The sequence below is a fragment of the Macrotis lagotis genome, chromosome X (genome assembly GCF_037893015.1).
Source record: "Macrotis lagotis isolate mMagLag1 chromosome X, bilby.v1.9.chrom.fasta, whole genome shotgun sequence".
NCBI lineage: Eukaryota > Metazoa > Chordata > Mammalia > Peramelemorphia > Peramelidae > Macrotis > Macrotis lagotis.
The window spans coordinates 80,112,005-80,184,093 of record NC_133666.1 but is presented as its reverse complement, the minus strand read 5'-3'; the positions used below and the strand labels follow the sequence as shown (position 1 = coordinate 80,184,093).

Here is a 72,089-nt window from a genome sequence, read left to right as displayed (position 1 = left end):
AAAGTCATTCAATCAGTTAATATTAACTAATATCTGCTTTGTATCAGTACTAAAGAGACACACAAGGCAAAAACCAGTCCCTGCTCTCAAAAAGTTCATAATATGATGGGGGAAAACAACATACAATTATGTACAAACAAGATGAACTGGGAGTAGTTTCAGAAGCAAAACACCAAGATTAAGGAGGAAAACCTTCTGGCAGAAGGTGGGATTGTAGCTGTGTCTTGAAGGAATTTAGGAGTCCAGGAAGTAGAGACAAAGAGGGAGAGAAGTCCAGGCATGGGAGGGGGTGGGAAGTCAGTGAAAATGTCTGAAGCTGGAAGATGGAGTATTTTACATGAAGGACAGCAAGGAGGTCAGTGGCCCTGGAGAGAAGATTATTGTGAGGGGGGTGGAGTAGAGGGGAGAAGCATAAGAAGACTGGAAAGGTAAGATGGGTCCAGGTGAGGAAGGACTATGAAAGTCAAACTGAGAATCCTGAAGGTAATAGGGAATCATTGGAGTTTATTGAATGAGGTGGAGGAGGGTGGGTGAACTGGTCAGATATGCTCTTTAGGAATACCAATTTGACAGCCAAGTGGAGGATGGACTGACTGGAGTGGGGAAAGACTTATGGCAGGCAGACCTACCCACATGATAGTGCAATAATCCAATAGTGGTAAGGGTTTACACCAGGGTGATGAGTGTCAGAGGAAAGAAGCGTTATATGCAGGAGATGCTTTGTTCCAGATGTTCAGGCTTTGGATACAGGGGTATGAGAGAGTGAGGATTTAAGATGACACCTAGATTGTGAGCCTGGGTGACTGAGAGTATGGTAGTGCCCCCAGACATCAATCAAAAAGTGAGGAAGAGAGAAAGACTTGGGTGAGGGGAAGATGATGAGTTCAGGATCAAGGTTAAGATGATGAACAGGTAGCTGAAAATGTGAATCTGGAGATTAGGAAAGAAGTTAGGACTGAATAAGTAGAGATGAGAATTGTTATCATATAGATAGCTGAATACAGGGGAGTTGATGAGATCAGCATAGAAATACCATAAAGGAAGAAGAGGGTCCTGGACTGAGCCTTGATAGATACTTAAGGTTTGTGGGTGTGATCTAGAAAGAAGTCCCAGAAGGAATAGTCTGACAGATAGGAGAATCCAGAGAGAAGAAAATATCAAAGGATGCTGAGCAAAAGGAGGCAGAAAAGGTCAAGCAGAATGAAGATAGGAAAAAGGCACTGACCAGGGAAACAGATCTGGTGAGGGAGAGGACATTAGAGACTTTGGAGGTGGTGGATCCCATGGAATAACATGGGAAGTTAGCATAAAGAGATTGGAGAAGCAGAGGAGATGAAAGGAAATGAAAGCATCAAGTGTAGATGAGCCCCAAGAGTTCAGCCACAAAGAGAAGACAAAAGTTAATGGAGATAGAAGGATCAAGTGATGGGGTTTTTGAGGCTGGAGGAAACATGGGCATGTTTATAGGTAGTGGGGAATCAGTCAGTAGGCAGGAAGAGATTGAATATTAGTGAGAGAGTTGGGATGGTCGAACATCCAATCTGCTGGAGAAGAAGGGAGAGAATGGAGAGGGAGTGAGAGAAGAATATGAAAAAGTGAAAGGAAGGAAGATATTTCAGTGGAGAAGAGGTAGTGATACTTTCCTTTTCCCCCTCCCCCAACCCCCTCAATTATTACCTCATCTCAGCTACTAATACCTGGGTCAAATGTTTGTTTCAAGGTAGATGAGCTCAACCCAGCTCAGGTCAATTTTCTCTCTTCCCCTAAGTACATTCCAACTTAGACTAGTGAACTATATGTCCAAACAAATCCTGCTGGTAATCCCAAAGCCCAGGTACCCCAGATGCCCCTTTCAAAGCTTTTCTGTATTAGGAATGCTCAATGCTTGTTTAGCATCTGGTCACCTGGGCTTCTTTCTGACTTGCTCCTGGTCAAAGGCTTGTGATGAAGATAGCCTATTGTTTGTTTTTCTTCCTTTATTCAAGACCATATAGTGAATCTCAAAATTGGTTCCCTGGAGAATTGACCAAAATCACCTCTCTCTCTTCTTCATAGAGGTGGGGGGGGAGTGGGGAATGGGTATATAATAGTGCTTATGCTGGCATACTACAGGAATAAGTTAGTTTTTGCTGAACTGCTTCCCCCCCTCCCCTTTTTTTGGCCCAAGGCAGTATGGGGGTTATGAAAGGGATATATTTAGAAATGAAGTAGAAGGTATTCATTGGAGGCAGCTAGATGGTTCCATGACTGAAGTACTGAGCAGAAAGTTTAGAACACCTGAGATCAAATCCCAACTCAGAAATTTTCTAGCTTTGTGACCTTAGGCAAGTCACTGAACCCCTGCCTCAGTTTCTTCAAGTATAAAAGTAGGGATGATAACAATAGCACTTACCTTCCAGGGTTGCTGTGAGGATAGAGTGAGATCATATTTGTAAAATGTTTAGCATACTGTCCACCACATGGTAGGTACTTTAAAAATGTCAACTATTATTATTATTATTATTGAAAAAATAATAATTAAATGACTCTCAAGACTCTGCACTGTGGTAGACATTCCACGCAGGGCCAGGACCTTTCCAGATCATCTTTTTCCATCTTTCTTCCCCTCTCCCTTTGAGAAACTTATTTCTATGTTAAAATACTATTAGGAAATGTATTAGCAAGGCTTTTTCCCAATCAGATTCTCTGCTTCCCTCATGCTAGATTTTACATACTGAAAAATAAGGATTCAAAGCAGTATAAATAGGCTGCTAGGTTATCTTGTTCACTAACCAAACTCTAGAGTTAACACTCATAGCCTCATAGAGTCAGAAAAACCTCAGAAACCAATGCCTTCAATTTACAGTTGAGGAAATTGAGGCCCAGTGAGGGGAAGGGACTTGTACAAGGTCACACCTAGAATTCTAAGTCTAGAGTTACAAATGACCTCAAAGGCCATCTGGTTTTCAACTCTCTTCTCAGAGGTAAAGAAATTGAGGCCCAGGAAGGGGAAGTGATTTTCCACAGCTCACATAGTATGAGGAAGGATGCAAACCTAGATCTTCCTAACTCTTAAGAGAAGATTTATTTTAATGCTTTCTTTTTCCAGAGGGATAAACTGAGGCCCCGAGAGGGGAACTGACTTGTCCAAGGTCACATGGATAGCAGGAGCAGAAGCAAGACTAGAACACAGATTCCTTGATTTGAAATCCTGTGTTCTCTCCATTCCACCAGACTTCCGGGGAATAAGGGGGCTCTCCCCACCTCAACCAGCTGGGACTTAACACCTGAACTCTTGGAGAACTCAGAGTCAGACCTCTCCCATTTTCCCCTCCCCCCCCTTGTTTTTCTCCCCATTTTTTATTTTTGGCTTGCCAGGTCCTAGACTAGAAGGAAGGAGGCAAAAGAGTGCAGACCTCAGTCTCAAACAGTCTCAAACAGAGCCCATAAAGGCCAGCTCTTCCCTCCCCTGCCCTCCCCTTCTCTCCAGCAGTTTCTTTGGGGGGACAATTAAGGCCAGACCAAGCTTCTTTATTTGCTGTGAAAATCATCACCCTTTGTGGAAGGCCAGCTTTCCCTTTGTGAGGGACCGCACATCAAAGGCAGCTGTGGAGGAGGCAGGCGAGAGAAGTGTTCAAAGGACTAGGTGCCCCCCTTCCTCCCCTTCTCCACCCCTGCCAGAAATGATCTCGGAACTCCAGACTTGGAAGAAGATTCTCTCATTAATGAGGCTGGAAGGAACCTTGAGGCAGAGATCCTCTGAGAGTTGAAGCCAGAAGGGAGGCCCAAGAGCCAGCTAGTCCAGTCCCTTCATTTTACAGAGGAGGAAACTGAGGCTCAGGGAGGGGAAATAACTGGGCAACTCCCTTTCTCTCTCTGAACCTTGGTTACCTCCCTCCCTCTCAAATTGGCACTCTAAAAAAAATAGAGGGTTGGAAAGAATGATTTCTGAGGTCTTACTGCTGCTCGAGAGCTAGGATCCTGTGTGTGGCCTTGGGCAAGCCACTTCCTCCTCTGGACGTCAGTTTCCCCCCTCTATATATAATGAAAGTGGTGGACCAACTGGCTTCCAACTCTAAGCCTAGGATCCTAAGGCCAGCAAGTCCTTCACTCCACACACTATTTCTGAACTGGGCCCATTTGCACAGATCAGGGAGGAAAACAGGTGAGGCAAGTCTTTCTGGGAATTCAGACCCAATCCTTTCTTGGGGCTTCAGGGGCTGCTGTCTATCTGGATCAAAGTTGCTACTGATTGCTTAACTCCTTACTAGACTCTGCCTGTGAGGACACAGCCCCCAGGAGGTGGTGAAAGCGGTTTGGCGATGGCAATCCAGCACAGGTGCAAACTGGCTGATTCGTCCCCAGCCTGGGGGGAGGGAGGGGCCCCTATTCCAGAGGCTTGGCTTTCTCATCCCCTTTCGAACTCCCTATCTCCTGCCCTAGTGCCTTCTCCCTTTCCTGCATGCTATTTGGGTTCCAATTCTGCTTGTACACAGTTTGCATCTGTGTGACCTTAGGTAAGTCACTTCCTCCTGCCTTGGACAAGAAAATCCTTGAGTGCCCTCTAAGTCCTGCATTCTAAAATCTCTTCTAGCTCTACCTTCCTGAACTCAGACAGCTTTCTCTTACAAAATCCCTTTTTTATGGTTTTTGCAAGGCAATGGGGTTAAATGATTTGCCCAAGGTCATACAACTAGGTAATTATTAAGAGTCTGAGGTCACATTTGAACTCAGGTCCTCTTGACTCCAGGGTTGGTGTTCTATCTGCTGAGCAACCTAGCTAACCCCAGTCCCTCTTTCTTGAAGACATAGGACAAATAACAACTTTGCAAAGACTTTCCTGATGGCCTCAGCTCTTGTGCCCTTCCTCTCCCTTCCCATCTCTATTTCTCTCCATCTCTCTCCCTTACACTCTCCATCTGTGTCCCCTTCTCTCTCCCTCTCTTCCTCCCCCTCCTCCCCCCCTCCTTCTCAATCTCTTTCCATCCCCAACTGCCTTTCAATTTTTCTGGACGTGTATGTATATGCATATATAGCCTTGTTGTCTTTGCTTTTAGAGTGCAAGGTCCTCCAGAGCTATTCCTTGTACATCTTTTATCCCTGAGACCTGACCCAGTTCAAGGTACATAGTTGGTGCTTAATGAATGCTTGTTGCTTCATTGATTGTTTGAATTGACACTCTAAGGTTTCTATGCCTTCTTGATTTTATGGATTCTTTCACCTTTACCTAAACTTTCTGGATATTTTTCTGTCAAATACAGACAAAATCGGGAGGACCCTCCCTCATCCTTCTGTGAAGGTCAGAAGACAAGGCCTGGATTCCCAAGTTCTCATGACTGTGCTCTAGGCTGTTATCTGAGGTTGTTTGGGACACTTATCTCCAATAATTCTAACCCTGGGCTAGGGAGGAGGCAAAGTTGGACACTCAGTTCTGAAAATGAGCCAACTAGTTTTGTACCCTTTCTGTAGGGGGGACTTGGAGCCAGGAGAAGCAGTGACCAGTCCCAGTTCGGAAACTTACTAACCTGTTTCTTCATCTGAAAAATAATAATAATAATAACAATAGCAATAATATTGCTTCTACCCATTTGCAGGAAAGAAAGCCTATCTTTGACAAGTATCAAGGGATATTATCCCATGACTGTGTGTCATTATTTCAGCTTTAGCACAAGAAAGTGTAGAGACCAGTCTTTTTAGGAATTCAGAGCAAAGAAATAATTACTCCTCTTATCACCCCCCCCCCCCCCGTTTCTACCCCTTACCTCTTTAGGACTTCCCTCTAAAATACCCAGCTTTTCCCTGCAATAACCCCAGTGATGACTGTCTATTGAGTGAGTCATCTGCTGAGACAGACAATGGGATCTAACTAGTCAGATGCCTCCCTACACAGCCCACACAGAAGGAAAGAAGCTTGGTATAGCAGAGAACACCAAGCTTGGAACTGGAAGATCTAGGCCATGGTGCTGACCTCACCGTTTCTTTGTTGTATATTTTGTGTGATGACTTCCCTTCTTGGGGTCTCAATTTTCTCTCTTTTTTTAGCTTTTTGCAAGGCAATGGGGTTAAGTGGCCTGCCCAAGGCCACACAGCTAGGTAATTATTAAGTGTCTGAGGTTGGATTTGAACTCAGGTACTCCTGACTCCAGAACTGGTGCTCTATCCACTGCACCACCTAGCCGCCCCTCAATTTTCTCATTTTTAAAGGTAGAATAATGGGAACTCTTAAAGTTCGAAATAAGTTTGTAACAGAGATGGAATTTTATTAGTATAAAGGCCTCCCAGAGTGGAAAGTTCCCCTATCAGTGTAGAAGAGCAACTAGAACTTGGTGTCCTGGAGAGGTGCTTGGGGACACTGGGGCACGATTATGATTAGCTCTGACTTGTTCCTTAGCAAGATTTGAAAAGAAAAAAAATACTCAGATCAATGATGGGAGTAAAAAACACTAAGGAAATATTAGGTAGGTCTTCTTTGAGGTTTTCTGGGGCCCTAAAGTTTCTGAGCTTTCCTTTAGTTACACAATAAAAGAGTGTTGTCTGGCTTGCTAGAACTATCAGTCCACTGGTGGATCTTACAGAAGGACAATCGATGTGTGGTGATGTATCGTTATACTTCTTCCTTTAAAATCTCCTCATTATAAAGTCTGTCTCCATTCCTTAGATGGCCAAAGCCTCTGGTAGAATATTGTGTATGCTCAAGAGTCTCCCAGGGCAGATCCAGTGATGGACTTGTGTCTGAAGTCTGAATACCAGTCAGTTTCCAAGAGGTTGGAAGTGGGGGTACAGACCTTTCTGGATAGAGAAACTCTTTGATTTGATTTTTTTTTGCAAGGCAATGAGAGTTAAGTGACTTGCCCAAGGTCACACAGCTAAGTAAGTATTAAGTGTCTGAGGACACATTTGAACTCAGGTGCTCCTGGCTCCAGGGCCTCTATCCACTGCCACTTCTAGCTGTCCCTAGGGAAACTCTTGAACACCACTGACTAGGTAAGTTACAAAGGGGTTTTTAGTTGCATAAGTGAAGGGGAGTACCTTCCCCCTTCCTTTCTCTTGCTCTTTCACTCCATGGAAATACAGACCCTGTACATATTAGTGTAGTTCAAAGTTACAAATTACCCTGATGGGAGAGACCATTACCTTTCTTCATCATAATAAGGCTTTTCCCTGGCAATATACTTTTCAGAGTTTTGAAGGATAAAAATTTTTGGAGGTGTTAACAGGAGTCTTGTTGAAGACTCAAGAGATTGGGATTCTAGTGGAGCCTCTACTAGTCATTAGCCATGTGACCTCATCCTATGGAAAATGCGTAAGTTGGACAAGCTGCTTGATCCCCATAGAGCCTTCCAGCTCTGACTTTTTATGAAGGCCTTTCTAGGAACCTGCTTATTGCTATGATCTAAGTGAGTCTTGCTGTGGTTTCCTAAAGGAAACAAGACTGGCTGAATCATTTTTATCATTTCCTCCATTTTGGATATTGAGTTCTCTGTTCCAGAGAGAGGTACTTGTTTTGTTTTGGATTTTTTTTTTGATGTAGGGAAGGGGCAAGAAAGGATTTCTTTACTATCACTAAAAAAAGAATTAAATCAAAGGATTTGGATTCAATGATCTCCAAGTTTCTGTCTAGTTCTCCCTGGGCTTTCTCTTCCTTCATGAATCTCAGTATCAGGACAATGTGAGCCATGCCACTAGCTAGCTAGCTGTGCTGCCCTTCTCCACCCCTCTCCAGCCAGCCTCCAGGACCATCTGATCCTGGGCCAAGAGAAGATAGAAACACGATAGGGGTGGGTGGGGAGAGAGTGACAGACTGTTCCCCTGCTGCTTATAGCCACAGACAGGGATTGTACCAATTTGCACAAGTATAGAAAGACACTATAACTTTCTCCAGTCTCATCTGGACCCCTAGGTTCTCCTCTTACCTATGGAAGGCAAAAGATGAGTTCAGTATCCTGAACTATCAAGATTGGGGGGAAGGTGATTTGTATGAAGGCCAGAATTCCCTGATCTTATGATTATTCCTTTATCTCTGAAGGTAGACTGGTATAGAGGAAAGAATCCAAAGATCTGGGTTCAAATTCCCACTTTGCTACTTACTTCCTTGGTGACCTTGGGCAAGTCACTTGGCTTCTTCTGGGCCTCAGTTTCCTCCTCTGTAAAATGAGGGAATCTGACTAAATAACTTCTGAGGTCCCAGACCTCCAGATCCAAGGTTATTCTTCTTCCCCCCCCCCCCATAGGCCTCCAGTTTTTCTTCTGTAAAATAAAGGGGTTGGAAGGGAGGGACCTTTGAGAGTAGTTTAAGGCCTATGAACCTAAGTTGGTTGGGTAAAGAGGAGGGGAGAAACTATTTAATTCTTACCTGTGTATCCCATGGTTTTTTGCATCCAAGCATAGGTTTGGTGGTTATTTCTGCTGCAGGAGTGGGGTTCCACGTCCTTGGGAGGGTATTCTTCAGGGTCCCTGGAAAGGGGCAGGTTGTTGGAGTCAGAGTAGCTGTAAGGGGTCTTGCTTGGTGAAGATTTCCTACCATGATCTGAAGGGTCTTCACCAGAGGACATCCAGTCTGTCTTTGGGGGGCTATAGGAAGACCCCCAGTTCCCCAACCATTGCCTATGACCATCTAGGTTGGTCACTTGATGATATCCCATATAGTATGCATAGGCTGGGCCTGGACCAAAGTTGGGGTTCTGTAGGTGGCTATAAGGGCCTCTATTGCCTCCACTGTGGTTGTTGTACCGAAAGGAACCTGGAAACATATTTGAGTCCTCTTCGGGAAGATAACTGATGGACTTGGTTCTCAGAAGTTGGGTCAGGCCATCCCACTGGTTCTATTGAATCTTGTTTTCTCTCTTTTCTCCCAGTTTGTTGATGTAGCTGGCCCTAAAAATAAAGTTTGATTATTCAGGCCCCTGGGCTCCCTGTAGTACCTTGGACCCTAGTTCTCTCTGAAGTTATAAGTAGCTCAAACAATATATTTGCCCTCAATCAAAGACTGATTGTCTACCTTGTTCAGTTTTTAAGAATTCTCTTGCTTGGGTCAGCCTCTGGGATGAACCTTATCACATCAGTTCCATCCCAACATGGATAAGTTGTATCCCTGCACTTTGACATTGAGGATAAAAAGCTGGGAGATTGCCTTCAGATTTCATGTTAAGGCAGTCAAGATGGAGATGACCTATCTAAGACTGGTTAGTTTAAGTTTGGTTCCTTGTAAGCTGAGAAAGTGACCTAGACTGAAACAATTCACTCCACCCTAGGGACTTGGACTCCAGAAGTTTGAGTCAGGATGGATATCTGATAGATATTAGAATAAAAAGATCTAGATCAGGTCTTGTGTCTGACCCCTAGGTGACCTTGGGCAAATTGGGTCCCCTTTCTGAGATTCCCCTCTTCACTTCTCTAAAGAAAGGGAGTTAGTAATAATAATAGTTAAGCATTCTACAAATATGATTTCATTTTATTCCTTCAATAACCTGGGAAATAAGTGGTATTATTATGCCCACTTTACAGAGGAGGAAACTGAGGCAGATAGAAACTAAGGGACTTGTCCAGGTTTATACAGCAAGGAAATGTCTTAAACTGCAATTAAACTTGGGTCTCACTGACTCCATTCACTTAGTTGTGTCTTGGTAGCAGGTGATGCCTACAACCACTTCCAGTAGAAGAGCCCAGAGTCTCACTTTCCAAACTATTCAGCAAACATTTAGTCCCTACTGTGTTCATGGCTCTGTGCTCATGGCAGGAATACAAAGATGAAAAATAGCACTGGCTGAGCAGAGAGAATGAGGAGATAGTGGAAAATGACACAGATGCAAAAAAGAAAGAAAATACATCAACAGAACAAAAACCTATAAGAAATAAAAGGTCAGAAGAAGAGGGTGAGGAGATAAAGTGGATATTTTGCTACTAATTTATTTAATTATACTTATTAATTATTTGTGTGAATTATTAAAACTGTATGGAGTCAAAGTTCATAGTTTGACATGTGATCCTCTTTTCTCTTCTCCCTGTGCTTGAATGTTTGGGTTTGGTGATGATTGCTAAAAATAAAAATCTAAAAAGAAAATTGATATTAAAAATAAATGAATGAATAAATAAATAAATGTATCTCTGCCTTCTAAGGGCTTTGTCTATTAGAGCTGGGGGATAGGGAGGGGTGATGGAGATAGTGGGGGTGGATCAAGGATGTATACAGAAATCAGAGTGACCTAAGGTAAGATACAAACCAGATGATACATGTAAAGTGCCCTGGAAACTTCAAAGCCCTACATAAAAGTCAGGTGATACTAGATTGTGAAGACAGCAAGGGAGACATTCAAGGAATAATGAAGAATTTCAGAAAAGAGAGATTTTCAGGGATGGCTTCAAGGAAGGCTTCCTGAAGGAGGCAGCAACTTGGAGACGTGAAGAAAAGATAATTTTTTGATCATTGGCGATGGAAGATCATGTGATCCTCCTCCACTGAGAGCCAAGGGAGAGGTGGCAGAAAGAAAATCATTCTGGGGGACTTGATGCTAGGAGGGAGGCTGAAGCTGTTAAATGGCTTGTGCTGGCCTAAGAAGGGCTGAATTGATTCATATGGGCATCACCAGTGAGATCAGATATGATTGACTATTGCACTTCTAAACTGGGTGAGCTGGGGAGACTCAATCTCCAAAATGATAAAGAAATCAAAAAGAAAAAAAACCGATAAAATAAAGAGAGGAAGTCATTCAGTGGGAGGGCTGGGGGGGGGGCAGGAGTCAGTTGCTCTGCCAATGGGTGAGTGCTTGAGAAGTGAAGAGAGAGGCAGAAGGCCTGGGGGAGGGAGAGAACTGGCTTATGAACCCGAGCAAGTCAAAATTTCAAAGAGCCTCAGTTTCCTCACCTGTCAAATGAGGAAGTTGGACTAAATGACCTCTAGGGTCCCCTTCTCCTTTTTTTGACATTTTCTATTCAAACATCCCTTCCAGCTCAGACTTGCTATGAGTCCATCAATGTAATTCCCCTGCCCCCACCCATGCATTCCCAATCTGCTGAGCCAGGATGCCACCTCCATCTCTTGGACCAAGTGCAGCTCAGGGAGCTCTTGATCCTGCTGCTGACCTATTGCGCTGGACAGCGAATTCTACGATCTGCGGGTTCTGTGTTCTTCTAAGGCCTAGATAGCTTTGCCCCCCAGATCTTTCTCACTAAGCAGCTAGCTATCCTAACCCATAGCAAGGCGCCACTTCTCTCTCTTTGGTGCTGTAATACCTGTTGTGTGTGGGCTTGGGAGCCGAATTGGGGGTGGGGGAGCAGGTGTTCTCTTTGGGCCTCCCTCCTTAAGTCACTGCTGCTTTGCCTCCAGGGCTGCTCAAACTGCCTGCGCAGCAGAGATCCATTTTTGGCCAAGGACTTTGGGAACCGGCTCACAGCCAGATGCTGAGGGTGAGCCCCCAGGTCCAGCAACACCAGCTGGAAGTGAGGTAGCTTTGGAAGCTGTCGGTGGGTTCTCTTGCCCTCTGGGCAGTGAAGGAGGTAGGGGAGGGAAGGGTTGGGGAGGGAGGGCCTGCTGCTTTCCCAAGAGTTATCTCTGGTGGGATGGGAAGGGGGGTGCTCACCTGTTCCCTGTTCCAGGACACTGCTGCCAGCTGCCCAAACTCCTGTCTGAATTCAGGGCCTCTGGGAATCAGAATGCTAGAGCTGAAAGAGACCTAAGAACATAGAATATCAGAGCTGGAAGGGACCTTGGAACACTGAATGTCAGAGTTGGGAGGGTCCTTAGATTATACAATGTTACAGCTGGGAGGGACTTTTAGAACAGAGAATGCCAGAGCTGGGAGGGTCCTTAGATCATAAAATGGCAAAGCTAGAAAGAAGGGACCTTAGAATTTCAAATGCCAGAGCTAGAAGGGTCTTAGGACAAAGAATGAATGCCAGAGATGGTACGGACCTTGGGACAGCTGGCAGAGCTGGGAGGGTCCTCAGCCCATATAATGGGCCAAGAACCAAGAAGGCCCTTAGAACACCCAATGCTGGAGCTCCAAGGGTCCTCAGCTTATAAACGGGCAGAGCTGGGAGGGTCCTCTTGAACACTGGTGTCAGAGGGAGGAAACTTGCCCGAGATCACATCCAGCTTGCGATAGAAAGCTTTCTGATTAGGTAGCAGCTTATCTTTGTTGAGTGAGTGAGCAGCCCCACTGGGAGTGGAACTCAGACCAGATATATTCATATGATTCCCTATGATCTATGATCTAGACTTCTGATCTAATTAATACCACCCTCCTCCCCTCCCCCTCCCCAGTATCTAGCCTGTGGCAGAAGATGGGGTGTGTGTGTTTGTCTATGTGGTGCAAACACAGTCCACCTGACCTTGGGGCGAGGCCCTTCCTGAGATTTGAAGCAACAAATGAATCAAGCAAAACTGTATTTTTCTCCTCTTTGGACAGAACTTGTGAATTTGGGGGGCCAGGAGAGGTAAGCCCCTTTGTCCCTGGAAAATTGAGTCCCACCAGATGACATGACTCTGGTCATCCTTGTAAGAGAGGATGAATAAAACTCACACACAACTGCCATCCTCACTACCACCCTGTGAGGGGAGGGCAGGACCCCCAGCATTTATCCCCATTTTACAGATGAAACAATTGAGTTTGCTTGTCTAAATTCACACACCCATAGGGTGGATAAACTTGGATTGATGGGCACTGTTGAAGTGTAGGAATGGGAGGCAAGGGAAAGGAAGGAGACATATTCTAGGTGTTTATACCAGAGATTTGCAGTTTCTGGTGTCCTAGGATTGAGATTCCCATTCCCCATCCTTCCCCAAACATACCTTTTCTTTGAGCTCTCTTAGCTAAAGTTCTTTCTCCCCTGGAGCTGTTCCATTCACAGGAAGATTGCAGTAGTTAGAGCCTGAAGGGAGCTTAGAGCAAAGATAAATAAAGCCCAGCTCCAGTTCACAATCGGAGGAATTGACAAGTTCAGCTGGTGGCCTAGGTGTGGGGAAATTCACTGCTATGATTTTTTTAAATGCATAGTTATCTTGGAAGCACAGTGGATAGAGTCAGGAAGAACTGTGTTCAAATCTTACCTCAAACATTCACACTAGCATGTAGTAGGTGCTTAATAACTCTTGGTCTCCTATCTCTCTTTTTTAAAATTGCTTTCATTTCTAAGATTATCTCACCCCTCCCCTCCTCCCCCAGCTACCCCCGGTAACGATGTCCAAAAAAAGACTTGCCACCAGAGTCTGACATATAATGTTACATAGCTGTAGTCTCCAACCTCGGTAAAGAAGGGAGGAGGGAGGTCTCAACTCTTCTCTAGGGCCAAGCTCGGTTTCTTTCTAACTGCATGACGTTTAGTTCTGTTTCTGTACTTTTCACCATTGTGCAGACTATCTTCCTAGTTTGGCTGATTTAACTGCAGTTACAGAATTCTGGTATTACTGGTGGGTCTGTGGTGGTCATTGATAATCCTTCCATCACCCTGCCCGAGTCAGAGTGACAAAGTCCACTCTGAGTTTGGTTAAAGAGTTATTCAGCACACTCACCAAAAGGGTTGAATCCATTCATGGAGGAAGAAAAGAAATGATGCTTGACTGGGATACGAAGCAGGATTGTCCTACAAGTTTGAGGAGGGTGGAGCCTTGGCCCAGTTGAAGTGAGAAGTCCAGACAGAGGTAGTTGGCCCCCACTTTGTCAACTGCTCTTTTTATAGCCTCATTAGAGTAAGAAACAAGTGGCCAGGAAGGAAGCATCAGCTGGTCCAAATCACTCGTTGGCTCGGGGACTTGTCAGTCTCCCAGGGGAACCCCAATCCTGAGTTGCTGACCCTTATGCCAGCTCCTTATCAGGCCTATGTCATGATCCCTAGGCCAAGAGAAGGCGTGGGTTTCTCTGCTCTTTGCCAGGAGGACACTGACATAAATCATGAGGTGCTCCGAAATAACAGCATATATGCACACATGTGGACATACAGATGCCTGTTGCCTGTGTGTGTGTGTGTGTGTGTGTGTGTGTATGTCTAGGGAGAGAGCCATACACATATGTGCATATATAAATATGGACGATATAGCTACAGATAGAGAACTGATATAAATATGAAGAGGGAGAGGCAACAAAGGCAGAGGCACAGAGCAGGAGTGAGAAAGCAAAATGTGGAACACTATGTACAGAAGCAGGAGCAGATATGGAAAACCAGGATTGCGGCCAGGCAGGAGGTGGGAGGGAGAACAGACCTGCCATCCATCAACATCACAGGCAGATCGGAGGCGCACCTCCTGGCCAGGTGCCACTGAGCCTATCTGCGGCCCCGATCTGGGCATTAACTCTTGGCTTGCAGACATGGAGGCTATATCAGCCAGTTACAGCTTTAACGAAAGTTTGCTCATAGGCACACACACAAAGAAACACACACACACACACACACCCAGATATCCACATGTAAACACATACATGAGCATACACATGCACACACAGCACAAACAAAACAGACATCAATAAATGTGCAGACACGCAAACATGTACACATGTAGACACATAGACACAAACAACCAGAAACACATCTAGATGTATACACTGAAACACACATACACAGTACACACAAATGCAGTATACACATGGACATAAGCATATATATGAATGCATATACAAACAGGTGCATAACAAACACATGTGTATGCAATACACACATGCATACACAAACACACAACACAGACTCATAGACACATTCACCATCAAACACAAAACTATACACATAGATAGACAGACATCTATACTGAAACATAAGCACACATACACAGTACACACAAATGCACAAAACACACAGAGCAGAAGCATACACACAAATATATACAATATACATAACAATATATACAGAAGAGACACACACATATACACAACCACACACAACACACAAATACACAATTGTGTGTATTATCATTCAATAAACACAATAAAACCCACAAACACCCATGCATATACAGAAGCACACATGTATGCATACAATATAAACAGACCCACAAACACATGTTTATACATTCAAACACAACCATGCACACAGAGACACATACACATAAGCATGCACAATGCATACAAACACACATAGAATAACAGACATACACAAACACATGCACATATATACACACAGAGACACATTCACTGAAAAGCATATACATACAAGCACATAAAACAGATGCATGAACATACATGCACACCCAAGCATGCACAGTATGAGCACATGTGTATGCACAAAGCCACATATAATGCACAACCACCCACAGTACATCAACACACATGCCCACATACACACATGTCCATGTAAACACACGTACCCCATTGTTGCACAGGTCATTCTTGAGATGATAATCTCTACTTTCCAGATGGAGGGTCTGAGGACCAGGGACAGGAAGCCAACTCCCCCCAGGGGCTCACACAGCTGGGAAGGGCTTCCCCTTCCAGCCCCCCCCCCAAGCCTGGCCATGCTCCCACCATCCCCAATCCTCCCTCAGAACCCGGGAGCCCACCTGGCTCCTGGCATCCTCTCAGGGTCAGAGGGATCTCAATTGGCCCCAGCCCAACCCAGGCTCCTGGCCAGCCGCCCTCTTGAGCCTCGCCTCACAGCCCAGTTGTGGAAGAATCACACATGGAACAGGACCTAGAACACACTTAAGACTTAAGACTGCATGTGTGACCCCAGGCCAGTCAGAGCATCTTTCTGAACCTCAGGCTTCCCAAGGGTAAAGTGGGTGTGATAAGCCATGTCCCAGGATCACTGTGAAGAAACAGTGTTGGATCCATTCCATCCTTATGGGTGAACTCATTGAGCGCTTTAAGATGGACCTCACACTTAATCTACATCCTTATCCATTTCAGTTTTATCCCTATTTTACAGATGAGGAAACTGGGGCAGACAGGCTCAAGTGACTCAGTCAGTAGTCACCGAGCTAGTGTGAGAGGTGGAATCTGAGCCCAGGTTCCTCCTCACTCCAAGTCCATGGCCATCCCTCTTTCTGGTGAACTCACCTGCTTCTTTCTTTCCTCCCTTTAAAAATCATTGGCTAAGTGGTACAGTAAGCAGAACACCAGCCTTAGACTCAGGATGGCCTGAGTTCACATCTGACTTGTGATACTTACTTGGTCTTAGATACCTCCTAGCTGTGTGACCCTGAGCAAGTTACTTAACTCTGACTGCATCACAATATGTAAAAAAAAAAAGAAAGCAAGCAAGCAAAAAGAATCATTTGCTGATACTTTTGATCAGAAATCAGTCGTCTTCTGATATTCCTCTCGCTATCAAAAGAAGGCAGAAAAGTGGTTCTATCCCGTGACCACATCTGAGAGTGGATATAGTATTCTGCATCCGTGGCCCCCTCCTCTCCTCCAAGAGGAGGGATGCTCACAGTGCCTCTTGTAGGAATGCCTGCTCCTGTCACAATTCAAGGATGCATCACACAATAAATGATGCAAACCCACTGCCCCCTCCCCGAGAGTTTTACCAGTTGGTGTGGCCAAAGAAATTCATCCCCCAGTGACCAAGTTTATGTTTTCTAGCCTGGTCCTTGGCCTCCAGGTACCATTTCCCCTTCGGGACCGGCCAGCGCTTCCTCTCTGCTGGTTTCGCCTTTCCCTTCTACCTCTGATACAGTCTTGGACTTGGAGGCCAGAGTCCTGGATTCGAATCTAGTTTCTGCCCTTTTAGCAAGGATTAGTCAGTTAACTCCTCTGACTGAAGTGGCTGCTGTGGGACTGGGAGGGGGGGAACATGGATGGATTTGTAGACCGAGGTGGGTGGGTGGGGGAAGACGTGGAGTCAAGGAGCAGAGAGGAGCTGGGGAACAGCAAACTTGACTCTTGACCTTCTTCACAGGCTCTGAGGAAGTGTGGGCAGGACAGAGATGGGGGGAGGAGAGGCCCAGCCTCTCTGCACCCTGAGTTCTTTCCTGCTTTGGGCAGCGGTCAACCAGGGCAGCGCTATCAGTCTGGAGGACTGCACGTATTCCGGGGGAGGTGGTTAGTTTTCCCGAGGAAGGGCTGCTGGACTCCGTTCGGGGGACATCAGGGGACCAGGAAGACCGGGGGCCTCCACCAGCTTTCTTGGGGCTCAGGGTAGATCTACTCTTAAGTCCTGGGGTTTTTGCTGGTCTCAACTGGAGGGCTCTCTAGACCCCTGGGGAGAGCCCCCCTGAATGGGACCCCCAGCCCAGAAATGACTCTAGCAATCTTGCTTCCCCTCCAGTTGGAAGAGTGAGGAAGAGGAGGAGAAACTTGATTTATAAGGGTTGATTGTCAAATCACTGAGTGTTTTCTATATATGTGTAGTGTGTGTGCCTGTGTGTATATTATGTGTGTGTGGGGGAGAATGTGTGCACTGTGTGTGTGTGGGGGAGAATGTGTGCACTGTGTGTGTGTGTGATGAATGTAGTATATGCATGGCATGAAGTGTGTGTGCCTTTGTGTATGTGGTGTACGTGATGTGAAGGGTGCCTGTGTGATTGGAATGTATGTCTCTGTGTATGTGATATTTGTGGTATGTACTGTGTGTGTGTGGGGGAATGTGCCTGTGTGGTGTGTGTGTGTGGGTGTGTGTGTGTGTGTATGTGTGATATATGGTTGGTGTTTAGTCTCTGTGTGTGCTGTGTATATTTGTGTGTGCTGTGTGGGTGAACCTGGGGTATAAGTCTCTATGTGTGTGCATGTATGTATTATGTGTTTGTTTGTGTATGTGGTGTGTATGGGGTGTGCTAGATGGGGCATGTGTTATGTGGTGAGTGGGATATGTGTGTATGTGTGATGTGGATGTGTGTAGCATTTATGATTTGGGTGCCTGTGTATGCAAGGTGTGATCGGTATTGTGTGTGTGTGTTGTATGTGTGCCTGTGACATGTGGGCTGTGTATATGTGCTATGTGCCATTATGTACATGGCTTATGTGTATAGGATGATTGATGGGTGTGTATGGTTAGTATGTGTCTGTGTATGACATGTGTCTCTATATGCATGGTATATTTAATGAGTGTCTGGTATAGTATTGTGATTTGTGTGGTATGCATGTATGTTATATGGGGCTGCATGCACATGTGTCTATGTAGAAGCATGTCGACCCCTACAAGAAGGAAACTTCCAACCAGAATTTCCAGCATGGCCTCCAGGGTTCTGGCTTGATTTGGAAAGAGTTCCACAAGCTCGTTTAGCTAGTCATCTCTCTAGAGAAGGAAAGGACTTCAGAGGCTGCCAAGTCTAGTGTCTTCATTTTCAAGATGAGGAAAGAAAACTATACAGGGAGAGTTCAAAATCAGAGTCAGAATCTGAACTCAGATCCCCAACTCCAGAGTTTGTGTTCTTTTCAGTGTATGGTGCTGGCTTCCTGATTGGGGCTTCTCCTTTCCCCACCTAGGATTCCCCAGGGAACATTGGAATTTGATTCTTTTTGCCCCCACTTGGTTTCTTCTGGTAACAACAGAATTTTGCCTATTTCTAGGTCTTTCTTAAAAAAAGGAACAAAGTAATTTCTGTGAAAATATTCAAGTTAATAATATAGCAAATATGAAACAGGACTTACTTCACTTGATGACAAATGCAAAACAAAGGACAGCATCTGGCAGGTAGTAGGCATTCAATAAAGCTTTCTGATTTATTGAATCCAACAAAAGTCAAAACAGCTCTTCTTCCCATTCCAGTACTTCCTACCTTCCCAGAGTCTCTCCTAGGGATGTGGTCCTCTTACCCCCAAAGGATCAATAAAGTCTTCCTTTGGTGAGCTCCACCTTACTAGGGACTTCCAGACTAAGGACATTCATTGAAAGCCTACAAATGAAGATATCAGCATTTGCATAATGATTTAATATTTGCAAAGTGACTTAAATCTATTATCTCATCTGATCCTCACAGGAACCTTATTTTACAGATGAGGAAACTGAGGCAGATAGCGATTAGGTGACTTGTCATACAACTACTCAGTGTCTGAAACTGGATTTGAACTCAGAGTTCTAGCCATTGTACCACCTAGTAAGACTTATCACGGTTCTCATTATTATTAGGAGGGCTATTTTCTCAATTATTTGTTGAAGTGACTCACAAGTAGAACATTTTTCTCAAAAGGGAGAAAAAAAAGAGACATTTTTCTGTTGCATGAAGCAATGGTGCCATCTAGTGCCCACAAGGATCCTCTTTTTTAAGGCTAGGTGTTACCAACCAGAGTATAGCATTAAATCCAATTGAAATTTTAAAAAGTTTTTTTATTGATGTCTTTTGTTTTGTAAATCACCATAATGTTCCCTATCCTTTCCCTTTCCCTCCTCAGAGAGTCATTCCATATAACAGTGTTTCTAAAAAACAAGGGGAAATCAGCATAACTGATCAAAACATGGAAAAAGTCTGAAAATAATATGGAGGCAATGATCAACTTTGATGGACTCGCTTATTCCATTGGTGCAACAATCAGGGACAATTTTGGGCTGTCTGCAATGGAGAATACCAGCTGTATCCAGAGAAAGAACTGTGGAGTTGGAACAAAGACCAAGGACTTTTCCCGTTAATTTAGAAAAAAAAAACCTGGTATCTTATTGTCTGATCTTGCTATCTCTTATACTTTATGTTTCTTCCTTAAGGATATGATTTCTCTCTCATGACACTCAATTTGGATCAATGTTCACCATGGAAACAATGGAAAAAACTGACAAATTGCCTTCTGTGGGGAGTAGGGGGAGAGAAGTAAGATTAGGGGAAAAATTGGAAAATTCAAAATAAATAAAATCTTTAATAAAAAAGTCTGAAAATATAAAATATCACTAGTGAACTCCCCTCCATGCTTGCTCTTCGTACTTTTAAAAAATATTTTATTTATTTTTCCAACTACATGCAAAGACAGTTTTTACCAATCCTTTTTTTTGCAAGATTTTGAGTTTTACATTTTCTCCCTCCCTCCCTTCCCTCCCCCTCCCTCTGACAGGACGTCATCTGATATAGACTCTACATTTATAACCATGCTAAACATAGATCCATATTGATCATATTGTGAGAGAACAGAAGATTCAAACTAAGAAAGAAAAATTAGAGAGAGAGAAAGAACTTTATAAATACATAAGACAACTTTTAAAAAACTGAAGATAATAAACTTTGGCCTTTATTTAAAGCTCCTTAAAACTCCTTAAGTTCTTTCTCTGGATATGGAAGGTATTTTCCATGAAAAGTCTTTTAAAATTGTCTAAGTTTATTGGACTACTGAAACAAACAAGTCCATCATGTTGATCATCACCTCATGTTGTGGTTAGTGTGTACAGTGTTCTTCTGGTTCTGCTCATTTCATCCAACATCTGTTCATGCAAGCTTTTCCAGACTTTTCTGAAATCTTGTCCCTCTTTTTTTATACTTTTTTAACATTATCTTTGATTTTGTGGGTGTGGTTATTATTTCCATTTATGTACATTGTTGTAGTCCTATTTCTTCTTGGCTCTGCTTCTTTCATTCTGCATCAAGTCATGAAGATCTTTCTTGTTTCTTTGTATTAATCATATTCATAATTTTTTACAGGACAATAGCATTCTATTATATTCATCTGTTTAATAATTTCCCAATCAAAGGGCATCTATTCTTTCCCTAATTCTTCAGTATCACAAAAATAGATGCTGTAAATGTTTCACTGCTTGTGAAATCTTATTTTTTTAGTTTTTTGCAAGGCAAATGGGGTTAAGTGGCTTTCCCAAGGCCACACAGCTAGGTAATTATTAAGCGTCTGAGGCCACATTTGAACTCAGGTACTCCTGACTCCAGGGCCAGTGCTCTATCCACTGCACCACCTAATCGCCCCCGAATATTTCTTATCAATAGGCTACCTGAGATATCAATCAGTAAACAATTCTCTGGGGCAAAGGCTATGGCAATTTTAGTCACTTTATCTGCATAATTCCAAATTGTTTTTCATAATGGTTGTGTCTATTCACCAATAATGCACCAATGTGCCTGTCTTCCTGTAAGTCTTCCAACGTTGATTTTTATTATTGCCATCTTTTGTCCTCTTTATCAATTTGCAGTGTGTAAGGTATAACCTCAGAGTTGTTTTGATTTGCATTTCTCTTATTAGTGACTTTTAGAGCATTCTTTCATATGACTGAGAATATTTCACAATTATTTTGAAAACAATTTGTTCAAATCCTTTGATCACTTATTTGTTGGGAAATGGTTATTAGTTTTATACATACATATTTCACCAATATTTATTATACACATTTGCATATATAGCCCCATATATCTAAGTTTATATATTGTGACTCTGAATATTAATTATTTATATATCTTGAACACTAAACTCTTCTCAGAGAAATTTGATGTAAAGATTTTTTCCCATTCCATCACTTCCCTTCTTATCCTAGATGTATCAATGTTGTCTCTGCAGAAGCTTTTCTGTTTTCAAAGTTATCTACATTATCTTTTGCAATTGCTTCTATCTCTTAATTAGTAAAGAATGTATCTCTTGCCCATAGATGTGACTAGTGTATGATTTACTTCTTTTCTAATTTTTAATAGCATGATCTTTAATATTAAGGTTATATATCCATTTACAATATGTCATGATACTGTGGTATAAATGTTGATCTGAGCTTTTCCTAAGATTACTGCCAGATCACTTTCCAGATCTTCTAATAATATTCATCAATTAGGTGGTTCTTTCCTAAATAATTTATATTTTCTAATATATACAAAATAGAATGTTTTCTAATATATTGGTTTCCAATGTTTCTGATTCTGCCTTACCTGTCTGTTCCATTGACTGATTTCTCTATTCTTTAATCAATACCAGCTACTGCTTTATAATGTAGCTTGAAATCTGGAAGTACTATTTCTTCTTTGTCGCCATCTTCTTTCATAATTTCCCTTGATATTCTGGATCTTTTGTTTTTCCAAATGAAGCTTGTTGTTATTTATCAACTTCTGTATATACAAATATTCCTTTGATGATTTGATTGATATTGCATTAAAAGTGTAAATTAATTTTGATAGTCATTTGATAGTCATTTTTATTGTATTGGCACAGTCTCAAGGAGCACTGAGTATTTCTCTATATATTTGGGTTGTTCTTTGTTTCTTTAGGGAACACTTTGCAATTGAATCTACGGAGTCTTTCATGTATTTGAGGTCAGTCCCCAAATACTTTATGTGTATTTATTTGAGATTTCCTTTTAATTATTGCTTCTTGAATTTTTTATTATTAAAAAGAAATATAGTTGATTTCTGAGGATTTCTGAAACTATCAATATCTTTACTGATTCCCTAGGATTTTCTAGGAGGGCCATCATGTCATCAGCAAATAGGGAATAGTTTTATTCTATCTTTTTGTCTCTCTGTATGCCTTTAATTTCTTCCTCTTGTTTTATTACTATTGCTAACATTCCCAAACTAAATCAAATAATAGTGGATTTAATGGCTATCCTCACTAAACTTCCATATTTATTTGGAAAATTTCTGATATATTCCCATTGTATATGATGATTGCATTTGGTTCAGATAAATACTTTAATGATATTCAAAAAGGTCCTTTTATGTCTATACTTTGTAGAGCTTTTCTCTCATTCTTTTTAGAATAAAAGAGTGTTGTATTTACATCTACTGAGATAATCATCTGCTTTGGGATATTTTATATGACTGATTATATTGCTTTCTGAATGCTGGAATGTCCTTGTATCTATGATATAAATCCAAATTGATACTAATAAATGATTTCTTGGATACATTTCTGTATTCTCTTTGATGGGATACAAGCCACAATTTTGAATGGATATTAATGATATTTTTCTTTCTTTAGTGTTTTATCTTTCTCTGGCATAAATATTTGTTCCGTATTTGTCACATAAAATGAATCTGGTAAAGATTCTTTCTCAGTTTTTGAGAATAATATGTGTATTAAGTGTTCTATTTTATCTTTTTTAGGATTTTTTAATTTTATTTTCCCAATTATACGTTAGGAAATTCTTTCAACATTCATCCACATGCATCTTTATAAGTTACATAGTTTTCTTCCATTGTCACTTCCTATCCCCCTCCCTTCAATGTCTGGTGGACATTGTACAGGTATATTTGGTTTTCAACATGTTTACAGATTAGACATTTTCTGTATGAGGAAATAGGATTAAGGGAAAAGAAAGAAAACCACGAGCTAGGAAGGAAAAGCATAAGAGAAATTTTTAAAAAGTGAACATAGTGTTCATCCAGATGCTGTAGTCCCATTTTGTTTTGTTTTTCTTTGTCTGAATGACTCATTTCTAAAATATATAGAGAACTGAGTCAAATTTATAAAAAAGAAATCATTCTCCAATTGATGGGTCAAAGAATATGCAAAGGCAATTCTCAGACAAAGAAATCAAAGCTATCTATAGCCATATGAAAAATTGCTCTAAATAATTATTGACTAGTATTAGAGAAATGCATAGATTGCACTAGAGAAATGCAAATTAAAGCATCTCTGAGGTATCACTTCACACCTCTCAGATTGGCTGTGCAAACCCTTTGATCTAGCAATAGCACTACTAGGTCTATATCTCAAAGAGATCATAAAAAGGAGGGGGGACATCACAGCTCTTTTTGTAGTGACAAGAAATTGGAACCTGAGGGGATGCCCATTAATTGGGAAATGACTGAATAACTTATGATATATGAATGTTATGGAGTACTATTGGTGTGTAAGAAATCATGAATAGTCTGATTTCAAAACAGCCTGGAAAGCTTTGAATGAACTAATGTTGAGTGAAGTGAGTAGAGTCAGGAGAACATTGTATATACATTAATGGCAATATTGTGGAATGGAGTGGTTCAGTGATAAAGGACAATTCTGACAGACCTGTTATGGAAAGTGATAGTGACACTCAGAAAAATAAAACAAAACTATGGAGTCTGTATGCAGAGCTAAGCATACTATGTTCTCTTTTTTAAATTACCATTTATTCATTTTTCTTTCTTTCTCATGGTCTTTCCCCCTTACTTCTAATTCCTCTTTTACAACTTGACTAATAAGGAAATATGTTAAACACATGTACATGTGCAACTTATACCAGATTGTTGGCTGCCATGGGAAGGGAGGGTGGTAGAAAAATGTGTAACTCATGAACTTGCAAATAGACAAATGTTGAAAACTATCTTTGCACAAAATTGAGAAATAAAATAAAACAAAGGGTAACAAAAGAAAAAAAGAAAGGTAAAAGATAGTCCCTGCCCTCGAGGAACTCCCAGTCTAGCAGAGGAAATAGCAAATAAACAGATACAAAATACTATATACAGAATAAATAGGAAATAATGAACAGAGGGAAGGCATTAGAATTTAAAGGCTGGGGGGGGGGAGGTTTCCTGCAGAAGATGGGTTATTAATTATGACTTAAAGGAAGCCAAGAAGTTAGTATAGAAGAACCTTAGATTAGACCAACACCTCACACCCTATACCAAGATTCAAATGGATACAGGGTTTATTTTTTATTTTTATGTTTTTTAGATTTTTCAAGGCAATGGGGTTAAGTGGCTTGCCCAAGGCCACATGGCTAGGTAATTATTAAGTGTCTGAGGTTGGATTTGAAACCAGGTACTCCTAACTCCAAGGCCGGTGCTCTATCCACTGAACCACCTAGCCAGCCCCTGGATACAGGATTTAGACATATAAAAAAACAATACTATAGGCAAACTAGAAGATCAAGGACTAGTTTACCTGTCAGATCTATGGAAAGGGAAGCAGTTTATGACTAAGGAAGAGTTGGAAAACATCACCAAAAACCATTTAGATGATTTCAATTACGTTAAATTAAAAAGTTTTGCACAGATAAAACCAATGTAACCAAGATCAAAAGAAATGTAGTAAATTGGGAAACAATCTTTATAACTAATGATTTTGACAAAGGACTCATTTCTAAAATATACAGAGAACTGAGTCAAATTTTAAAAAAAAAGCCATTTCCAATTGACAAATGGTCAAAGCATATGCAAAGGCAATTTACAGATGAGATCAAAGCAATCCATAGTCATATGAAAAATTCCTCTAAATCATTATTAGAGAAATGCAAATTAAAGCTTCTCTGAGGAACCACCTCATACCTCTCAGACTGGCCAATATGACCAGAAAAGGTAATGATCATTGTTGGAAGGGTTGTGGGAAATTTGGGATTACATTGTTGGTGGAGCTATGAACACATCCAACCTTTCTGAAGAGAAATTTGGAACTACACCCAAAGGGCAACAAAAATGTGCATACCCTTTGATCCTGCAATACCACTACTGGGTCTATACCCTGAGGAGATGATGAAAAAGGGTAAAAAGATCACTTGTACACAAATATTCCTAGCAGCCCTGTTTGTGGTGGCAAAGAATTGGAAATCAAGTAAATGTCCTTCAATTGGGGAATGGCTTAGCAAACTGTGGTATATGTATGTCATGGAACACTAATGTTCTGTTAGAAACCAGGAGGGATGGGACTTCAGGGAAGCCTGGAGGGATTTGCATTAATTGATGCTGAGTGAGATGAGCAGACCAGAAAAACACTGTACACACCAACAGCAACATGGTTACAATGATCAACCTTGATGGACTTGCTCATACCAAAAGGGCAACAATCAGGGACAATTTTGGCCTCTCTACAATGGAGAATACCATCTGTATCCAGAGAAAGAACTGTAGAGTTTGAACAAAGACCAAGGACTATTATCTTTAATTTAGAAAAAAAACTGATATATTATTGTCTGTTCTTGTTATCTCATATTTTATGTTTCTTAAGAATAAAATTTCTCTCTCATCACACTCAATCTGGATCCATGTATACCATGGAAACAATGTAAAGACTGACAAATTGCCTTCTGTGGGGTGTGGAGGGAGGGAGGTAAGATTAGGGGGGAAGATTGTAAAATCCAAAATAAATAAAATCTTTTAAAAAATGTTAGCCAAGGAGGTTAGTTGTTCAGAATGGAGAAAAGAGGGTGCCCCAGGAGTGGGGGACAGCCAGAGGAAATGCCTGGAGGTGAGAGATGAAATGTTTTATTTGTGGAATAGCCAGGAAGTCAATGTCGTTGGATTATTAAATAATGCAAATACAAACTCCACTCCATCATTTCAGAGACCCCTTTCATTACTAATGTAGAATGAAATCTTTACTGCTTGCTGAATACCCAAGACTTCATCCTGCTTTGAAGAAGTCTTTGTTTCTTCGACCTTGACCATGTATACAGAGAGAGAGATAATATTCTCCTCCTCCAGTCCCTGCCAACCTTCCCCATATTACTTCTATCAGTTACTACTACTCAAAATAGAAATGTTAGATGTCATTGTTGGGACTTATTCCAAGTATAGTTTTATTAGTGGGGAACCAAGTAAAATGCCCCATTTGTTCTAGTCCCTGTTTCTCATAATTTTTCATCTCCTCGTTTTGAGAAACATTTTTTTCCTACAAGACAAATCCTTCGCAAAGGATTTGTTGTAGGATGAAAGTAAGTTTTACATAACTTTTTTATACTTGTTTTTCAAAACTAGAGCAGAGGATGGTAGAGTAGGAGGAAGTAGTGCAGCCTAAGTTCCCAAGAAATCTCCTCTGCAAAGATCTAGACAATGTACCAGACAATATTCTGATCAGGAAAGACAAGAAAAAGTCACATTGTGTCATTTGTCCATCCCAGGGCAGTTTAGGGAGACAGAGGTCTTTGGCCATGGAATGGGATCTGGCCAGTAGTGCATGTGGCAAGGAGGATTCCAAATGCCCTGAGATTGAATAAAGGGCAAAAATGAGCACCAAAGCATGACCATACAGGGACTTCACTGTACTGTGTTCAGTGGTCTCTGTTGCCATTTGTCATCTTTGTGATCCACCATCTGATCCTAGGTGACGAAATAAAGTTTGTGTACTGAGTCAGACACAAATCCTAACTGTGTGGCCAGGAACAAATCAGGGACTCAGTTCTACCCTCCAGTCTAGGGTGGAAATTTGCAGTGGAATAATCAGGCAAAATCCCAGCAAAAGGGGGAGCCTATAGTCTAGTTGCTGTGAACCCAAAGAGCCTCCTTACTTAGGGCTAATTATGGCAAAGTCCAGTGAGAAGGTCACTGAAACTCCCTACAAAGAACAAGCCAATAGACCCAACCTGGTTCAGGAATTTGCAGAGCTCAGAGCAAGAGAGCAATCAGCAAACTTTTTCCTGCATCACATGACTTTGGGAGCACTGAAAACTTGCAGGTCCCCCGCTGAAGCTGTGAAAGCAGAACAAAGATGGAAGAAGACAAAAACTCAGGACAGATATCCCTCCCTACATCAGAAATGTGCAGGGCTCCAGACATAAAGCTCAAAGTCAAGAAGTAGGTTGAAAGAATGAGTAAACAAAGCAAGAGAATCCAACCACAAAGAGCTTGTAAAGCTAAAGCAAGAGGTTTAAAAAAGGGCTAAAAATGATTTTTAGAACTGAGAACAGTAGAGGGGAAAAATGGAGACCTAAAGAGGAAAAGTATGGAGAGAAAACAGCTTAAAAAAAGAACTACAAAACCTTGCAAATTGAACATATTAGATGGACGCTAACAACTTAAGTTTCAAGTAATTAAATTAAAATTCATTTAAAATTGTTTTAAATTAATTAAAGTAAGTTTTTTCCACATAATAAGATAACGGGACTCACTGGAGAAGAGCCTGATGTTGGAAAAGAATGAAACCAAAAGGAAAAAAGGGATGGCAAAGAATGAGATAGTGTCATGGAAACAATGGACATGAACTTGGATACATTTGAAGAGATAGAGAGGATAATATAATCCATGGTATACTATGATACATGTAATCACAAAGAGTCAGATTTGACTCAATGACTGAACTACAGCACCACTAATGATCCCATGTGATATCAAGGAATAATAAAACAAAGTCAAAAGACTGAAAATATTGAAGAAAACATGAAATCTCAAGGGAAAAATAGAATAGGGACAATAAAGTTTACTCTCTCTATTTGGTCGATAACACGCATGCATATATTTTTAACAATTTTCTAATGGTTTTTTTTAAAGACCTCAAGTAGTATTATAAAGCAACAGTCAACAAAACCATTTGGTACTGATTAAAAAAATAGAGAGGTATAACAATGGAACAGACTAGATAACAGAATCAAAAACCCTGAAATTAAATAATCAGTGTTCAATAAATCAGGAAACATAAATTACTTAGGAAATAACTCCACATTTCATAAAAATTGTGGGGAAACTGGAAAACTTCCTGACAGAAATTAGGCTTGGCCTAAGACCAACATCTTACATGATATTCCATAATACATTCTAAAAGGGCATAATATTAGTATTAATTAATATGATAACAACAACAATAATAATAATAATGATGATGATAATAATAATATAAGAGAGTTAGGACAACCCTGGGAGACCTGTTATGGACAATGCTGTCCAATAAAATAATAGTTTTAATATTAAAAAGCACACCCTAAAAATTTTAAAAGAAGCAGCTCATATAACTTTCACAGCTATGGTTAGGAGATATATTTTCAATCAAATAAAGGGCAGAGGTAACTAGAAAAGAAAAGAAATTTGAATACATAAACTGATGACTTCTGTACAAGCAAAATGAAGGTACCCAGGAAAAGTGAAATGTTCAAATTGGAGGGGGCATCTTTGTATTATATTTCTCTCCTAAGGATTTGACATCCAAGACATGGAAATAATTTACAAATATAATAGATACATCTAAGATCAAAAGACATTTAGAAGATACTATAAATATTTCAGTTCTAGCTTCTCCAGAAATTTATTCAATTCTATATTTTCTCTTCTGTTTATCTTTCTTTTCAATTTATCCAAATCTGAAAGAGAGATTGAACTCTCTAGTCATTATTGTGTCTATTCTTAGGGCTCAGTTAATGTTTCCTTTATGATTGGATATTAAGGCATTTGGAGCATATATGCTTAATATTAGTATTCGTTTGTTGTCTATGATTCCTTTCAACATAACATACTTTTCTTGTTTATGCCTTTTAATGTTTTGAATACTTGTTTTTTGCTTTGTCTGATAGCATGATTGAAACTCTTGCTTTTTTTGAGTTCCTTGATGCTTGGTTAATTTTTTTTCTAACCCTTCATTTTTATTCCATGTATATCTTTATTTCTGAAAGTTTTTCTTTTTTCCCTACCTTTTTCCAATTGATATTTTATTATTTTTCCAATGATATATTAATGTTTTTCAACATTTATCCACATGAATATGCATATTTATAAGTTACATAATTTCCTTCTACCCTACCTTTCCCTCAACAGTTAACAATCTGGTGAACATTATAATATATATTTGGGTTTAACATGTTTTACAGGTTAGTCAGTTTCTGTATGAGGTATTAGGACTAAGGGAAAAGAAAGAAAGCCATGAGATAGGAAAGAAAAACATAAAAGAAATTTTCAAAGTGAACATAGTATTCCTCCAGATTCTGCAGTTTGTTTTGTTTCATTTTTCTTTCTCTGGATTTGGAAAGCATTGTCCATAACAGGTCTCCCAGGGTTGTCCTAACTCTCTGAACTGCTGAGAGGAGCTACATCCATCAAGATTGATTAACTCACAATGTTGTTGTTAATGTGTGCAGTATTCTCTTAGTTCTACTCCCTTCACTCAGCATCAGTTCCTGCAATTCTTTCCATGCTTCTCTAGAGTCCAATCAATCATTATCTCTTTTTTTCTTTTTTTTTAGGTTTTTTGCAAGGCAAATGGGGTTAAGTGGCTTGCCCAAGTCCACACAGCTAGGTAATTATTAAGTGTCTGAGACCGCATTTGAACCCAGGCACTCCTGACTCCAGGGCTGGTGCTTTATCCACTACACCAGCTAGCCACCCCTAGTCATGATTTCTCATAGAACAATAGTACTCCATAATATTCATATACCATATATTATTGTTCAGCCATTCCCCAATTGATGGGCATCCCCTTAGTTTTCAATGCTATGAATATTTTGGAAAATGTGGGTCTTTTCCCACTTTTTATGATTTCTTCTGGATATAGATCTAATATTGGTATTGTTGGGGCAAAGGGAATTATCAATTGTATTGCTCTTTGGGCATAGTTCCATATTGCTCTCCAGAATGGTTGGGTTAGTTCACAACTCCACCCATAATGCACTAATGTTTCAATCCTCCTACAACCTCTCCAAAATTGATCGAATATTTCCTTTTTGTTATCTTAACCAATCTGATAAGTGTGAGGTAGCACATAATAGTTATTTAAATTTGCATTTCTCTAGTCAGTAATGATTTAGAGCAATTTTTCTTTTTTCTTTTAGGTTTTTTTTTTTTGCAAGGCAATGGGGTTAAGTGGCTTTGGCCAAGGCCACACAGCTAGGTAATTATTAAGTGTCTGAGGGCAGATTTGAACTCTGGTACTCCCAACTACAGGGCTGGTGCTCTATCCACTATGCCACCTAGCTGCCCCTAGAGCAATTTTTCAAATGATGGTATATAGCTTTAATTTCTTGATTTGAAAACCACCTGTTCCTCTCCTTTGACCATTTATAAATTGGGGGATGACTTGCAACCTTATGAATTTGATGTAATTCTCTAGGTATTTTAGGAATGAGACCTTTATCAGAAACTTAGTTGTGAAAATTGTTTCCCAGCTTTCTATTTTCCTTCTAATCTTTGCTGCATTGGTTTTATTAGTGCAAAACTTCAATTTAATATAGTCAAAATCATTCATTTTGCAATTTATAATGTACTCTATTTTTGGCTTGGTCATAAATTTCTGTCCTTTCCATAGTTATGGCAGATAGTATAGTTCTTGTTCTATTAGTTTGTCTAAGGTATTGCTCTTTATGTCTAAATCCTGTACCTATTTTGATCTTATTTTGGTATAGAGTGTGAGATATGGGTCTATGCCTAGTTTTTGCCAAATCATTGTTCTGTTTTCCCAACAATTTTTGTCAAATAGTGAGTTTTTATCCCAAAAGCTAATGTCTTTGGGTCTGTCAAACAATAGATTTCTGTGATTATTTACTATTGTTTCTTTTGTACCAATCCTAATCCATTGGTCCATTACTCTTTCTTAACCAGTGCTAGGAAGCTTTGATGATTGCCACTTTTACAGTATAATTTTAGAACAGGTAAAGATGGGCCACATTCCTTTACCTTTTTTTTTTTCATCACTTCCCTTGATATCCTTAACCTTTTATTGCTCTAGATATATTTTGTTACTATTTTTCTAGTTAAGGAAAATAGTTATTTGGTAGTTTGATTGATATAGCATTGAATAAGTAATTTAATTGAGTAGAAGTACCATTTTCATTACATTAATTCAAGGTAACCATGAGCAATTGACATTTTTCCAATTGTTTGGATCTGACTTTATTTATGTGAAAAGTGTTTTGTAATTGTGTTCATACAGTTTTGGGGTTTGTCTTGGGAGGTAGATTCCCAAGAATTTTACATTGTCTGAAGTTACTTGAAATGGAATTTCTCTTTCTACCTTTTGTTCTTGGACTTTGTTGTTCATATATAGATATGTTGATAATTTATGTGGATTTATTTTATATCCTGCTACTTTGCTTAATTTGTTAATTATTTCAATGATTTTCTTGGCTTCTCTAAATTTACTATCATATCATCTGCAAAGAGTGAAAGTTTTGCTTCCTCACTTCCAATTCTAATTCCCTCAATTTCTTTTTCTTCTTTTATTGCTAAAGCTAGCATTTCTAAAACTATATTGAATAGTAATGGTCATAATGGGCATCCTTGTTTCACCCCTGAACTTACTGGAAATACTTCTAGTTTATCCACATTATATGTAATATTTATTGATGGTTTGGGATAGATACTGATTATTATTTTTAAGGGAAACTCCATTTATTCCTATATTCTTTAGCATTTTTAATTGAAATGGATGCTGTATTTTGTCAAAGGCTTTTTCAGCATCTACTGAGATAATCATATGATTTCTGTAGGTTTTGTTATTGAAATGTTCAATTATGTTGAGTGTTTTCCTAATATTGAACCATCCCTGTGCTAGTAATAACTTGCTGTAATCTTTTTTCTAAAACTTTTTTTTTAATTTTTTAAAGTTTTTTGCAAGGCAAAGGGGGTTAAGTGGCTTGCCCAAGGCCAAAAAGCTAGGTAATTATCACGTGTCTGAGACCCATTTGAACCCAGGTACTCCTGACTCTAGGGCTGGTGCTTTATCCACTGCACCACCCTGTTTTCTAAAACTTTAATGAACATTTTTGCATTAAATGTTCATTAGGGAGATTGGTCTGTAATCTTCTTTGTCTGTTTTGACTCTTCCTGGTTTAGGTATCAGCACCATATTGTTGTCATAAAATAGGAATTTGGCAGAACTCCTTCTTCCCCTATTTTTAAAAATAATTTTTGTAGAATTGGAACTAATTGTTCCTTAACTGTTCAGTAGAGTTCACTTGTAAATTCATCTGAACCTGGAGATTTTTTCTTAGGGAGTTTATTCTGAAATGGGGTTATTAAGTATTTCATTTCCTCTTCTGTTAATCTGGGTAGTTTGCATTTTTGTAAATATTCATCCATTTCACTCAGATTATCAAATTTATTGGCATACAGTTGGGCAAAATAGCTCTGAATTTTCTCTTTAATTTACTCCTCATTGGTGGTGAGTTCACTTTCTACATTTTTGATATTGATCATTTGGTTTCTTCTTTCATTTTTTAAATCAAATTATCCAAATGTTTATCTATTTTATTAATTTTTTTCACAAAACCACCTCAGTTTTATTTATCATATCAAAGGTTTTCTTGCTTTCAATTTTATCTCATCTTTGATTTTCAGAATTTCTAATTTGGTATTAAATGAGGACCTTTAATTTGTTCTTTTTCTAGTTTTTTAATTGCATACCCAATCATTGATCTCCTCTTTCTCTATTTTATTCATATAAGCTTTAGAAATATAAAATTTCCACTAAAAACTGCTTTGACTGTATCCCATTAATTTTGGTATGACATCTCATTGTTATTTTCCTGGATGAAATGACTGATTATTTCTATAATTTGCTGTTTGATCCACTTGTTCTTTAAAATTATGTTATTTAGTTTCCAATTAAATTTTGATTTATCTTTCCATGGTCCTATGTTATATGTAATTTTTATTGCATCATGATCTGAAAAGTATGCATTTAATATTTCTGCCTTTCAGCATTTGTTAGGTTTTTATGCCTTACCACGTGGTTAGTTTCAGTATAAGTGCCATGTACTGCAGAGAAAAAGGTATATTGAGAGTGCTTCTTGTAATAATATATTGCAGAGCTTGGTTTTCTTTTCCAATCTGCCACTCTTTTTGTTTTATTGAATTGTTTAATCCATTCCTGTTTAAAATTAGGTTTATATTTTTCTCCAATTTTAAAAATTATTTTTTTCCATATTAAGATTTTTCCCCTTCTACTGCAAAGTATTATCTCTTTTTAGTTATTTTAACATTCTATTTTAATGTAGCTTCTTCCCACTGACTCTCTTCACCCCCCCCCCATGCTCTTGACATGCCCCCCTCTCATTCATTCCTTGGGTTTGGAGTTTTGCTTATTAATTCCTTTTGCTTTTTTGCTTTTATCTAGTTATGTAATTTTTCTCTTTGTCCTCCTCTCAGTTAAATAATCAAATAGAATCTCCTTCACCTTCCCCCCCTTCAACTTGTTTTGTTAGTTTTTAAAAATTCTATCTTCTAATTGCATGAACTGATGCTGAGTGAGGATGAGCAGAACCACAAGAACATTGTACACCCTAACAGCAACATGGGGGTGATGATCAACCTTAATGGACTTTCTTATTCCATCAGTGCAACAGTCAGGCACAATTTTGGGGTATCTGCGATGGAGAATACTATCCATATCTGGAGAAAGAATCGTGGAGTTTGAACAAAGACCAAAGACTATTAACTTTAATTTTTAAAAAAACTGTTATCTTATGTAATTTTGCTATCTCTTATACTTTATTTTTCTTCTTTAAGGATATGATCTCTCTCTCATTACATTCAACTTAGATCAGTGTATACCATGGAAACAATGTAAAGACTAACAGACTGCCTTCTGTGTGGGGAGGGGGGAGGGAAGTGAGATTAGGGGGAAAATTGCAAAATTCAAAATAAATAAATAAATGAAAATCCTATCTTCTTTTTTCTAGAAAGAATTTCTTTCCCTTACTCTCTTCATTACTTATCTCCCCTCTGTGTCTATTCTAGACTTTTAATTCATGGCTCTTGTACTAATTTAGTCCTTCTTTATTTTCTTATTCCTCATGGAATTAAAACTTTTTTTAATTTAAATTTATTTTTATTAAAGACATTATTTGAGTTTTACATTTTCCCCCCAATCTTGCTTCCCTCCCCCCTTGCCCCCACAGAATTCTCTCCATCAGTCTTTACTGGAATTAAAACTTTTGAGGTACCTATTTTAGGTTCTTTCTTCTAAACAGTTTCTGCAATTGCTTTGTACATGTTACCTTCACCTCCTTTTTGCTGTTGTGCCTCACTCTTAGAAATAAAAGTTCCTCAAGACTATAAAGAAAATATCGACTAATGGCAGAATTCTTCTCATGTTCCTGGTGGTGAAGCTCATTTTTGACTTTTGCACTCACCTTGGTCAATTTTCCCCCTCCAAATTTTTGCCTCCAAAGCTCTTCCCTGTGTCCATGCCTTCCCACTTTTATGTGTGTCAGTTGCTCCCTGGAGCTCTGACTTCCCCAACTCTCTAAGCACCAAATCCTGAGAGATAATACCCATTGTAGAGTCCACATCTCCCTTTATAGAATGAATATCTGTCTTCACGTATAGGGGCATTCACTACTCTCCCCTTTTCAATCCTTTCCTTTGCCTCCAGAATGAATATCTGTCTCCACGTATAGGGGCATTCACTACTCTCCCCTTTTCAATCCTTCCCTTTGCCTCCTCAGCAATTCTCTTGAAGGCTTTCTTCTTCTTGAGAGACTTCAGGAATTATTTTTCTTTTATTGTTCCCTTTGACTTGATTAGGGTTCCATCATACCTTCCTCTCTATTTTACTCCTCCCTTCCCACTTTTTATGTGCTTTACTATTCTATAATTTAGTACCACAAAAAACATTAATTCACCTGCAAGTGGAGTTTTGTGAAGTTTAGTGCATAATATTTCAAGCCTATTTATGTGACTTCTGCTTTTACCCTTGATTCTTTGTATAAATTTAGAAAGAAATATCATAATGGTTTCTCTGTTATTATTTTATTGTTGTTATCCTAGGTTGCAATATTTATTTACCTCTCTTTTTGTATTTTTGTAGTCCGGGGAATTTGAAAAGAAAATAATCTCTCCAGGTCTGGTTTTCTTCCCAAGAATATGAACATCACTTTATTATAAGCTCTGACCAGTTTGCTCAAACTGATAAAGTATTTGTACAGCTGGCAGCCTTTCAGAGAAGCAGAATATCCTCTCTCTATCCCAAACCCCCCTCCTCCCCCTTGCTCCCCCTCCCCTACTGTTCCCTTCCTCCTTCTTCCATGTCACTCCCATTTGGAAGGGAATTGCCTTTCACTCCTCTCATGAGACTTCCCCTTTTGCAACCTTAAATATTCAAGTTTCTGATTTTATTTAGGACACCTTTGTATTTGTTATAAGGAATTTCCACATGCATGTGCCTTTCTCTTGTAATAAATCAAGTTACCCCATTGCCCCAGAAAGATGATGTGACTGGCAGTATCTATGTTTACCATTTTCAACTTTCAGACCCTATTGATAGTAATCTTAATGCTAATATGTATCTGCAGCTAGGTGACAAAATGAATAGATCATCAGCCTTGGAGTCAGGAGGACCTGTTGACTCTTACTAGCTGTGTGGCCTTGGGTATATCACTTAATCCTGATTGTCTTGCATCCAGTGCCATATCCAGTCATTCTGATTTATATCTGGCCACTGGACCCTATTGACTCTGGGGGAGAAAGTGAGGCCATGACTTAGCTCAGCATCCCCTAACTCAAATCCAACTCCTGTGCTTATCATGGCATCACCTCCCTGATGTTGTGGTCTTCAAGAACAAAGGACAAACATCATCATCACCTGTGCATATATCTGATCCTTGGCTCCTAGCCTCTTTTACAAAAATAAAACTGGACTATTGGGTATATTTTGGAAGTGTGTTAGAATTAGTGTACAAAAAGGGTCCCTCTGTAGCAGTATCCTGTATAGTAATGGCTTTCAGCATCTTGTTCATCCCGGAGCTGGAAAATGCCAGAATTTAATTGCTGTCAGATTTCCAGAGAAAACAATGGGAAAAGTGATTATTGACCCTTTCAGCTGTGTACTTTGACTGAAAGACTCCGGGCTTCTGTTCTCAATTATATGTGTTAATGGACTAAGATTATTCTCTATGAATAACTAAGATGTGACTGTTAATACCAGAATAGATTGATATCTGAATAATGATTGATCTTATTTAGAGTTGGGCCACTACAATGGTATTCTGAATATGTCATTCTGTTATGTCACTTGTTGTTCTACAGGAGGCATTTCTATTACATATAGAAGAAAACAAAGTTGACAAATGATTGCTTAAGTTCCTTTCTATATGATTTGGAAGAAAATTGTATCCTTACATGAGAATATTTCTGCAATTAACATTTTTTAATTTGAGAAAAATAACTGCATATTATGCAAGCATTCATAAAAATTGCATTAATATGTAATAATGCTTTAAACATGTTTCTCTGGTCAACTCAATTTGCACTGCATTTTATCTGTAGTTTAGTATATTTTCCAGCCTTATGGAGCCAGTCTATATATGAGTTGTTACAAGAAAAGTATTGTTTTCATATCCCATTACAAAAATCTTGAATTCTCTTTATTAAAGAACTATCAGAAAAATTTGCTAGAGTATTTCCCCTGGAATCTGGATCTAGATATATTCAAAGCTTTTATTCAAATACCTGCTGCTAATCTTTTGAAAGATGAAGTAAACTAATTAGAACAATTGTGTTCCTATGTTTCACTGATTGGGATTGCAAGTCTTTAATCATGAAACAGTTATTTTCATTGCCAGAAATTCAAGCTTTTTTTTTTAAAAAGACTTTGATAATAGATCAATTGATCCATACAAATGGCTTTTCTTCTTGACAACTTGATCTAGTGTCTTTTAGATGTCTAAAGATATATCACTGATATGTACAGGTACTGAACTGTATCAAATCTACTAATTTAGTATTATCTATTCTTAAAAAATGTTTGACAGAAATTACTCTCAAACCGAACAAAAGAATAACATCAGTAGCTTTTAAAACAAGTGCAATTTATGTTCTCTGCAAGACTGCTGTTATTTTTATGGGTCTCTAGGGAGAAAGCAAAAAAGGAAATTCTCATGATTGGGTACACTTAAAATTTCTTTGTTTCAAATGAAATTCAGTTTCCAAGTAGAGTTCAAAACATGTGAAACATTTAATTATTTTAAATGGGCTTCCTGTGTTGGCAGGTTGTAGTCCAACTTAATAAAACTTGTTCAAATATTAGTATGAACATATGTATAATTGAATTCATTGGGCATTAATTAGCTGCCACCGTTTGAGTCTTTTGTTGCCCAGTTATTTGGTCCAGATCTCTACTGTGTGTTCAATGGGATCCAAGCTTTTGAGAGAAATAATAAATTTTAAATCAGAAAAGAGCCATAAAAGCATTTAAAGTACTTCCTTTCTTATTTATGACTTTAAAAACTGTGAGTATTGTATCAGAATATTTCTACTAAATTAAAATCTGTCCTCCGGTGAAAATCTTCCTCACTCTTTCAGTCCTGCTGAACAAAAAGTGAAAAAAAACCTGAGTGGATGTTTTTTTTAATCTACCCAGAAATCATTTGAAATTTTCTCATTTGTAGAATGTGATTTTGTTTTGCTTTACATTTTTAAGTTAATTTTCAAGGGGAAAGAATGTTATGGGAATAAATTTTTTATACATTTTAAAAAAATCAAGTCATTACCCATGTCTTATAGAATCATGACTTTTGGTTATCAGTTCCATGTTTTCTTGGAAATTCATATGGTCTCTTGCTTAATTGAATCATTTTCCTTTGCCTTGCAATACTGCTTCATAAAATCCTTGTTGGTTTTTTCCCTTTGCTCAAGGTCTTTGAATTTGCTTCCTCCCTAGATCTTTGATAATTTGTCTCCCTCCTCCCCTTCTCTTCCCCTATTGTTCACTTACTGATTTGCTCTCTACCGTTGGTGGTTTCCATGGGGATTGAATCTGAAAGGGTCTCAGTGTCCTTCCACATCAGGTAATTCAGAGTTCACATCTGCCCCAAGTGACTTCTGTGAGGCATAGAAATAATCCTAGCTGAATGCTGGGCTCTTTATCTCAGATTTAGTACAGTGGCACAGAGGCCCATGAAAGGGTCCTACCCCAATCCCCCCTTTCCTCCACTATCGTGCGGACCTCTGTTGCAGTACAGATTGCTGTTATATGGCAATCATTTCCTAAGCAAATTGCTGACATTTTGAATTTGGATTTCCAAAGCAAAGGGACAGGGTGGGCAGTTGAATTCTATGAAGGGTTAGGGATTATTGGTCTTTTCTGCTTTTAGTAGCTCATTGAGTTGGTTTTTTACTTTGTTTGGATTCTTGGTGTCCTACACTATGGAGACAGCTGAAATTACTTTGTCCTTAGTGATAATTCCTATTTTGTAGAGGTGTGAGAGGTCATCAGGATCAGAGAACAAATCTAGTCCTCTAGCTTATTGTCATACGACTCAAGAATCCCAAATGATATTTCTTTTTTTTTTTAATTAAAAAATTTGCAAGGCAGTGGGGTCAAGCGACTTGCCCAAGGTCACACAGCTAGGTAATTATCAAGTGTCTGAGACTGGATTTGAACTCAGGTCCTCCTGGCTCCAGAGTTGGCTCGCTAACCACTGTGCCACCTAGGTGCCCCTCAAATGCTACTTCTTAAGTGCTACTGTGTGCAAGACCCTGTGTTTGCTGCTAGGGAAGTGAGATGAAAAATAAAACTAAGATTCCTGCACCAGGAGGGTAATGGGGTCTTTCCTGGAAGCCACTAACTACAAAGGGCTCCCTGGCTTCTGAGATGTTCTGCCCCCAGGCAGCAAACATGTCCTGAGTCTGTCACAATCACAGAACCTCAGATCTAAGAGGCTGAGCCAATCCAGACCAAAACAAAATCTCCATATTATCCCATGCAAATGGTCTCCCGGGCTCTGCTTGAAGACCTCCAGAGATGGAGGAAACTCTCCACCTCCCCAGAGTACTCATTTTATTTTGGGATAAAACTAAGGATTCTGATGATTTTAAGGACATTAAGCCCAAACCTGCCTCTTTGTATCTCTGAGTTTGTCCTGCCTTGGGTCAATCTTTGTAGGTCTTTCACCCCATCCTTTGATGAGATTCTCCCCTCCCTAGAAAGTTTGAAGGTCTCTTAAGGCAGCTGTCTTGCCTGAACATCCCCCCCCCACACACACACACACCGTGAAATATTTAAGGTCCCCCTCTATTAAACATGAGGTCTAGTCTGATTCTGAAGAAAGAGGCTGGGCAGTTCCAGTTTGATTACATAAGCAGTTTAATAATCAAAGTGGTATATTACATCAAGGGCATTCTAGGGCTGCAGGTAGACAACATATAAAAATTCCTGCAACATTTAATTTCCCCACAAAGACTCCCTCCCAAAACTTATGTGGCAATGATAGAAATCAGTAAAGGGAGGAGTTTCAAAAATATGTTAGTGAGAATTAGCTGATTTTGGGGGGTTTACTCTGTTTAACACTAGGTTTGGGTTCCAGACTCCTGGTTATCATAGCATTTATATTTTGGCTAGAGATCCAGGATATTAATCTTGGTTTACATTATTCATTGAGAGGGATTTGTAATTATTATCATTATTACTATTCCCTTCACTTATAAAAAATTTTGCTGGGAGCTCACATTATTTATGACTTTTACTGCTAAAGACTTTTGCTAGAAAACCTAAATCATTACTTTCACTGTTTAAAGGGGTTCACATTATTATGACTTTTAGCAATAGGGTCCTCCCAGCAGCCCAAGATCTTTTTTGATTTTTGCTTATATTGCATTGTTCACTTTTTTTTTGTTTTTGCAAGGCAGTGGGGTTAAATGACTTGCCCAAGGTCACACAGCTAGGTAATTATTAAGTGTCTGAGGCCAGATTTGAACTCAGGTACTCCTGACTCCAGGGCCACTGCTGCATTGTTCACTCTTACTCAGATTGGACATGATTTTTGGATGAAATGATTTCTAATCATGCTTCTCTCATCTGGTTTCTGTGAAGATAATTTTGCAAACCCAATTGTAAGATATTATTTATTCCTGTAGTAGCATAGTAGATATTCCTATCCCCAGCAACCATTCCTGGTGACTATATAGAAGCCTGGGGAAAAGAGTCAATATTGGACTTCTGCAGAGAGGCTGATAATTGACTGTTGAGCAGGAAGACCCAAGGAGGCATGTTCCAGTTCTCTGTCTCACTCTCTATCTCTGTCAGTCTCTGTCTCAGATGAAAAGATATATATTTTAGCCAGGTAGCCAAGGAGGGGAAAGGGACTGTTCTTTGTCCTGACATCATGCATGGTAATAGAGGTTCACCACAATGGTCATACATGAATTATGGACATATAGGTGCATGATATATGAAAATAATAGCAACTTTATATTTGATAAAACCAGAAGTTACCATACAACAAAAACTGCTGATAAAACTGAAAAGTAGTATGGCAGAAACTAGGTATAAACCAATATCTCCCACTCTATACCAAGATAAGAACCCAATGGACTTAGTGTAACATCATAAATAAATTACAGGAGCATGGCAGAAATTTCCATTGCAATCCATCAAAAGGGGTAGATTTCATGATCAATCAGAAATAAAAAGAATCATAGCAGTTAAAATACAGTTTTGATTATATGTAATTTAAAAGTTTTCACACAAATAAAACCAATGTAACTAAAATTAGAATATTAGTGGGTAAATGAGAAAAATAATTGTAACAAGTTTCTCGGATCAAGGTCTCATTTCTCAGATAGTTAAAGAAATTATTCAACCTAATAAGAATAAGAATCATCCCCAACCAATAAAATGTTAAAGGCATTATTAATAATCAGAGAATTGCAGGGCCCTTTGACTCCAAATACAATTCTTTTATTGTGCCCTCACTGCATGGTTCAACAGGTTTTTTTTAAATTAAATTTTAAATTTTCTTCCATCTACATGCAAAGGTAGTTTTGAACAATCACTTTTTTGTGAGGATTTGAGTTTTACATTTTTCTTCAGCCCTTCCTACCCTCTACCCTTCCCCTGAGAGAAAGTAATCTAATACAAGTTATATATGTATAACTTTGCTAAACAGAGATCCTTATTAATCATGTTGTGAAAAAAAGAATCAAATGCAAAAGGGGAAAAATGAGAGAAAAAAATCTATAATACATTTTTAAAAATTGAAGATAGTAAACTGGTCTACATTTAAACTCCATAGTCCCTTCTCTGGGTATGGATGGTGTTTTCTATCACATCTTTAAAAATTGGGGGACCAGCAGCTTTGATCCAAGGGGACACAGATTAAGAGTGGAAAGAGCCCTAAAAGATCCAATTAATGTATAGCATTCATTGTTATTTATAAAAACATTGCAAAATTAAAATAGTTTAGATTTCACCAAAGGTATGCTTCATCTCAGTAGATTTAACACTGTAAATAAGACTGAAGTATAATGATAACATACATTACAATTTGAAATCTGTAAAGCTGATACTTGTGTTTATGACATTGATTTAAAAAAAAAAAACATTTATTTCAGAATATTGTTAGGGAGGCTAGGTGGCACAGTGGAGAGAGCACCAGGCCTGGAGGCAAGAAGATTCATCTTCATTATTTCACATCTGGCTTCAGATGCTAGCTGTGTGACCGTGGCAAGTCACTTTACCCTATTTGTCTGAGTTCCCCTATCTGTAAAATGAGCAGGAGAAGGAAATGGTTAAATCACTATGATTTCTTTGCCAAGAAAATCCCCAATAGCATCAGGAAGTCATCTGCAGACTTTTTCAGATGTAAATTTTAGGTGAATTTCAGTTATAAAGGCAGGGGGAAAATGGCAACAGAACCATTCCTCCAATATTAAAACAAGGGATTGAAAAGCACATTTTTACAGCGTAGCCACTATTTTTTTAAAGTAATTGTTCTGTGTCTAGAGCCTCCTAATTGCTGTCACTCAGGGGGTTCTTCTAAAGAAGAATACAGTAGTCATTTGGCTGAAGGTTTGAATTTGAAAGGGTCCCTAAGGACCCTTTTCCCATGTTTGCTAGATAGAATTGAGGTGATTCATAACGATTTGGGGACCCAGAAAATTGAGGCAGATTATAAACACAGAACGTTGGTCAAAAAATGTCCCACACCTGCTGAAAAAAGGAACCTAGGTCTAAATTTTAGTGTAATATGTGAGTGTACAATTTCCCAAAAAAGTGGGAATCAGTGAGCAGGGTCATAAATAGATCATCCCCAAAGAAAATGTGATCATTTTATCGGGTTTTTTTTTTTTTTGTTTGTTTGGGTTTTTTTTTTTTTTATGGAGAAAGAACCTGTCATCGTTGCTATAAAAGCAGTCTCTAACCTGGTTGTTTTTCACATTCAGTGGGAAAATTTTTTTTTTTAATGCCGTTTCGGAAACCATGAACAATGACGATATGCCGAGCTAAAAGAAAACAAATATTCTCCGGGATAACGGAGCTCCCTCTTTCTCACTTTTCTTATGCTTAGACACACCCATTCATGGAGGTATAATGTCTGCTCACCCTTGCTGACGAGATCTATTTTATTTAATCCCCGAATGCCCAGTCTCTTCCAAGCTGTCATTAAACGCAATCGTAAACTGCTTGCAAACCCTCCCCACTGATGTCTGAACGTTTTCGCTCCAATGCTCTCTATCAGATGGGGAAACTGAGGTCCGGGGAGGGGGAAGGCAGAGTCAGGAAGTGACGGGGTTGCTATTTGAATTTAGCATCCACGCCAGCATTGGAGGCTCGGGCAGTTACGCACCTTGCCCCCCCCCTACCCCCCCACTCCCCCCCACCCCACCCCAACCCACTCCTACCCCCACCCCCATCCCACCCCACTCCCACCCCCACCCCCACCCAGTCCCTGCCTTCCTCCCGCCTTTTCCCCCGGGAATCCACGTTAGGCACCAGCAGGCGCACTCTAATATTGCTACATTGCTCTTTATAAGGCGGGTCTGCACCCGCCCACCCGCGCCGACCCCGGCATTACGTTGGGGAGAGCGAGAGAGGCGGCAGCTCGTCCGCGAGCTCCGCGCTCTGCAGCCCTGACGACCAGGCCGGCGGCCTTTCCCTACGCCTTTCCAGCTCCGGGATTTCAGATCGAGAGCGGAGGAGTGGGGAGGTGGCCATCCGGCCAGTCCCCAGCTGCCGGCGTTCTCTAGTCTGAGAGCGGAGGAGGCAGGAGCCAGCCGTCTAGGAAAGCAGAAGCAGGCCGAGGAGGGATCCTAGGCCCCAGATGGCTTCTCCCGAGCCGGAGGAAAAACCGGTAAGGGACCTACCCGTGGTCCAAGAGGGGGAGCCCGTGCTGACCTTCCATGGGAGCGGGATGCGCAAGGCCGAGTGTGTCCGGGTAGACGTGGAGGACGATCAAGTCAAATATCTAGTGCGTTATCCAAGCGGGGGCGGGGTCAGTGCAGCCCCCCCGGGAGTTTTCGGCACCACCGGAGAAGCCCCCCCGGGAGCGGCGGCCGACCCCGGTGGCCAGCAGGCCGAGGCGAGCCTCGGTAGCGATGGTCCCAGCCCTAGCGGCGGCGGCGGCGGCGGCGGCGGCGGCGCGCACGGCGGCGGCGATGGCTCGAGCTCGGGCAGCGGCCCCGTTAGCGGCCTCGGCAGCGGCGGCGGCGGCGGCGGCGGCGGCGGCGGCGGCTTTCCCAGCGCCAGCCAGGGCCCCGGCCCCAGCACCAGCACCGGCCTCCCGTACCAAAGCGCTACGGGCGGATTCCGCTTCTCCGGTACCCGAAGCGGTTTCCCCACCATTAGCCTCCCCTGCATGAGCGATGAAGAAGACGACGATGACGACGACGATGAAGACGATGAAGACTATAGCCCCAGTCTCCGGGGCAGTGCCCGCACTAGCAGTGGGCCTATACCTGCCTGCTTTAGCACCAGCACTAGCTTTCTCAGCAGCAGCGGCAACAGTCCTAGCGCCGGCCGAGGTTTCTCCAGTGCCGGCGTCTTCCGCAGCATCAGCATCGGTTTCCCTGGCGACGGCCCCAGCACCAGGAGCCCTAGCATCAGCGGCTCCTTTCAGAGCATCAGCGGCAGTTTCCAGAGCGGCGGCGGCGGCGGCGGCGGCGGCGGCGACGACGATAGCGGCGGCGACGGCGGCGGCGGAGGCGGCGGCGGCGGCGGCGGCGGCGGCGGCGGCGACGGCGGCGACGGCGGCGGCGGCGGGGGCGGCGGCGGTGGCGGCATCTTCACGAGCAGCAGCGGCGCCAGCTTTCCCAGCACCGGCAGCGGCCTCTCCTGCTCCGGCGGCTTCTCCTGCACCAGCGGCGGCTTGCCGTGCACCAGCTGCGGTTTCCCTAGCGCCAGAGGAGGCTTCCAGAGCCTCAGCGGGGGTTTCCCTAACACCACTGGTTTCTCCAGCAGCAGCTTCCCGAGCACCGGCGGAGGCTTCCCGAGCACCGGCACGGGCTTCCCGAGCACTGGCACGGGCTTCCCGAATACCGGCGGGGGCTTCCCGAACACCGGCACCTTTCCCAACACCGGCGGGGGCTTCCCGAACGCCGGCACCTTTCCGAACACCGGCGGAGGCAGCACCTTTACCAGCGGCGATGGCCCCCCTTCCGGCGGCCCATTCCAGAGTGCCCGGGGCGCCTTCACCAGCGGCGATGCGAGTGGCCCTTTCCAGAGCACCAGAGGCGCTTTCACCAGTGGCGATGGGAGTGGCGCTTTCCAGAGCACCAGGGGTGCCTTCACCAGTGGCGATAGCCCCAGGGGCGCCTTCACCAGCGGCGATGGCCCCAGCCCCAGGGGCCCCAGCACTGGCTGGGGCTTCCCTAGCACCCGAAGCGCCTTCCAGACCACCAGCAGCGCCTTCCAGACCACCAGCAGCGCCTTCCAGACCACCAGCTGGGGCTTCCCCAGCACCAGAAGCGCCTTCCAGAGCACCAACTGGGGCTTCTCCAGCACCCGAAGCGCCTTCCAGACCACCAGAAGCGCCTTCCAGACCACCAGAAGCGCCTTCCAGACCACCAGCGGTGACGGCCCCAGCAGAGGTGACCTCAGCTCCAGTGGTGGCATCAGCAGCGAAGGCCCCAACAAAGATGAAGCCAGTACTGGTGGTGGCACCAGTGGCGATGGCACCAGAGGCAACACCCCCAGCAGGGATGAACCCAGTTCCAGTGGTGAGACCAGGGGAGAGGGCTTTTGCACCAGTGGAGAAGGCCCTGACAAAGATGAAGCCAATGCTAGTGATGGCGCTGGTGGAGATGGCACCAGTGAAGATGGCACCAGCAACACCCCCAGCAAAGATGAACCCAGTTCCAGTGGTAGTACCAGTGCAGATGACACCAGCAGCAATGCCCCTAGCAGAGACAAACTGACTAGTGGTGGTCCCAGTGGAGAAAGTCTCAGCACCAGTGATGAAGGCAGTGCTAGTGGTGGCACCAGTGGAGATGGCACCAGCAGTGGCAATGCACCCAGCAGAGATGAACCCAGTTCCAGTGCTGGCACCACTGCAAATGGCTCCAGCACAAGCAGGGACGGCCCTGGGAAAGGTGAGCCCAGTTCCAGTGGTGGCACCAGTGGAGATGGCTCCAGCACCAGCAACATCTCACTCACCAGTGGGGAGGGCGCCATCAAAGATGAACCCAGTTCCAGTGGTACTGGCACCAGCGCAGATGACTCCAGCACCAGCGAAGGCTTACAGAGCATCAGTGCCATCGCACTCACCAGCGATGATGGCACCTGCATCAGTGAAGACTTCCAGAGCATCAGCACCATCTCACTCACAGGTGATGATAGTCCCAGCAGAGACAAGGACCCCACTCCTGGGGTACCCAGCACCAGCAGCAGCTTCTTTGGCATCAGTGGTGATGGCCCCAGTACCAGCAGTGGTATTCCCAGCACCAGGGGTAGCTTGCAGAGCTCCAGGGGCAGCTTCCCTAGCATCAGTGGAAGTGCCCCCAGCAGCAGCAGTTTCCCAAGAATCAGACTTCCCAACATCATTATAAGCCGCTGCAGTTTTCCTGGTACCAGCACCACCCCATCTGGTGGTGAAGAGGGTCTTCAGACTGGCAGCAGCTTCCTCAGCACCAGTCAGGAAGGCACCACACCCCTGGGAGCTCCCAGTGGGCAAGGGGAGGGAGCCAGTGCCAGTGGCCCTGTCTCCCAAGGATCTTCTAAAGAGCAGCTCTGCCCCATCTCCGATGGATGGGACTATGAATGGATCCCTGAAGGCCGCATTCTCCGCTACTCTACTGTCCACTTGATGGTGAGTGATGCCATCCTTCAGATGGAAGCCACAAGGGAGCAACAGGATGATACCCAGGTCACCTCCTCCCAGGTCAGTGATCAGAGTGAAAGCACCTCTGATAGTGGAATGATGCAGCCTCCCCCCAAGAAAAGCAAATTGAGTCTTGCTCAAGGGAAGGCAGATGAAAGCAAAGGCCCAGCTGCAGACCCAGAAAAAGAATCCACTGGCAGTCAAGAAGTCCAGGTCCACATGCCCAAAGCTTTGAAGCCCCTACTCGTGCAAGATTGGGAGCTCGTGACCCTCGGGAAGAAGCTCTTCAACCTGCCTGCCAAGAAAACCGTCAGTGTTATCCTGGATGAGTATGTTGCCTTCCAGCCAAACTGCCAAACCCAAGAAAAAATGTATTCAGTCACTGGATTGGTAGCCATGATCAAAGAGTACTTTGACATGGTGCTGGGTACCCAGCTGCTCTACAAGTTTGAGAAACCACAACATGCTGAGATCCTGGCCCTCTACTCCACCTGCCAGATGTCCCAGATCTATGGAGGTGCCCACCTGCTGCGCCTCTTCCAGCAGCTGGGCCCTATGCTGACCTGCACTCCTCTGGATGAAAACAGCTGCAACGTGCTGCTGAGCTATGTTCACGAGTTCCTGGAATACCTGGCCAACGACCCTTCTCAGTTAGTTAACCCAGCCACTGATTATCAGGTGGCCTCTGCTGAATACCAGAAAAAAGTTGAGTAAGGGCTCCTTGGTCCTGGCTCCTGCTAGATTAGTATTTCTTGGAGCCTCTCTGTTGGGCTTCTCAGCCCCCTTACCTTGCCAAAATGATCTATCTGTTCGAATATTGTGCTTGCATTTTTTCATTGTTGATGTTTGTTCCTTTAAATTTTGTGTTAACTATTTCACGGGGGAAACCTCTTCTCTCCTTGCAGAATAGTGACGAGTGTTTGCAGTAAGGGACATAGAGACTGAATGCCAAATAGAAACATTTCCTGCCTGCCAAGATGACCACAAGGGATACAGTGTAGTTTCCATCCTGATGGTTCCCTACCTCATCACTTAGGATCTGTGTTGATGCTGTGACCAAAATCCTTGATTGATGATTGTTAGCACCAAAGACATCCCCACTTTAACAGGGTGAGGGTGTATTGGGTTATCTGGTACATGGAACTGGTTACCTTTCCCTTCTAGAAATGTGACTACACTCTTCTATAGGCTTTTATCTCTATGCCCCAATAACTGGTGTTTTCTGTGTTGATTTTAATGTATAATTAATGATAAGAGAAAAACAATCATCTGTATTTGATGGATGTCTTAGAAAGTTCCTCTTTCAGAAGTCTTTTAAAAGTGCCAAAAATGTATTGATGTTGTTGCCCAAAAAAGGTATACATATTGTTATGGTTCTGTGCTTTAATATCTCAGCACTTAGGACTTGTGTTAATGCTCAGTGACCAAAGACCTTGATTGATGATTGTTGGTCACCAATTTACCTAAATGTGGATGTATGTGGCTTTCTGGTCCATGGGGCTGTTTATCTGCCCCTTCTTGCAATGTGAATATGCTGGTCTTTCACATGCTTTGTCTCTATGCTCCAGTTACTAAACTGTTCTGATGTTTGCTATGTTGATTCCAATACACATTTAGATGATAGAAAAAAGCTACTTTCTGTATTGACAGATGTCTATGAAAGTTTCTCTTTCAGAAGTCTATTATCAGTGTTAAAAAATAAATTGATTTTCCTGCAAAATTTTAAAGTGTTTGTGTTTTTATAGACCCCAAGGGCCCACCCAGCTTCTAATCAATTAATACTGAGCTTTGCCTTTGTCCTACTGTTGATTCAACCTAATCCCATAAGGCCTGGGCCTACCAGAAGGGGGATGGACTGAAAAACAGGGAAGGGGAGGGGGTGGGTACATTTCCATTCTTTCAAGGTCTGAAGGGTGGCTCCAAGGATAAAAAAAGCTTCTGGGCCAAGGTGATAGGACTTGTTTCTACTGAAACCAACTTGCCAAAGAAATAGAGGTAAGTATGTTTATTTTCTCATGGGAAGATAGGGGTTTGGGGGGTAGAATCCTTTTCAGGGGGTCTTTGTTCCAGCCATTCAGTCTTGCTTCTGAAGCTTCTGCCTCAGGCGAGAGGCCCCAGCAGGAACTACCAATAGTCTCCTGTTCCCAGCCACAGTGAGAGGGGGTTCCCTTCATCAGAAAGTGTCCTGGTGACCCTGTGAGCAAGGGATGAAGTGACCACAGCTTGACCAGGGGACAGGAATTCTTGAAATTTCTTCACAGCTAGTGGTTAGCTTCGATTTTGGGTCCCCACCACCACCACCATGTGCATCCCCTCCCCCACACACAAATTCACACAAACTATTCTGGACCCAAGACATAAGGGGGTGGGACTAGGCCTCTGCAGGGAAAATATATGGGACTGGGAACTTTAAAGACCATCTATTCTTAGCCCCAAAAACAGCAACTCTGGGGTAGAGGGAGCAATACTGACCTTTGGAAGAGGTCTGAATCTGAGGCATCACTGTCTGGCCTCATAACAGAGATCATCAGTCTGGCTAAGCATTTTCTCCCTACATGTTCTTATCCTGATGAATGAAAACATCAGGTCATTATAAAATCCTAGCAAACCCTCTTCAGTGGAGGAGGAGGTGGGAAAGATTTTCTGTCTGGATTGGGAATTTCTGGGAGACACAGAGGTTGTCCAGCTGAGTAAGCTTGAGCAATGCCCTCCCACCTCAGAGCCTCAGTTACCCCAAGTGTGAGTGGGGCTTAATGTCCTTCTTTGGACCTGATGGTTCTCTCCCTCTTCTCTGAGATGCTCTAAGTCTGAGACTGAATCTCCAGTGAGGGATCATGAAGACCAGAGTTAAAGGGCAGAGAGGTTTGAAAAGAGAAGCATCTCTGGAACACAGAAGTGATTGGTGAGATGCTCTCTGCATCCTGGAAGTGGTGCCCTCCGGTGCAGCCTACGTCCCCATTGGCACCTCAGTGGTGTCTGCCATTCAGGCGGCAACCCTGGAAAATCCCCAGCTTTTGCAGAGCAGCGGCCTCCTCTGCAGGGCCCTCCGTGTTGCTAGTTGTAAACTGCACTTTCCCCCAAGGACACAGCACGCTGGGTCTCCTTTTCGGGTCTCAGGCTCAGCCGGGTGCTGAGCATCTGTGGCCATCTTTTGCAGTTGGCTTCTGTGGTCCGACGTGTTGGCTCTCTGCCAGCTTGGTGTGGAGTGATGACCTTGCTGGCCGGCCGAGCCTTTCTCCAAGTCACAGATAAGACCGACAGGAGTCTGCCCTTTGTTCTGAAAGAAGGCCATGGCGTCGGGGAGGTGAAGCCAAGGCAGACACGTGGATCGGACTGAAGGGAGAGGGGCTGTGCGGAGGCACCGGGCTCGCTTTCTCCTCTGGGTCCAGGGCCCGGCTAGGCCCCGGGACCAGTGGAGATGGGCCCGGCAGTCAGGGCAAAGTGACTTGCCCAAGGTCACACAGCTGGACAGCGTCTGAGGCCGGATCCCACCAGCGGATCCACGGGCCGCGATGGCTGCGCTCCCCTGTGGCCCTGCTCCCCTCCCCTTCCCCAGCCTGGGCGCCCATGGCTGCCTCTGTGCGGGCCGCGGGGACTCTTCTCCATCCAGGGTGCCATGACACTCCTGAACTCTAGGGGGCGGTGGTGGGGAGGGGTGGGGAGCGAGACTCCGCCCTGCCCCAGGGTGCTGAGGCCCGAAGCCCACCCGATAAGAATGAGGAGTCCGAGGGCGTCAGGTGACCCGCGCCTGGGGCCGCCAGCTGCGCCCCTCCCCCCACTCTGGGCCGCGCCCAATCCCGGGGCTGGATCTCGACTCCTCCCCTTCCCACTCGCTCCCCCGCCCCGGAAATGGGTGTGAAGGAGAGGGCCGGGCCTGGCTTGGAGCTGGGCCTTCCGGGTCCCCAGATCCCCGCGGCGCCCTGGAGGCTTCCTTCATGGCCTTGGGCTGCGGTGGAATTGGGGCCGAGACAGTTGCTGGGCATTTGGTGGGGGAAACCAGGGGCGGATGGGCAAGGCCTTGGGGGAAGGCCAAGGCTTTCAGATTTCAGGAGGAGCGGCTGGGTAGCCCAGTGGATAGAGCGCCAATCCTAGAGGCAGGGCCTGAGTTCAAATTCTAATCCAGACACTTAATAAGTGCCCAGCTCTGTAACCTTGCTAAGTGTCTTCCCCTCATTACCTTGAATAAATTTGAGGGTGGCTGGGTGGTGCAGTGCAGAGAGCACCAGTCTTGGAGTCAGGGAAACTGAATTCAAATCCAGGCTCATACACTTAATAATTGCCTGGCTGTGTGACCATGGGCAAGTCTCTTAACCTCATTGACTGAATACATTTTGGGGCAGCTGGGAGGACCTGAGTTCAAATCTGCCTTAAGATACTTAATAATTGCCTACCTGTGGGACCTTGGGCAAGTCTCTTCCCCTCATTGCCTTGAATAAATTTGGGGTGGCTGGGTAGAGCAGTGGATAGAACACTAGTCCTAGAGTCAGGGGGCACCTGAGTTCAAATGTGCCCTTAGACAGCTAGTAATTGCCCAGCTGACTGACCTTGGGCAAATGTCTTCCCTCATTGCCTTGAATATGTTTTGGGGTGGGTGGGTTGCATAGTGGATAGAGCACCAGTCTTAGAGTCAGAGGAACCTGAGTTTGAATCCAGCCTCAGACACTAAATAATTGCCTAGCTGTGTGACCTGATCCAAGTCTCTTCCCCTCATTGCTATGAATAAATTTTAGGGTGGCTAGGTGGCATACTGGATAGAGCACCAGTGCTACAGTCAAGGGGACCTGAGTTCAAATGCAACTTCAGACACTTAATAATTGCTAAGCTGTGTGATGGGGTCCAAGTCTCTTAACCTCATTGTCTTGAATAAACTTTGGGGTGCCTAGATGGCACAGTGGATAGAGCACCAACCCTGGAGTCAGGAGGACTTGAGTTCAAATCTGGCCTCAGTCACTTACTAATTCCCCAGCTGTGTGGCCTTCGGCAAGCCACTTAACCCCATGGCCATGCAAAAAAAAAAAATCTAAAAAAAAAAGAAATGCCTAGCTGACTAACCTTGGGCAAGTCTTTTAACCTCATTAACTTGAATAAATTTTGGGGCGATGAGGAGCAACTGACTTCAAATCTTACTTCTGATACTTAATAATTGCCTAGCTGTGTGACCTTGGGCAAGTCTCTTAACCTTATTACCGTGAATAAATTTGGGGGTCGTTGGGTGGTGCAGTGGATAGAAGACCATTCCTAGAGTCAGGAGGACCTGAGTTCAAATTTGACTTCAGACACTTAATAATTGCCCAGCTGTGTGACCTTGGACAAGTCTCCAAACCTCATTGCCTTGAATAAATTTTGGGGGTAGCTGGGTGTCACAGTGGATAGAGCACCAGTCCTAGAGTCAGGGGGAAACTGAGTTCAAATCTGGCCTTAGACAGCTAATAATTGCCTAGCTGTATAACCTTGGGCAAGTCTCGTACCCTCATTGCCTTGAATAAAGTTTGGGTAGGTTGGGTTGCATAGTGGATAGAGCAACCGTCTCAGAGTCAAGGGGACCGGAGTTTAAATTCAGCCTCAGACAATTATTGCCTAGCTGTGTGACCTTGGACAAGTCTCTTCATTTCACTGCCATGAAAAAATTTTGGGGTGGCTAGGTTGTCTAGTGGATAGAGTGCCAGTCCTGGCTTCAGGAGGACTTGAGTTCAAAGCCTACGTCAGACACTTACTAATTACCCAGCTCTTGTGGCCTTGGGCAAGCCACTTAACTCCACTGTGTTGCAAAAAAGGAGAAAGATTTCAAGATCTCTACCCCTCTCCCCTTTGCTTAAAGTGTGGTGCTTGGACTCCTGTTAAGAGGGAGCTACAGGATCTCTTATATATTTTTTTCTCCTTAAGTATATGATTTCTCCCTCCACACATTTAATTTCCCTCATTGTATATAGCATGGAAACATTGTAAAGTCTCTCAGGATGCCTTCTGTGCTGGGTGGGGGGAGGGAAGCGAGATTAGGGGAAAAATTGAAAAATTCAAACTAATTAGAATCTTTCTCTAAATAAAAGGAGCTTCACATATACTGCTTAGGATTGAAAAAATATTGGTTACTGGGATCTGTGACAATTATGTGTTATCATTAAAAGCATATATAATTATAATTATGTAATCAATTGATTACCTCCCTCTGTGAAAGCTCCCAAAGGCTTCTTTGCAGAGGAGTTCAAATCTGACCTCAGACACTTGACACTTACTAGCTGTGTGCCCTTGGGCAAGACACTTAACCCTGCTTACCATGAATCCAGAGTCATCTCTGGTCATCCTGATTCCTATCTGGCCACTGGACACAGAGGACTCTGCAGGACAAAGGGAGACTGGTGACATACCACAGCACCCCCTCACTCAAATCCAATTTACATGTTTATCATGGCATCATTTTCCTGCTATCATGTCCTCTTTCAAGATGTAGGACAAATAAATCTGAACTTTATTTGATTTGAAATTTATTAGTCATGTGACCTCCACCCCCACCCCAGCAAGTAACCTTGCTATCTCTTTACCGCAGTTTACTGACTGGTAAGGGCAGTTGTGAGGATCACAGTGGCTGGTATCAAGGAAGTGCCAGATGAACATTTATTATTTTTAATATTTCTTTTATTGGATGTCATTGCTTCACACTTGATACAAGTTTTCAGATGTGATCAAAGTGCACTTTCAGTGGTGATGAGATTTTCTGTGTAATACAATAATTTGGAAATCTATTCATCTCAATTGAGGCCACCTCAGGTGGAAATAATTTCAATTGGTAATGGATTTTGTTTCTAGTATATGAAATTGTTTATGGAGTTGTTATGTTACTAAATTGTCTCATATTGGGAGATTTGGAAATTTTGGTAAAATTTGCATCAGTGATGTTGTTAAGATTAAAGAATTGGACTGGGAAAAGAAGGTACAAAAGAGTTAGAAGGGGCAACTGGGTGGGATAGTGGATAGAGCACTGAACCTGGAGGCAGGAGGACCTGAGTTCAAATTTGACCTCAGATACTCAATAATTATCTAGCTGTGTGACCCTGGACAAGTCCCTTGCCTTGACCCCCCCCATAAGAAAAAGCTGTTAGATCACTTTATTAGTCCTACTGACCATATGCTATAACATTCTAAATCAACTGTAATTTAAAAACTCACAACTTTGACTTTTGTCTACAATTAAAGAGGAAGTTGCACCTAAAATTATTGGGCTACCAGTTACAGAAAATTATGAGATTGTTCAGTTATTAGGAGGTTTTGCTACAATAGTAATACTTATCAAGTATTCATATAGATATTTTTAAATAAGGAAAATGGATAATTGTTCAATATGTGGGGAAAAGGGTCAATGGAAAGACTAAAACCTCTATTGAAATCTTACGAGGATTCTTGAAACCATCTAGTCATAAATTCTTATTAATACTATGAAATGAAAAAAAAGAAAAGAATGTGGAGATTTACAGAAATTGGCCAGTGCTGCTTCTGTAGGGAGTGAAGTGAATTCTAGCATATTGCCTATCTATGTGGAATTCCAGAATGTAATTATTTTCTTGATTTCTTAAGATATATTTTACAACCAGGTTGAATGTATAAGTCTAGGATAAAACAAAGGAAGAAAGGAATATTGAACACATTTTTAAAGGCCTGGTAAACATTATTATGATAAAGCTATTTTAGATGGGTATTTTCTGGAGCATTGTTCCATTTAGGAAAATCTCCTGCACATTGACTGGGGGGGGGGGGCACTGGCTTTGGATTAAAATTTATTTTGTTTTTAAGTTACTTGTGAGTTGTTACTTTATGATACTTAAAGATAGTTTTTTTGATTTAAATTACTTTATTTTGTGATAAAAAATACAGCTTATACGAACATAGTTTTGAGAAATTTCAATTTTAAAGATTTATCTTTGCTTTAAGTTTCAATAAGAGAACGGTATGTGTCAGTTTAGAGGTTTCCAATTAATTTACTTCATGAAAGTTCAGTGATTAGTATCCTTCGCAACAGCATGAGTTGTTCTTCAGAAAGAGAAATACTTTTAGAAAAAAAATATTTTGGGTACATATTTAAGCCAAAGTCTTTTCTGTGATTTTTAGAAGACATGATAAATTTTCATGAGAAGCTAACCTATTGTAGTCATTGATTGGTATGGATAGCAGTTGCATTCAAACCTATTGTAATAAGTGAGACTTTGCTGTTTTAGTTGAGAAATCATTTTTGGGACCCTGAGTATTCTTTTTGAAACTTCATCGTGTCCTTGAACTGACCTCAACTGGCTGCTTTAGGAAAAACCATCTACAGTCAACAGGTCAATGGAAGAGACATCTGAGATCTAAAAGGAGTGAAAATCTGTCCCTGAGAATAAGGTAGGGATGTTATTTTGGGAAAACTCAGATTAGGTTCTTCTGGATTTTTTTTTATATTTGTTATCTGGATTTTATTTTATTTTATTGTTTTTTTGAATTTTACAGTTTTCCCCCAATCTCACTTCCTTCCCCCCAACCCTCCACAGAAGCAGTCTCTTATAGTCTTTACATTATTTCCATGCTATACATGGATCAAAATTGAAGGTTTTGAGAGAGAAATGAAAACTTTAAGGAAAAAATAAAATATAAGAGTAAAATTACAGAAGATACCTTTTTTAAAATCAAAGCTAATAGGTTTGGCTAGGTGGCACAGTGGACAGAGAATGGGCCCTGGTGTCAGGGGGCATGAGTTCAAATCTAACCTCAGACATGTAATAATTGCCTAGCTGTGTGGCTTTGGGCAAGCCACTTAACCCCATTGCCTTGCAAAAAAATGCTAAAAAAACCCCCAAAAGCAAAGGTGATAGTCTTTGGTCTTTGTTTAAACTTCACAATTCTTTCTTTGGATACAGATGATATTCTCCATTGCAGGTACCCTAAAGTTCTCCCTGATTGTTGCACTGATGAAATGAGTAAGTCCATTAAGATTGTTCATCACCCCCATGTTGCTGTTAGGGTGTACAATGTTCTTCTGGTTCTGCTCATCTCTCTCAGCATCAATTCATGCAGATCCTTCCAGGCTTCTCTGAATTCCCATTCCTCCTGGTTTCTAATAGAACAGTAGTGTTCCATAAGGTACATACAAATACCACAATTTGTTCAGCCATTCCCCAACTGATGGCTATTCACTCAATTTCCAATTCTTTGCCACATCAAACATAACTGCTAGGAATATTTTTGTACAGGTGATGTTTTTACCCTTCTCATGATCTCTTCAGTGGTATTGCTGGATCAAAGGGTAGGCACATTGTTATTGACCTTTGGGTGTAATTCCAAATTACTCTCCAGAAAGGTCAGATCAGTTCCCAGCTCCACCAACAATGCATTAGTGTCCCAGATTTCCCACATCCCTTCCAACATTGATTATTGTCCTTTCTGGTCATATTGGCCAGTCTGAGAGGTGTAAGGTGGTACCTCAGAGATACTTTAATTTGCATTTCTCCATTTCTCCAATCAGTAATGATTTAGAGCAATTTTTCATCTGACTATGGATTGCTTTGATTTCCTCATCTGTAAATTCCCTCTGCATATCCTTTGACCATATATCAATTGGAGAATGGCTTGATTTTTAGAAATTTGACTCAGAGGGGCAGCTAGGTGGCGTAGTGGATAAAACACCATCCCTGGAGTCAGGAGTACCTGGGTTCAAATCCGATCTCAGACACTTAATAATTACCTAGCTGTGTGGCCTTGGGCAAGCCACTTAACCCCGTTTGCCTTGCAAAAACCTAAAAAAGACTTTGACTTAGTTCATTCTATGTTTTAGATATGAGTGCTTTGTCAATAATACTAGTTGTTAAAATTGTTTCCCAATTTACTACAGATTAGGCTCTCCTTAATTCATTTTCCCATACAAGAAATCTGTCCACCGGGTTTCATAGGATAGGCTACTTATAGTGGTGTGGGCTGCAGGGATCAGTTTGGATGCCATTATAAACCATGACCCCACTTCTAACTGTCATATAAGATTTCTCCTATCAGGATAGGCAAACAGTGGAAGTTGTTAGTGTACTAATGGATCTATTAGTTATTAGATGACTATTAAGATATCTGAACTAAAGTAACAAGCAAGCTACAAGTTGCAAAGATGCTATTATTTTGAGCTGAATTTTAGTAATTTCATGGCCTGAGCAAGAATTAATTCAGTGCTTAACTTGACACAATTCCTGAAATAACTTATTCTTTTATAATGATATGAGAATAATAAGAAAAAGGTGATGATGATGTCCGTCCTTCATACTTTTTTTGTTTTCTGTTTTTAGGTTTTTGCAAGGCAAACGGGGTTAAGTGGCTTGCCCAAGGCCACACAGCTAGGTAATTATTAAGTGTCTGAGACTGGATTTGAACCCAGGTCCTGACTCCAGGACTGGTGCTTTATCCACTCTGCCACCTAGCTGCCCCTTGTCCTTCACTCTTGAAGAAGACCATGATATCAGAGAGGTGATGCCATGACAAGTACATGAATGGATTTGAGTGAGGGGATACTGTGCTAAGTCACCAGTCTCACTTTTGCCTTTAGGACCATCTGGATAAAGTGGCCACACATGGAACAGGACCACGGAAGATGGGCCTGAATGAGAGGCAATCAAGGTTAGGTGACTTGCCCAAGGTAGCATAGTTAGTAAATTTCAAGGGTCTGAGGCCAAATTCAAACTCTTGTCCTCCTGACTTCAAGGTCAGTGCTCTATTCACTGTGCGACCCAGCTGCTCTTCAGGAAAAAAAAGAAAGCACTAGATCGGATTAATAATTGCTAATGGTAACATTTTAATTTCCAAAGCTTAGCTGCCCGATTAGACAAAGATGGAGAAGCCAAGATGTGAATCTATTAGCAAGTAAGGCTAAAGCCAGGAATCTTTTCAGTTTCCATAAGGTAGAGTAATAACTTCTGAGTTCTTTTGTAAGAGATAGAGTCCATTATTAAAAACAAACTGGATAATTTTGATTACATTAAATTAAAAAGCTTTTGCACAAAAAACCCCACTGTAACCAAGATCAAAAAATGTAGTAAATTGGGCAACAGTTTTTACAACCCGTGTTTCTGAAAAAGGACTCATTTTTTAAATTTATTTTTATTAAAGATATTATTTGAGTTTTACAATTATCCTCCAATTTTGCTTCCCTCCCCCACCCCCACCCCATAGATAGCACTTTGTCAGTCTTTACTTTGTTTCCATGTTGTACCTTGATCCAAATTCAGTGTGATGAGAGAGAAATCATATCCTTAAAGAGAACAGATTTCTCAGAGGTAACAAGATCAGACAATAAGATATCTGGTTTTTTTTCTAAATTAAAGAGAATAGTCAAAAGGACTCATTTTTACAAAATTTTAAAATACATAGAAAACTGAGTCAAATTTATAAAAAAACAAGCCATTCCCCAGTCAATACATTGTCAAAGGATATGCAAAATCAATTTGCTGATGAGGAAATCAAAGTTATCCATGGTCATATGAAAAATTAATTTAAATCATTACTGATTAGAGAAATGCAAATTAAAGCATCTCTGACATACCACCTCATACCTATCAGACTGGCCCATATGACCAGAAAGGACAATGATCAATGTTGCAAGGGATGTGGGAAATCTGGGACACTAATACATTATTGATGGAGCTGTGAACTCATTCAACCATTCTGGAGAACTATTTGGAATTATACCAAAAGGGCAATAAAAATGTGCATACCCTCTACCCTTTGACCCAGCAATAGCACTACTAGGGCTATACTGTTCTGAATATCACCTCCAGATCAGAGGGCTGCATCGGATGATGTCCCAAGAACCAGCTGTAAGGTATGAGACTTGTGAGCTTTAAATGCACAGTTTTATTTCATCATTTGTTTTTCCCCCTGCCTGCTTTTTATCTGCAAGGTCGACTTAGTAGAAAGGACTGACACTGCCCCAATTCCAGGGACCTCTTTCCCTTTTCTCTTCTCATTGTTTCCTTTCATATGTCCCATAGTTAAGACACCTTTGATGACTTGATTTTTCATATCGCTTAGTGATTCATGAAGGAGACTTTTGTCTCCCAATAGAACCAGATGGGAGGAGGTTGCGAGAGAAATGCTGATTTCTCTCTTGGGTCAATATCTAGGGGTTGCATTGAGAAAAAAGGTTTTGCCGCTTTTCTACGAGTGTAGAATCTGAGCCAAAGACTTGCCCAGCCCCAGATCTAATCTGAAAATAGGAGAAAGTCAACAATTTCAGTAAGAGGCAGGTTCCTGCTCTTTGTGTTTACTCATGTCTAGGAAAGTGCAGGTTCCCCTTTTGTCAGACAGGTGATATGGAAATTGCTAAGTTCTTTGACCTAGGCATGAGTGATCCAGTCCACATATCCCCAATATCCTCATTTTAAAGTTACCCACATCCCATTAGAATATTTCCCCTTATTACTTGTGGACCAACTAGAGTTGATTGCAACCCTCAGGAACACCTAGTCTTCCAAGGGCCTATATACTGTGAATTCACTGCCATGTGGGATCTGTGGCAATTGAGAGGGACACTGACCCCTTTTGATTAATAGACATGCTCCCTAAAATGATTATATTACCCATAAACTCTGTCCTTCCAACTTGTTAAAAGCCATAGTTTCCATCAAACCATACTGGAACTTTCTTTCTCTCTCTCTTTCTTTCTTTCTTTCTTTCTTTCTTTCTTTCTTTCATTCTTTATTTATTTTATTTTCCTAAATACATGTTATACAATTTTTTCCAGCATTGATCAATATGCATATGTTTATTTTTAAGTTATAAAATTTCCTCTCACCCTCCCTTCCCATCCCCCTCCCCTCAGCAGTGAACAGTCAGGTTAACATTTTTCATACATATTTTTGATAAACATGGTTGCTGATTAGTCATTTTTGCAATGAGGAATTAGGAGTAAGCGAAAGAGATATATAAGAGATAATTTTTATAAAGTGTTCATCAGATTCTGAAGGAGTTTTTTTTTGGTTTATTTTTGCTTTGGTTTTTCTTCCTCTGGATGGGAATAGCATTATCCATAGCAGGTCTCCTAGGTCTCTCAACTGCTGAGAGGAGCTGCATCCATCAAGGTTGATCATCTCACCATGTTGTTAATGTATCCATTGTACTCTTGGTTCTGCCCCGTGTCTCAGCAACAGATTCTTTAACTCATTCCATGCTTCTCGAGAGTTCTACCATTTATGGTTTCTCATAGAGCAATAGTATTCCATAGTTTGTGTGTATCTTAACTTATTTAGCCATTTCCCAGTTGATGGGGACCACTTCAATTTCCAATAATTTGCCACTACAAAAAGAACTGCTATGAATATTTTGGAGCATGTAGGACTGTTCCCATTTTTTATGCTTTCTTCTGGATATAGACCTAGAATTGGAATTGCTGGGTCAAAGGGTATGAACAGTTTTATTGCTCTTTGAGCATAGTTCCATATTGCTCTCCAGAAACACAACTCCACCAGCAATGCATCAATGTTCCAGTCCTCCCACAACCTCTCCAACATTGATCATTTCCCCTTTCTGTCATCTTAGCTAATCTGATAGGTGTGAGGTGATACCCCTAGTTGTTTTAATCTGTGTTTCTCTAATCAGTAATGTTCTGGAACATTTTTCCGTATGGTTCCATAGAGCTTTAATTTATTCATTTGAAAACTGTTCATATCCTTTTACCATTTATCAATTGGGGAATGACTTGAAACCTTATAAATTTGATGCAAGTCTCTATATATTTTAGAAATGAGTCCTTTATCAAAACTTTTGGTTGTGAAGATTGTTTCCCAGCTTTCTGCTTTCCTTCTGTATTTGGCAGCATTGGTTTCATTAATGCAAGCATGTTTAAATTTATTATAGACAAAATCATTAATTTTGTAGTTTATGATGTACTCTTTCTTTTTTGGGCAAAATTTGGTCCCTTTTCCATAGATCTGATACACAGATATTTCTTGGTCTATTAATTTATCTATGGTGTCACCCTTTATGCCTAAATCATGTACCCATGTTGACCTTATTTTGTTATAGGGTGTGCGATGTGGATCTATGCCTAGTTTCGTCTTACTATTTTCTAGTTTTCCTAAAAATTTTTGCCAGATAGAGAGTTCTTTTGCTAGAAGCTGATGTCTTTGGGTTTGTCAAACAGTAGATTGCTGTAGTCATTAACTGTAGTTTCTTTTGAAACTATCCCAAGCCACTGATCCATTACTCTATTTCTTAACCAGTGCCAGACAGTTTTGATGACTGCCGCTTTATGGTATAGTTTTAGATGTGGTAGAGCTAGGCCACCTGCCTTTATATTTTTTTTTCATCAGTTCCCTTGCTATTCTTGACCTTTTGTTGTACCAGATGAATTTTGTTATTGTTTTTCCTACCTCAGTAAAATAGTTACTTGGTAGTGTGATTGCTATGGCACTGAATAAGTAATTTAATTTGGGTAGAATTGTCATTTTTATTAGATTAACTCTGCCTAGCTGTGAACAATTGACATCTTTCCAACTATTTAGATCTGACAATATTTGGGTGAGAAGTGCTTTATAATTGTCTTCATAAGGTTTCTGAGTCATGCAGGAAGTTTAGAGGAAAACAGACAAGTCTGCCTTAAGGTCCAAGGAGACACAAGACAATATTTGAGAATTGCTTAGTTCAGTGTGGACACATTGTACACTCATAATGAATGCTTATTCCCTTCTCCGTGCTGTCTAGGCCTTCTGATCTCAGAGACTGATGCTATACATTGTCCCCAGGGGTGAGGTCGTACAGGAGTCTCTGGTCAGACTGACCTTGGCCATCTTCCCATGGCCATCTCCAGGTGAGCATTCAGGTCTGAGACCCTCCAGCATCACCCTCCTGCCAACTCTCTCCCTGAGGAAGTCTCATTTGATCTGCCATCTGTGAGTATCTTCCCTTTGCCTCCTATCCTGCACTGGACCCGTCTCTGGGAGGCTCTTCCTTCCAGACTCACCAAGACCATTCCCTGTAGACCTAACTTCTTCAGAGGTATTTCTTTCCACAGTGAGGTAATATTTCTAAAGTCTTTTGTCCAGCACCTGCCCATAGAAGACCCATAATAAATATCTTCTTCCTCACTTTGCTCATTCTCTCCAGACCTGAGCTCCCAAGGGGCATCTCCTCACAGTGACTGAGGTTGACCATTTCAGGTTAAGCATCCCAAAAGTTTCAACAGTCTGAATATGCACATGAGGAAAAATAAAGGAAACCCCAAAATACAGAACCATATATAGAAGTTGTTAAAAGTATCTTTACTGAGCCAGTCTCTAACTGGTGAAATAGAAAAGGCCAGAGACAGAGTGACAGGAATCAAGTAGGAGCTTAATTAATTACTTTCATTGAAAGGCACAAATTTGCAAATCAGAATTTCTCTCCATCTTGCTCCAGTAAAAGCAGAGATGATACATGTGATCATTAAGGGTGCAGAGAAGAAGGTAGGGCATAGAACTATCATTTGTGGGACTTGAGTGAACTTCCCAGGACAAACCCAGCAGTGAAGGACAAGACAACACTTAACGGCACCTGTGAGCCTCCAAGTAGGATAAGACAGGTGTCCAAGTCTTGTAGCAATGCTAAAGTTGATTTTATAGTCTTGTGGGGTTACTTTTTATTTTTCCTGGGCCCAGAACAGGTTACACATTTTTCTGATTCACTTCATTTAACACAGGCAGAAGAGGGCAGTTTAATTCTCTTTCCACAATTTTTTAAAGTGTTCTTTCTGACGTGGCTACGTTTCCACTTCAAAATCTTTAAGGTAAATATAACTTAGTGCATACAGGGAGAATTTCTGTCTATGCCTAGTGACACCGTCTTTGTGGACTCACCCAAATAAAGTCAGATCTAAATAACTGGAAAAATGTCAGTTGCTCATGGCTAGGTAGACTTAAACTAATCAAAATGACAATTCTACCCAAATTAAATGACTTATTTAGTGTCATACCAATCAAACTAGCAAATTACTGTTTTACTGAGTTTGGGAACAAAAAGTAACAAAATTCATCTGGTGCAACAAAAGGTCATGAATAGCAAGGGAACTGATAAAAAAATGTAAAGGAAGGTGGCCTAGCTCTACCAAATCTAAAACTATTCTGTGAAGTAGCAGGCATCAAAACTGCCTGGCACTGGTTAAGAAGTCGAGTAATGGGGGTGGCTAGGTGGTGCAGTGGATAGAGCACGGGCCCTGGAGTCAGGAGGACCTGAGTTCAAATTCAGTCTCAGACACTAATTACCTAGCTGTGTGGCCTTGGGCAGGCCACTTAACCCCATTGCCTTGCAAAACAAAGGAAAAAAACCCCTAAAAAATATAGAGTGCTGGATCAGTGGATTAGCGTAGGTTCAAAAGAAACTACAGTAAATGACTACAGCAATCTACTGTTTGCCCAACCCAGAGACATCAGCTTCTAGCATAAGAACTCTCTGACAAAATTTTTTTGGAAACGCTGAAAATAGTAAGGCAAAAGTAGGCATAGACCCACACACACTAGTCTTTGCAACAATGTTCTTTCCAACCTTATTGTCTGTCCGTTCATGTTTGCCCAATTAGCTTTGGGAAAAAATATCTCCTCTTTGAGTTTGCCTGGCAGTTTCTACTGCCCAAATAAATTTGCCACAACGCATAAATAAATAATTACAGAGCCCCAGATCAAGGTTTTATTGTACTGATGTACATGCTTGGAGGATAGGAAGCATAATTATGAAAAAAAATGAGGATTTTTAAAGAGGCTCTTTAAACACAAAATCATGGCATCATTCAATTGTGTACATTCTTTTAGGGTATAAGTTATAAGGTTTTTTTTGTTTGTATGTTTTTGCAAGGGCATGGGGTTAAGTGGTTTCCCCAAGGCCACACAGTTAAGTAATTAAGTGTCTGAGGCCATGTTGAACTCAGGTACTGCTGCCTCCAGGGCCGGTGCTCTATCCACTGCACCACCTAGCCACCACAGGTTATGACTTTTTAAACAAGAGATTCATAATCCCATAATCCTTCAATGGCAAAGAAGGTGAATAAATTTAGTGAAACAGAATCATAATCTCAATCTTTCCCTAAAGTAAAAACAATCCCATTTAAATAGACTCTTTAGGTAGACTAATTCAAGTCAGAGATTAAATGCTAAATTTTGCCAAAACGTACAATTATAAAGTTACAAGGCTCCATTAATTAAGGGGAAGGGATTTGTGGGTCATAAAGACAGCCCCGGGGGGATTCTTCCTCCAACAAAGTTTTTAAGGTTTTTAAGAGGTTTTTAAGACATTGTATTCTCTTCTTCCTCTTAGTTGTTTTTTTAGTTTTCCTCTCAAAAGTCTTCTACTAACACTTACCATTATGTGAGTCAGGATTTATTCAAATGAGGTTGAGGCTGATATAATTGACCAAAAGTTGTAAGAGGAATGGCCCTGTGCCCTGAATATTAAAAATTAATAAAAATATTAAACACAAACATTTCTACCACAGGATCCTAGAAGGATTTGGAGGGGATCCCTTCTTTTCTTATTTATACAAAATTGTTTGCTTTCGAATAAGTTGTTCTTTGAATGTTGGTAAAATTCATTTTTAAATCAATCTTGTCTTGTGTTTTTATCTTTATTGGGTTAGTGAAATTTTCTATTTCTCTTTCTTTTTTGGCAGCAGTGTGGCCACAGACAAGTCACTTCAACTCTCAGACCATTAGTCACATCTGTAAAATGAGGAAAGCCACAATGATGCCCCCTACTTCCTGAGGTTGTGGTGGGGAAAGCGTGTCACATGTCATAGACTCTTCCAGAAAGGGGAGTGAATTGCTTAACTGGAAGTGGAGTGGTGCATCCTGAATCAGGGAGTCCTGAGTTCCCTTCTGGCCTCTGACCCATCCAGGTTCTGTGGCCTTGAGCTGATCCCTTAACCTATCTGTGTTTCAGGTGAACCCTCCAAGCCCCTTGGGCACAGGACAGGTGCTGATCCTCTGCCTGGGTGGCAAGCATTTTCCAAATACACATTGCTACTTCGATGAATGGAACCATCAAGTGAGTATAAAATCCCAGCAAACCCTCTTGGATGTAGGAGGATATGGGAGACATTTTTCTGTTAGAACTGGGAATTCCTGGAGACAAAGAGGCTGTCCAGCTGAGCAAGCTTGAGCAATGCCCTCCCACCTCAGAGCCTCAGTTTCCCCAGGTGTGAGTTGGGTTTGGGGCCCTTCTTTGAGATTTGAGGTTTCTCTCCCTCCTCCTCCCATGTTCAGAAAGTCTGTGGCTGCTTCGTGTCCATGAAGGCAAGAGTTGTTGGAGAGAGAGGCATCTTGGCATCCCCTCCTAGGCCACTGCCCCAGCCCAGTTGTTACTACAACCTGCCCTGCATCCCTCCCTGTGGCAAGCAATCCTCAGCCTTCTCCCAGCTTCTGGGCCCCACTGGTGTGTCATTGAAGAGTGAGTCCCAGAAGGTTTGCTTGTCCATGGCTGGAGGAGGAGGAGAGAAACTAAGTAGCTAGAGGATCAACAGACGCCTTGAGCTGTATTCCTGCATAGAAAAAAGATACTGATAAAACTCATAAGAAATTTCTCATTTAATGGAGCAGATAGAAGGAGCTTTTATATATGAAGCACAGGAGAGAGTTGAATTTGAAGATATAATATATTGTAAAAATGGAATTAATGGCTAAAGGGGAAATGTAATGAGAGTAAGAGAAAGGAGAGGTATAATAGGCTAAGATATTTCATATAATAAGATTTTTTTATCGCAATGAGCTATCAGAATGATTTGGAAGGGGGGAAGGCAAGGGGGAATGAGGGAACCTTCACTCTGAATCAGAGGTGGCTCGGAGAGGAAATAGCATATATACTCAATGGGGTATAGACATCTAGAGTAAGAAGGAGAGAAGGGGGACAGGGGGGAAGGGGGGGATGTGAATGATGGAAGAGGGGTAAACCATGGGGGAGAGAAGTCAGATATAACACATTTTCTTTTTTACTTCTTGCAAGGGGTTGGGATTGGATGGCTTGTACTGGAACACAGGGCCAGGTGGTTACTGGGCCTTAGGGGTGGTACGTGGTCTTGGGGCCTCTTGACCCCAAGTCTAGTCATAGAGTCTGTTGTGCCACACAGCTACCCTGCAGCACATTTAAGAAGAGGGGCAGAGTGAAGGGAGAGAGAAAATATAGTATATGGTAGTGGGGAAGTACGAATGGAGGGAGTTGCGATCTGCAATGGTAATGGTGGAAAAATATGAAAGTAGCTGTTGTGATGGATTATCATAAAAAAATGTGATCCATGTGGGACAGCTAGGTGGCACAGTGGATAGAGCACTGGCCTTGGAGTCAGGACTACCTGAGTTCAAATCCGACATCAGACACTTAATTATTACCTAGCCGTGTGGCCTTGGGCAAGCCACTTAACCCCATTTGCCTTGCAAAAACCTAAAAAAGACTTTGACTTAGTTCATTCTATGTTTTAGATTTTTAAAGCATTCTTCTCCTCAATAACTTTTTGAACTGTTTTATCCATTTGACATAAGCTGTTTTTTTAAAAAAAATTTTTCAAGGCAATGGAGTTATGTGGCTTGCCCAAGGTCACACGGCTAGGTAATTATTTAAGTGTCTGGGCGTCTAGGTGGCGTAGTGGATAAAGCACCGGCCTTGGAGTCAGGAGTACCTGGGTTCAAATCCGGTCTCACACACTTAATAATTACCTAGTTGTGTGGCCTTGGGCAAGCCACTTAACCCCATTTGCCTTGCAAAAATCTAAAAAAAAATTATTAAGTGTCTGAGGTCAGATTTGAACCCAAGTACTCCTGACTGCAAGGCCAGTGCTCTATCCACTGCACAACTTAGCCACCCCCTAAGCTGGTTTTTAACATTATATTTTCTTCAACATTTTTTAGATCTCCTTGACTAAGCTGCTGACTTCTTTTTAATGTTTTTCCTGCATCTCTCCAATTTCTTTTCCCAATTTTTCTTCTATCTCCCTTACTTGATTTTCAAAATCTTTTGAGCCCTGTCGCAGCCTGAGCCCAATTTCCATTTTTCTTGGAGTCTTTAGGTGCAGGAGCTTGCACTTCCTTATCTGGGTATTTTGATCCTTCTTGGGATCATAAACAATGTATTTCTCAATGGTGTTCCTCTTTGTTCTCTGTTTACTTGTTTCCCCAGCCTGTGTCTGGTTTTGGGGTGCTTCCTGTGCTTTTGAGTATTATTTGAACAACCCCCTCAAGGATCTCAGTGTGTGTGAGGCTCTGTCTTCCCTCTTGGTCTGTGAATGACCACAAAGTGCACCCCTCTGCCACTGGACTGAGGTGGGGGTAGGGTGGCCCGACTGTTCTATTGAGGGCCTAGACTGTGGTCAGAACCCCAGAGTCCTGTTCCAGTTACAGAGGACAGACCTCGGAAGTCTCTCTCCACTCCCCTACCTTTGGTGGGGTGAGCACTCAAGGCTCAGTTGCCTGGGGGCTCCTGCTTACTGGCTCCTCCTTCTTCTGTTTCCTGGATCTGGGCTGCAGAGGTCACAGCTGTTTGCTGAGTGTCCTGAGGCCTGGGTTTCAAGGGCTTGCTCTGGCAGACATCCCCCCCACCACCACCGTGATCTTTCAAGTTGTGGGCGGTACTCTCTGGGGTGTAGGCCTGAAAACTGCCTCCGTTGCAGTGCACTGTGGCTCCCAGGCTCCCTGGGGCATGCCACCAAGAAGCTGAAGTTCCTTCATTCTGGCTGGCTGCCCCTCTAATCCCGTGTAGTGGAGCCTTTCCTCTATTTTCCAGCTTACCTTGGTCTGCAGAGCTGTCTCACTGGATCTTTCTGTGGGTTCTGTCTCTCGAAAATTTAGTTAGAGTCATAATTTTATGATTTTTGAAATATTATAGAGAGGCTTTTCTCCTATCACCATCCTGACTCCGCCTAGTGGGGGCTAGACTTGCAAAGTACCTGTGCAACTGTTAATTCAGCAGGGTGGGGGTGTGTTGGCAGGTAGGAAGAAAGTATTGGAATCCTGAGGGTCGTTCAGAAACTGAGATATCCTCAGGGATTGGAGGGGAGAGGGGAAGGGCCTCCTGCCAAGCAGGCAAGGAGGAAAGCTTCCCCTAGTGGCAGGGTCTGTTGGGGCACATGGCTGATGAGCTATTATGCTATATTGTTTGTCCTTCATTTTCTCTCTTTTTTTCAATTGATATTCTATTTTACTTTCCCAGTTACATATTTTGAAAGTTTTTCAACATTCATCCATATACGTATGCATATTTTTAAGTTACGTAATGTCCTTCCAGCCTTCCTTCCTATCCTTCCTATCAAGGGTGAACAGTCAGGGAAAATTGTACATACATATTTGTGTTACACATGTTTCCAGACTAGTCATTTTCAGTATGAGGAATTAGGATTAAGGAAAAAGAAAGAAAACTGTGATAGGAAAGAAATACATAAGAGAAAATTGTTAAAAAGTGAATGTAGGTTTTTTTTGGTTGTTGTTTTTGTTTTAATTTTCTTCCTCTGGATGAGGAATATCATTATCCATTGTCAATCTTCTAGGTTTTTCCTAGTCCTCTGAACTGTTAAGAGGAGTTGTATCCATCAGAGTTGATCATCTCACAATGTTACTGTCAATGTGTACATTTTCTTGGCTCTTCTCCCTTCCTTCAGTATAAGTTCCTGTAAGTCATTCCATGCTACTCTAGAGTCTGATCATTTATGGTTTCTTATAGAACAATTGCATTCCATAATATTCATATACCATAATTTGTTCAACCATTCCCCAGTTTATGGGAATCCCAGCCCCTCGATTTCCAGTTCTTTGACCACTACAAAAGGAGCTCCTATGAATATTTATTAATTGGGGAATGATTACTTGTAACCTTATAAATTTGACACCATCTCAAATAGCAATGAGTCCTTTATCAGAACTCCTAGCTGTGAAAATTGTTTCCTACCTTTCTGTTTACCTTCTAATTTTGGCAGCATTGATTTTATTAGGGCAAAAAACTTTTAGATTTAATAGGGTCAGAATCATCCATTTTGCAATTTATAATATATTCTGTTTCTTGCTTGCTCATAAATTTCTCCCCTTTCCTTAGATATGATAGATACAATATTTCTTGGTCTGTTAATTGATCTATGGTATCACACTTTATGTCTAAATCATGTACTTATTTTGACCTTATTTTGCTATTGGGTGTGAGATGTGGGTCTATGCCTAGTTTTTGCCATACTGTCTTCCAGTTTTCTTATCCCAGAAGTTGATGTCTTTTGAGTTTGTCAAACAGTAGATTGCTGCAGTCATTTACTGCAGTTTCTTTTTGAACCTATCCCAAACCACTGATCCATTTTCTTATTTCTGCAGCAGTACCAGTCAGTTTATATGAATGCCACTTTATAGTATAGTTTTAAATCTGGTAGAGCTAGGCCACCTTCCTTTACCTTTTTTCATCAATTCCCTTGATATTCTTGACATTTTGTTGCTCCAGATGAATTTAGTTACTATATGTTCTAGCTTGGTAAAATAATTATTTGGTAGTTTGCTTTGGCACTGAATAAGTAATTTAATTTGGGTAGACTTGTCATTTTTTATTATATTAGCTTGACCTAACCATTGTAATTGATAATTTCCCAATTTTTTAGCTTTGTAATTGTGTTCATACAGTTTCTGGGTTTGCTTTGGGAGGTAGATTCCCAAGTATCTAATATGGTCTACAGTTACTTTATTTTTTTTACTTTTTCTTTTTTTCTTTTTTGGTATTTTACAATTTTTCCCCTAATCTGGCTTCCCTCCTCCCACCCACTCCCCCACAGAAAGCAGTTTGGTAGTCTTTACCTTGTTTCCATGCTGTACATTGATCAAAAATTGAATATTTTAAGAAAAAAATCATATCCTTAAGAGAAAAATAAAAGAGAGCAAAATTACATAATAAAATGTATTTTTTTTTAAAAATTAAAGGTGAGGGCGGAGCCAAGATGGCGGCACAAGAAGAACTTCTCTCAGGTACTCTCCCTCTATAATATTTCAAGACTCATAAAAGGACTCTAACTAAATTTTCGAGTTATCCAGCAAGACAATTCTCCAGCCCAAGGTAACCTGAAAAACAGTGGAGAGGCTCCGCTCCACGGAGTTAGAGGGTTGGCCCACCAGAGTGAAGGAACTTCAGCCTCCCAGAGGCAGCCCCAGCGTGCCTGGTAGCCGCATCTCATGGCAGCTGGGGCAATTGTCTGACCTATGCTCTGGGAAGTACTGGGCACAACTTGGAAGATAAGTGGGGGGCCTCTGCCAGAGCTAGGTCATGAAGCCCAGTCCTCAGGACACTCAGCTAGCAGCATGGCACCAGCAGCCCAGATCCAGGAAACAGAAGCAGGCAGAGCCAGTAAGCAGGAGTCCCCCCCCCCCCCAGACCCCCCCCTAGCAACTGAGCTTTGAGTCCTCAGCTTACCTATGTTAGGGGAGTGGAGAGAGACTTTCGACATCTGTCCTCTGTACCTGGAACAGGACTCTGGGGCACTGACCACATTCAGATCCTGAGCACAGTCTAGGATCCCCATAGAACAGCAGGGTCCCCCATCAACCTCAGTCCCATGGCAGAGGGTTGCTTGTGGTCATTCACAGACCAGAAGGGAAGATAGAGTCTCACACACACTGAGATCCTTGTGGGGGTGTGTGTCCCAATAACACTCAAAAGCTCAGGAAGCACCCCAAAACCAGGCACAGGCTGGGGAAATGAGTAAACAGAGAAAAAAGAAGAACACCATTGAGAAATACATTGGCTATGATCCCAAGAAGGATCAAAATACTCAATCTGAAGATGAGAAAGTACAAGCTTTTGCATCTAAATACTCCAAGAAAAACTGAAATTGGGCTCAGGCCATTTCAGAGCTCCAAAAAAGATTTTGAAAATCAAGTGAGGGAGATAGAAGAAAAATTGGGGAAAGAAATGAGAGAGATGCAGGAAACACATGAAAAAGAAGTCAGCAGCTTAGTCAAGGAGATCTAAAAAAATGCTGAAGAAAATAACATGTTACAAACCAGCATAGGTTAAATGGATAAAACAGTTCAAAAACTTACTGAGGAAAAGAATGCTTTAAAAAAGATCATTGGCCAGATGGAAAAAGAGATAAGAAAGTTCTCTGAGGAAAACAAATACTTCAGATGTAGAATGAAACTAAAGGAAGCTGCTGACTTTATGACAATTCAAGACACAATACTTCAACACCAAAAGAATGAAAAATTAGAAGAAAATGTGAAACATCTCACTGAAAAAACAACTGATCTGGAAAACAGATTCAGAAAAGATAATTTAAAAATTATTAGGATACTTGAAAGTCATGATCAGGAAAAGAGCCTTGACATCATTTTTAAAGCATTCCTACAGGAAAATTGCCCAGATATCCTAGAAGCCGAGGGCAAAATAGAAATGGAGAGAATCCACCAATCTCCTTGAGAAAGAGATCCAAAAAACAACCCCCAGGAATATTATAGCCAAGTTCCAGAACTCCCAAGTCAAAGAGAAAATATTACAAGCAGCCAGAAGGAGACAATTCAAATATCGTGGAGCTGCAGTCAGGATCACACAGGACTTAGCAGGAACTACATTAAAGGCTTATAGGGCTTGGAATATAATATTACAGAAGGCAAAAGAGCTTGGAATGCAACTGACAATCAACTACCCAGCAAAACTGAACATCCTCTTCCGGGGAAAAGATGAACTTTCAATGATTCAGGGGAATTTCAATTGTTCTTGTTGAAACAACCAGAGCTGAACAGAACATTTGATCTTCGAACACAGGACTCAGGTAAAGCATAGAGTTCAGGAGAAGGGTAAAATATGAGGGACTTGATGATGATGAATGACATATATTCCTGCATAGAAAAAAGATACTGATAATACTCATAAGAAACTTCTCATTTAATAGTGCAGGTAGAAGAAGCTTTCATAGATGAAGCACAGGAGAGAGCTGAATTTGAAGATATAATATATTGTAAAAATGGAGTCAGTGGCTAAAAGGGAAATGTAATGGGAGAAAGAAAAAGGAGAGGTGTAATAGGCTAAGATATTTCATATAATAAGATTTTTTTTATTGCAATGAACTATTGCAATGATATGGAAGGGGGGAAGGCGAGGGGGAATGAGGGAACCTTTGCTCTCATCAGAGGTGCCTTAGAGAGGAAACAGCATATATACTCAATGGGGTATAGACATCTAGAGTAAGAAGGAGAGAAGGCGGGGGACCCGGTGATGTGAGTGATGGAGGAAATGGTGGATCATCAGGGAGAATGGTCAGATAGAACACGTTTTCTTTTTTACTTCTTGCAAAGGGCTGGGATTGAATGGCCTCCTCGGGACCACAGGACCAGTTGGTTGCTGGACCTTAGGGGTGGTATGTGGGCTCGGGACCTCTTGGCCCCAGGGCCAGTGATCAGTCTGCTATGCCACTCAGCTACCCTACAGTACTTTTAAGAAGAGGGACAGAGTGAAAGGAGAGAGAAAATATAGTATATGATAGTGGGGAGGTATGAATGGAGGGAGTTGCAATTTGCAATGACAACAGTGGAAAGATATGGAAGTAGCTTTTGTGATGGATTTATCATAAAGAATGTGATCCACGCATGACAGAGCTGGTGGTGTTGGAACACAGACTGAAGCACATTTATTATTATTATTATTATTATTATTATTTATTATTATTATTATTATTATTTGGGGGGGTTGCAGGGCAAATGTGGTTGGGTGGCTTGTCCAGGGTC

The 72,089-nt window shown here is 41.5% G+C and overlaps 2 protein-coding genes and 1 pseudogene across 2 annotated transcripts in view; 2 read left to right on the top strand and 1 right to left on the bottom strand.

Moving 5' to 3' along the window:
• The window catches only part of LOC141498387 (homeobox protein CDX-4-like), a 20,371-nt gene extending 8,250 nt beyond the window's left edge, over positions 1 to 12,121 (bottom strand). Inside the window, exons 1-2 of the mRNA XM_074201522.1 lie at positions 11,556 to 12,121; positions 8,333 to 8,853 (exon numbers count right to left, since the gene is read on the bottom strand). Of these exons, the coding sequence (XP_074057623.1) occupies positions 8,333 to 8,729 (397 nt within the window). The 5' untranslated portion in view covers positions 8,730 to 8,853; positions 11,556 to 12,121. The remainder of the gene's footprint in view (positions 1 to 8,332; positions 8,854 to 11,555) is intronic.
• A 23,475-nt stretch (positions 12,122 to 35,596) lies between these two features.
• LOC141498721 (protein kish-A pseudogene) lies at positions 35,597 to 36,133 on the top strand (annotated as a pseudogene).
• A 6,936-nt stretch (positions 36,134 to 43,069) lies between these two features.
• On the top strand, positions 43,070 to 48,110 carry LOC141498720 (uncharacterized). Its single transcript, XM_074201876.1, has 2 exons — positions 43,070 to 44,277; positions 44,320 to 48,110. The coding sequence occupies exons 1-2, from the start codon at positions 43,408 to 43,410 to the stop codon at positions 47,113 to 47,115; spliced, it is 3,666 nt and encodes a 1,221-aa protein (XP_074057977.1). The 5' UTR covers positions 43,070 to 43,407; the 3' UTR covers positions 47,116 to 48,110.
• The last annotated feature ends 23,979 nt before the right edge of the window (positions 48,111 to 72,089 follow it).

Excerpts from the sequence above, each read along its gene's own strand:
- LOC141498720 (XM_074201876.1), top strand. The coding sequence starts at position 43,408 with ATGGCTTCTCCCGAGCCGGAGGAAAAACCGGTAAGGGACCTACCCGTG. Across the intron at positions 44,278-44,319 it reads ACGATAGCGGCGGCGACGGC|GACGGCGGCGACGGCGGCGG; the intron begins GGCGGCGGAGGC and ends GGCGGCGGCGGC.